Source organism: Mus caroli, unplaced genomic scaffold (assembly GCF_978045245.1).
Source record: "Mus caroli unplaced genomic scaffold, Mus_caroli_1 scaffold_5, whole genome shotgun sequence".
NCBI lineage: Eukaryota > Metazoa > Chordata > Mammalia > Rodentia > Muridae > Mus > Mus caroli.
The window spans coordinates 91,668,465-91,740,553 of NW_028227260.1; the positions used below are offsets into that span (position 1 = coordinate 91,668,465).

General features: G+C 42.3%; 2 protein-coding genes and 2 pseudogenes across 2 annotated transcripts; 2 read left to right on the forward strand and 2 right to left on the reverse strand.

The window, feature by feature from the left end:
* Nucleotides 1-12,614: 12,614 nt before the first annotated feature.
* On the forward strand, nucleotides 12,615-48,549 carry Prkx (protein kinase cAMP-dependent X-linked catalytic subunit). The gene is made up of 9 exons (XM_021152939.3): nucleotides 12,615-13,187; nucleotides 22,472-22,640; nucleotides 26,612-26,875; nucleotides 37,387-37,506; nucleotides 39,243-39,338; nucleotides 45,159-45,216; nucleotides 45,909-45,986; nucleotides 46,305-46,453; nucleotides 46,666-48,549. The coding sequence occupies exons 1-8, from the start codon at nucleotides 12,998-13,000 to the stop codon at nucleotides 46,428-46,430; spliced, it is 1,101 nt and encodes a 366-aa protein (XP_021008598.1). The 5' UTR covers nucleotides 12,615-12,997; the 3' UTR covers nucleotides 46,431-46,453; nucleotides 46,666-48,549.
* LOC110286539 (N-alpha-acetyltransferase 11-like) lies at nucleotides 32,618-33,299 on the reverse strand. The gene has a single exon (XM_021152940.2). It carries the CDS (start codon nucleotides 33,278-33,280, stop codon nucleotides 32,618-32,620), a length of 663 nt encoding a protein of 220 aa, XP_021008599.1. The 5' UTR covers nucleotides 33,281-33,299.
* On the reverse strand, nucleotides 33,389-33,734 carry LOC110286538 (thioredoxin-like protein 4A pseudogene; annotated as a pseudogene).
* Nucleotides 48,550-52,301: 3,752 nt separating the features above from the next.
* Nucleotides 52,302-53,245, forward strand: LOC110287267 (ATP synthase F(1) complex subunit gamma, mitochondrial pseudogene; annotated as a pseudogene).
* Nucleotides 53,246-72,089: the final 18,844 nt, after the last annotated feature.

The window sequence follows — 72,089 nt, forward strand, 5'->3', positions numbered from 1 at the left end:
CTAAAGTTTCTTTAATAAATTTGGCTGCCCATGTATTTGGAGCATAGATATTCAGAATTGAGAGTTCGTCTTGGTAGATTTTACCTTTGACGAGTATGAAGTGTCCCTCCTTGTCTTTTTTGATCACTTTGGGTTGGAAGTCAATTTTATTTGATATAAGAATGGCTACTCCAGCTTTTTTCTTCGGGCCATTTGCTTGGAAAATTATTTTCCAGGCTTTCACTCTGAAGTAGTGTCTGTCCTTTTCCCTGAGGTGGGATTCCTGTAAGCAACAAAATGTTGGGTCCTGTTTGTGTAGCCAGTCTATTAGTCTATGTCTTTTTATTGGGAAATTGGTCCATTGATGTTAAGAGAAATTAAAGAAAAGTAATTGTTGCTTCTTGTTATTTTTGTTGTTAAAGTTGGGATTCTGTTCTTGCGGCTGTCTTCTTTTTAGGTTTGTTGAGGATTACTTTCTTGCTTTCTCTAGGGTGTAGTTTCCGTCCTTGTGTTGGTGTTTTCCCTTTATTATCCTTTGAAGGGCTGGATTCCTGGAAAGATACTGTGTGAATTAGGTTTTGTCGTGGAATACTTTGGTTTCTCTATCTATGGTAATTGAGAGTTTTGCTGGGTATAGTAGCCTGGGCTGGCATTTGTGTTCTCCTAGGGTCTGCATAGTATCTGTTCAGGATCTTCTGGCTTTCATAGTCTCTGGTGAGGATTCTGGTGTAATTCTAATAGGCCTGACTTTATATGTTACTTGACCTTTTTCCCTTACTGCTTTTAATATTCTATCTTTATTTAGTGCATTTGTTGTTCTGGTTATTAGGTGTCAGGAGGAATTTCTTTTCTGGTCCAGTCTATTTGGAGTTCTGTAGGCTTCTTGTATGCTCATGGGCATCTCTTTCTTTAGGTTTGCGAAGTTTTCTTCTATAATTCTATTGAAAATATTTGCTGACCCTTTAAGTTGAAAATCTTCTTTCTCATCTACTCCTATTATCCGTAGGTTTGGTGTTCTCATTGTGTCCTGGATTTCCTGGATGTTTTGAGTCAGGATCTTTTTGCATTTTGCATTTTCTTTGATTGTTGTGCCCATGATCTCTATGGAATCTTCTGCACCTGACATTCTCTCTTCCATCTCTTGTATTCTGTTGCTGATGCTCGCATCTATGCTTCCAGATTTTTTTCCTAGGGTTTCTATCTCCAGCACTGACTCACTTTGGGTTTTCTTTATTGTTTCTACTTCCCTTTTTAGGTCTTGTATGGTTTTGTTCAATTCCATCACCTGTTTGGTTGTGTTTTCCTGTTTTTCTTTAAGGACTTCTACCTCTTTAGCAGTGTTTCCCTGTATTTCTTTAAGTGAGTTATTAAAGTCCTTCTTGATGTCCTCTACCAGCATCATGAGATATGATTTTAAATCTTAGTCTTGCTTTTCGGGTGTGTTGGGGTATCCAGGACTGGCTGAGGTGGGAGTGCTAGGTTCTGATGATGGTGACTGGTTTTGGTTTCTGTTAGTAAGATTCTTATGTTTGCCTTTCATCATCTGGTAATCTTTGGAGTTAGTTGTTATAGTTGTCTCTGATTGGAGCTTGTTCCTCCCATGATTCTGTTAGCCTCTATCAGCAGACCTTGAAGACTATCTCTCTCGTGAGTTTCAGTGGTCAGAGCACTCTCTGCAGGCAAGCTTTCCTCTTGCAGGGAAGGTGCACAGATATCTGGCGTTCGGACTTGCCTCCTGGCTGAAGATAAAGGCCCGGAACAGGGCCTGTCCCACATGCTGAGTCGCTTCTGCCTGCCCCTGAAGCTGTGTAGCTTCTGTAGTCCGCACTCGTACCTGTGCAGAGTAGTCTCTGAGGGATCCAGGACCCAAGATGGCTCCCCCAGGTCCTCCAGCAGAGCCCTTCTGGGCAGACACCTCTCCTCTGGCAGGGAAGGTTCCCGGATGTCTGGAGCCGAAATGGGGTCTGTCTCAGAATCTGTGTCACTTCTGCCTGTCCCAGAAGCTTCTGTAGTCTGCCCACTCACCTGTGCAGACTAGTCTCTGAGGGATCCGGGACCCAAGATGGCTCCCCCAGGTGCTCCAGCGGAGTATAGGTGCATCTTTAACAAGAATTTCATACACACACTTGTGAAAAGGGTTACACACACACACACACTCATACAAACACACACCTGTGATAGGAATTTCACACAAATACACCTGTGACATGGATTTCACCCACACACACATACACACCACTGATAATACATAGCAACAGACCAAAGTAAACTTCTCTCTCTCTCTCTCTCTCTCTCTCTCTCTCTCTCTCTCACTCTCTCTCTCTCACACACACACACACACACACACAGCTGTGACAAAAATTTCCACACACATATACATACCCCTGTGAAAAGAATTTCACACACAAACCTGTGAAAATAATTACACACATACACACACCTTTGACAAGAATTTCACACACAACTATGACAGGAATTTCATACACATATGACAATAATTTCTCTCTCTCTCTCTCTCTCTCTCTCTCACACACACACACACACACACACACACACACACTTGTGACAAGAATACCACACATAAAACTCTGGTAGGAATTTCACATACACACATACCCACAGACATCTATTAAATGAATTTTAAACACACATGTGACAAGAATTTCACACACATACACACAACCACCTGATACAGGAGTTTCACACATATAACTGTGACATGAATTTTATATACACACGTATCTGTGAAATGAATTTTACCCAGGTACATGTGACAGGAATTTCACACACACACACACCTGATATAGAAGTTTCACACATATACATGTGACATGAATTTCACATACATGCATATCTGTGTAATTAATTTTGCACACACACATGTGACAAGAATTTCACACATACACATGCCTATGACAAAAGTTTCACACACAACACTGCAATAGAAAATTTAACACCCATACAAAACAGTGATATGGATTATACACACACACACATATACACATGTAACAGAAATTTCACACACAAACAGCAACAGGAATTTCACACACACACACACACACACACACACACACACACCTGTAACAATAATTTCAAACAAGATATGACAGGGATTTCATACACACACACACACACACACACATCTGTGAAATGAATGTTACACACATGCCTGTTACCAGAAATTCACATGCACACACATACACACACACACATACCTGTGAATGGAATTTCACACACATGCACAAACACCTGTTTCAGGAGTTTCACACACACACCTGTGAAACAAATTTCACACACACACACACTGTGATAGGGTTGTTAATAGGTAGCTAGCTAGATGGATAGTTGGATGATGGGTGGGTGGGTGTCTGTACTGATGGAAAGACACCCAGAGGTGATGCATTGACATCCAGAGGTGGACTTATGGATGGAAGGATGAAGGCATGAATACTGAACAAATGGAAGCATTGGTGAATGGATGGGTGTATGAATGGATTTGTGGTGCATGTACAGGTAGAAGGTCTGATGAGTATATATGAGTGGGTGGCTGGATGGCTGAATGAGTGAGTGGATGGATGGGTGTTTGGGAGGATTGTTAAAGTTCCTTTTGTTCTGATATAATTATTGTCTTAAAGGCTTATTGCCTCCACTGCTAACCTAAGCCTAGTCTTGGAAGCTTCTAGCCTCCATACAATCTTATCTAGGCCTAGAATCTTTTCAGCATTTGAGACTTGCTGCTGAATATGCTCACTCTTTCTAGTTATTTCTGAACTCCTGCTAGCTGGTCAATTCAGCAGTTCTGGCTCAGAACTCTTTTCCATGCTAACTGATTCAATCTTGTTTCTCTTGGCTTCTCTTGAATTTCTCTACTTGGCCTCATAATAACTTTGGCAATATGTTCTATACAGAAGTATATGGCTCCTTCTCATTCTCTGACTCATTCTGTCTTCTCCTGTGTCTTGCTTGGTCTCTCTCTCTGCAATCTGCCTCTGTACAACTGTCCCAGTAAAACTGCCTCCTTCCTCCCCCTCCTCTCTCTGCACTGCTCTCTTAAGTAGCTTCCCTTTCCTCTCTCTTCTCATAGGATGCGTTACTTCCTCCTACAAACTAACTTTACCTTCATTGTTCGGGATTAAGGGTGTATACCAAGGGGATGTCTATATTCCAGCAAGGAGGATTAAAGGTTTGTGCTAAGGGTGAGCCACACCACAACTAGAAACAGGTTTTTCCAGTAAATAAATCAATCTTGGTTTTCACAGTGTGATCAAATATCCTACAACAGTGAATGGATAGTAAGATGGGTGGATGGATTGGTGGATTGTGAGTAGATAGATGAATAGGTGAATGGGTGGATGGATGGATAGGTGGTTGGATAGGTAGGTGGGTGGATGAACAGGTCATGTATTGTGGATGTGTGGATATATGAGAGGGTGGATAGATAGATGGATGGGTGGGTGGGTAGGTGGGTGGATGGATGGATAGGTGGATATATGTATGGGTAAATGAATGGGTGGGTGGATGGATGGAAAGATGGATATATGTATGGGTGGATGAATGGGTGGGTGGATGAATGGATAGGTGGATATATTGGTGGATGTGTGGATTAGTGGATGTATGGGTAGATGGGTATGTGGACACATGGATAAATGGATGGATGGATGGATGGATGGATGGATGGATGGATGGATGGATGTGTAGATGGATGTATAAATGGGTGGATAGGTGGATGGATTGATGGATGTGTGGATGTGTCAGTAAATGGATGGATAAATGTATAGGATGATGAATGAAGGGTAAATGGACGTGTAGGTGGGTGGATGAGTAGATGTGAATGTGTGTGTGTGTGTGTGTGTGTGTGTGTGTGTGTGTGTGTGTGTGTTTGTGTAGGTGTTTGGATGGATGGTGGGTGGGTGGTTTAGTGGATTGGTTAATTGTGAATATGTGAGTGAATTGATGATTAGATGGGAATATGGATGTTTGAATAAATGGATGGATGGGTTTATGGATGAATGGATGGATAAGTATATGTATGGATGTATATATGTGTGGGTGGGTGGATGGATGGATGGATGGATAGGTGGATGAGTTGGTAGATATGTGGATGTGTGAGTGGATGGATGAATAAATGGATAGTGAATGGATGGATAAGTAGATAGATTGATGGATGGATGGGCGGGTGGGTGGATAGATGAATAGGTGTACTGATGGAGAATACATTCATCAATGTTGCTTTGTAACAACCCAATTGTAAGCTTCTATTCAACAATGTACTGCTTTCTTTGTTTCCAAGGTCATGCCTTATCTGTGATGTTCAAAATGAATTCATAGTCAGATCTTAACTTCCCATGGCCGACTGTGAGCACCAAGTATCTTAAATCACTGACACCACATTCCTTGCACCTTGACCCTGAAATATTCTGGTATGGATGTGACATCAGCTCAGCTGCAATCAGGACTATATGAGAGGGAACTGAAAATGTTCATTTGTAGAGCAGAGAGACAATCTCTACACAGCCCACATGAAGAAGAAAGTGGAGAAAGGGGAGGCAGAAAGGAAAAGGGAAGAGGGATGGACTGAATGGAGGGAGGGGAAAAGATCAGTAGGGAGACTACCTCCAGAGGTGGTTCAACTACAGAAGCACAGCACAGAAGTCTCAGCTTCAAAAATAGAATTGTTTGCAAACTCGTTCCTCTTTCTCATTTCTCCAAAAGGAGGGAGGGGCTGGAATCACACCCATGGTTTAATGCTAACCAGGAACAATTGAGTAGATGCTCCTGAAAGTGAAGGACCTGATACAACTTCTGAGAAACTACAAAGTCACAATCAAGTACCCTAAGCTTGGCCTGGATCACAGGGTGCTTCTAGAAGTGTGACTCTTCTAAAAGATTCTACTTCATACAAGGCCGTGACTTTTCAAATTCACCTTTAACTTGAAGGGCTGGTTTTATGTATTTATCACTGTCAGTTCTTTATCCATTTACTTAATTTTTTTGTTGTGTTTGTTTCTGGTTTTTCAAGACAGGGTTTCTATTTGTGTAGCCCTGCCTATCTTGGAACACACTCTGTAGACCAGGCTGGCCTCCCACTGAAAGATCAGCCTCCCAAGTGCTTGTCTTACAGGATTAAAGGCATGCACCACCACTGCCTGGTTATTTAAATATTTTTAAGATTTTTAAAAAAATGTATATAGTTTTTCCCACAATCACTGTGGGAGGTGCATGGGGTTCAGATTTTGGATAACACAATACAAAATCTACCACAGGAGGATACTCCCTTTGAGGAGGCAGATGTTTTCTAAAAGAAAAATATTTATTTCTGTCACCCACTGTCCAGTCAGACTCATTTAAAGAGGAATCAATTGACAAGAAAACTAACTGTGCAGGGGTCTGACCAGGAGCTACTCCAGAAGAGGGTCACTTGGATGGTTCTGTGAAAGGCTGAGTCAACAACAGGAAGTTGATCTGTGTGGTTTGAGATAGCATCTGTCCTAGCCTCATAGCAGTGACAAACATTTCCTCAAAAAAGATAAATACTGTGAGAATGAGTTAGGTTGAGTGGGAAAGCTAATACCAAAATTCACCTATTATGATTTATTCTGTAAGAGTAAACATTTTTTTTTGTTTCTCATTTGTTTATTTATTTGTTTGTACACTGCTTGGAATGGAAGTTAAGTCCACATACATGTTGGGTGCGTTATTTCCCATGTTTGTCTGTATTTCCTGTATTTGTTTTTAAATTAAAAATTTCAGTAATTATTGTTAGTGAGTGTGTGTGTGTGTGTGTGTTTACATGTGCCAGGACAACTTTGTGCAATTAGCTATCCCCTTCCGTCTTTATATGGATTCTAGGAAAAGAATCCAATCTTTTTTTTTAATATTTTTTTAATTTATTTTTTATTAGGTATTTTCCTCGTTTACATTTTCAATGCTATCCCAAAAGTCCCCCATACCCATCCCCCCAATCCCCTACCCACCCACTCCCCCTTTTTGGCCCTGGGCATATAAAGTTTGCAAGTCCAATGGGCCTCTCTTTGCAGTGATGGCCGACTAGGCCATCTTTTGATACATATGCAGCTAGAGACACAGCTCCGGGGTTCTGGTTAGTTCATATTGTTGTTCCACCTATAGGGTTGCAGTTCCCTTTAGCTCCTTGGGTAATTTCTCTAGCTCAAATAAGGAAAAAAAAAAGTTGTGGAGAACAAAAAACAACCCAGCAATAACCAACCATATTTCCTGGTTTTAACATTCACAATTTTGGGGCTAGGTGGCTTAGGAGGTAAGAGTGTTTGTGACCAAGTCTGGGGATCAGAGTTCAATTCTGTTGTCCCATCCAGAAGCTGATTTTGATTTTTACTTTTATGTATTGTTATGGCATGACTGTCAGAGGACAGCTTCATTGCCATCAGCTCTGTCTGTCCAGCTTTCCATGGCTTCTGAAAATTGAATTCATGTTTCCAGGCTTGAGTATAGTCTTAGGATATCTAATATTGAAACTTCTTCTTTTTTTTTTTTCACTAAAAAAGTGAATTTAGCTTGTGACTTTGTCCTCGCACTTTCGAGTGTGTTGAGATTGTGTGTGTGTGTGTGTGTGTGTGTGTGTGTGAACCTTTTCTTGCTGTATCAAGAATCTAAATAATTTTGGCATTTTCTGCTACCCACTGTAAGGATCACAAGGTGAGGAATTTCTCCTCTTCCAAACCAAGCACACATTTCTGCAATTTTATCAAAACTGTTTACCGTTATTGGACTGAAGTTCAGCCAACTTCACCTCCTATTCCCCTCATCTGAGCAGAAGCAATGTGCATTTTTCCTTATTATGTTTGTTTGTTTGTTTATATTTTGGATTTTTGAGACAGGGTTTCTCTGTGTAGCACTGGCTATTCTCAAACTTGTAGACCAGGCTAGCCTCGAACTCACAGAGATCTACATGTCTCTGTCTCCTGGGTGTTATTTTGTTTAGATTCTGCGATATTATTGTAAACACTTCCCAGGTAGGGAACTCAAACTTAAAAATTCATTTACAATTTCCTCATAATACACACCTATACCCTCAGTAGAATTTCATGTAGTGTTCTTTAGGGATTTGGGTGTTTTGCTTTGTTTTATTTTTCTGTCTTGAGACAAGGTCTTACCATGCAGCCTTGGCTGACCTAGAATTTACAGAAATCCCTCTGTCTCAGTTTCCTAAGCGCTGGCCTCACAGGCATGCAATATGCACCTTTTAGCAAATTTTTAAGTGAGGGTCTGTAAAATTTCCCAAGTTTACTTAGTTTATAGTCCTTGACCCTGGCCTGCAGCCACCAAGTAGTCCACCTGAAAGAAAAGAAAAGAAAATCTGCAGCTATTTTTCACGAGAAACCAAGGTGGTATCTGCAGAGATGGAGACTGAGTCATGAAAAGGAGATAGAGTTGCCACAGAGAAGGTTGCTGCCCAAGGGAAACTTACTCTGCTGAGCTCCATGCTGTGACCCTGAAAACTAGAGCTTCACAGAGGATCTGAGACTAGGGGATATGTATGAGTGTCTTCAAGGATTGTCCCAGGTGAATTCATATCATAGTAAAGCAGGGATAATCCATGGACCTAAAAGGAAACAACAGGTGCCCATCCAGTCATGAAATAGTTAATATGCAGACTTGTAAAAGCAGGAAGTTTCTAGACACGAAACAAATGAGTGAATGAATGAATGAATGAATATAATAAAAGTATTTATGGGGCTAGAGAGACAGCTTGGCAATTTCAAGTATGACCTGCCTTTGCAGACAACCCAAATTCAGTTCCTAGCACCCACAAGGAGGCTTATAAATTCCACAACTTCAGCATCCAGATCTCCATGGTCAATGACTTCTGACTTTTAGAAAATAGATCCAACTTCCAGTGACATAAACTCTGAAGCTTTAACCTTCCTGGCTGTTTTGGTTTCCACTGGCACCTGTGACTGAAGCCCTACTACAACACAACCCCCACCATACACACACACACACACACACACACACACACACACACACACACACACACGTAACTTGATCCCTCACTGAAAGCAAGTTCTTACTTTTACCAGAGCACTTGAGCTCCACCCACCTCCTCTTCAATCACTTAACTGACCACAAAAAACCCCAAATGCTTTGTTGACAAGATGCATCTATGGACACTACAACAAACCCACAAACCCTTCTTAAACATAGTTTTTAAGTCTACAGAAGATTCATATCTCACCTTTCAGAGGCTATTTGGAGCTAGGCTATACTCACTAGGTAGTGCTTACAGCTCAGTGGCAAAAATGCTTATAGCTACTAGGATAAGGTGTTCAATAGTGGAAAGGGTGCTTGAAGATTAGTAAGTAGTGTGCTTGTAGTTCAGTGTCTTAGTTAGGGTTTCTATTGCTGCAGTAAAACACCAAGAAGCAAGTTGTGGAGGAAAGGGCTTATTCTTCTTACACTTTCATGTTGCTGCTCATCACCAAAAGAAGTCAGCACTGGAACACACAGGGCAGGAGCCTAGAGGCAGGAACTGATGCAGAGGCCAAAGAAAGGTGCTGTGCACTGGATTGCTTTCCCTGGTTTGCTTAGTATGCTTTCTTATAGAACCCAAGGATACCTGGGCCCTCCCCCTCTTGATCACTAATTGAGAAAATGCCTTACAGCTGGATCTCATGGAGGCATTTCCTCAACTGAAGCTCCTTTCTCTGTGATAGCTCCAGCTTGTGTCAAGTTGACACACAAAACCAGCTAGTATGCTCAGTTTGTAGGGTGCATACCTAGCATGCAGGGGGGTCATCAGTTCAGTTCTCTTAGCTTTGTGAGTCCAAGGACTGAACTCAGGCCATTAGGCATGATGCAAGTGCCTTTACAGACCCAGCCGTCAGACCCGATGTTTTTAATGTTTTCAGATAGCACTCAGGTGGGTGTACTAGCACACATCTGGAATCTTAAGAATCTTCAGCCTCTCTTAAGAAGCTGAGGCTGAAGAATTCCTGCATTTGACAAAAGCCTCACTGATTGTGTTTCGATTTCTTGCCTGTTGCTGTGACAAACTCCCTGACCAACAGCAAAGAACACGACTTTTATTTGAAAACAAGAACCCTCTGAAGCTCACTTGCAATGTCACTGCCAAATATAGGAACTGAACAAAGGGCAGAAAGCAGCAGCATTTTCCCGAAAATCACTGATAGGGAAGAGAAACCCAGCCACCCATGAGGAGAAAAGGGGCCACCCATGAGTCACTCAGGAGCTGGAAGGGACTTAAAGAATCCTCCCTGGGGCCTGACAAGGAAGCCTCATACATTGTGTGCTACCTAAGAGTGCCTGCACCATCTTGCAGCACACCCGCTCTGTGCCATTTTGGATCCCACCCTTAGATTCAACCCAACCTGCACCATCTTAGATCTGATCCACCCTGGGTCATCTTGGATGTCATTCACTCTGGGCCATCCTGGGTCTAATACTCTACCAAACAAGCTCCCATTGCTCTACCGTCTGAGCTAGAAGAACTCTACTCAATGAGTCACAAGTACTCAACAATAAGCACTCTACCTACTGAGCCCCATCCCTAGCCCCATATCCAACCTTCGACTGACCATGTTTCCTTTCATTTATTTTTCTGTATTTCTACCTGGTAGGAGCAGATTCCTTGTCACCATGAATCCTTTGTGCTGTGTCTGAGGCAGTTCACTTCAGTTATCAGTGACAGTTGGTTTTTAACAAACCAGCTCTGCCTGTCAGAGTTTGAGGTGCCAATAAATAATGCACGGGGTCACGACCTTTTTTCAGGCCAAAGCACATGCTGCTTTCAGGTGCATGTGCAAGTGCTGTGACCTCCCAGCTCCACCAGTGTTCACCCTCTGAGGCCCTGAAGCCATGTGATCAGCAATCATCAAGCAGATGATGTCAGCAGAGCACCCAATTCAAGAGGCCTGAGTCCACAAGATTGTGGGGACTAAGTGATGTCTATGTGGGAACAAAACAAGACTGCAGAGAGCAAAGCATGAAAAAAGAGACCCACTATGTGACAAGGGGGAGGAGAAATCACAATCACAGTGGAGCAGCCCTAGATACTGAGTCTGCAGCACTCCCTGGGTGCTCAGCCTGACATCACCCTTCACCCTGGGTTTCTGGAGGATGATACCTGTCAGGGCAATGGCAGACCCTAGGGTGAGTGGTAATGTGCACACACAGAAGGAGGTGGGCAGATGAGCACACTGGAACAATTCTGGCCATCCTCCTGCCTTAGGTAGATGTATATATGCTTCATGTGGGTTTAGAGATTCGAACTCAGATCCTAATTGCTAGAGCACCCATTCTCATAGAGTATCTGTCTTATCAGAAGGTCAATGTTTGCAGAGTTGAATAAATGCTTTTTGTTGTGAGATATTTACCAAAGACTGCATGGACATGGGTTTGAGGCAATAGAAATTCTTTATTAGCCAGACAGAGACTACATTTGGGTACTTGGGTTCCAAGTGTACCCTAAGCCTTTCTCAGGGTGAGCTTTTAAAACAGAAACTATGTTCTAGGTTGACATGTTTTAACAAGAACAATTAGCCAGAAGTGGAACTACAGAAGCCAAAATGCAAGCTTAGTAGATTTAGAAACTTTCCCAGAACTAAGGGCTTTGATGGACTAGGTCTTTTAGTTTTGGTAGGTGGTGCTGTCTTCATTTTGAGTGTTACAACCTGAATGGTACTTCCATCATTGAGTCAGCTGTATAAAGTCTGGGGGTCTACTAAGGTCTGGGATCAGGCTACAATTTTGTCATAGTGTAACCAAACTCAAAATAATAGCAGGCTCTGTGCATTCTGACTAGTGGAGTATCAGGTCCTAGCATGTGTTTATTGAATGAGAAAATGTTCTCAATGTGAAACAATAAAAAAATAATAAATAAAGAAGCCAGCAGACTTTCTTGTTGCCAAGGTCAGTGCACTTGCCACCTACGGGCATCATCAGGGCACCTGGTTCCGAATGGATGGTCCCCACTTCATTCCTGACTTGGGGCCCTATTGGCCCGTGTCTCCTAGGACCCAGTGCCTCAAAAGCTAGGAGCGGTGCAGTGCAGTGCGCATGCTCTGAGCAGCCTGGAGACCGCATTCTTTGCATTCCAGGCTCAGGGAACCACCGCCCTCACCTTGCAGGTGGTGGCTGCGGTCTGTAAAGCACCCAGTTCTCAGCACTCCCTGCGAGCCCAGGCCTGTTTGAAGCCGCATAACAAGTCCCTGGAAACCCTGTCTACTCAGGAGCCCTTGGGTTCAGGATCAGCAGGTGCTGCAGGGCCACTGAGAGCCCGGGCTTTCGGGAGGGCGGCACTCGGGGACTACAGAACACCAGGAGTTCAATAAACCGTACCCCACCCGGACTCCTTCTGGTGCCTTTACCCACTGCTCAGGCTCTGCTGGTAAATATCCAGGCAGCAGCCGGAAGTTCCTGCACCTCTTCCTTCCCGCTTCCTGCCAAGGGGGAGGAACCAGGCATGCGGGGGTGTGTGTGTGTGTGTGTGTGTGTGTGAGTGAGAGAGAGAGAGAGAGAGAGAGAGAAGCTGGACCCGTGGTGTGTGTGCGTGTGTGTGTGTGTCAAGCTGGACCCCGTGGCCCCAGTGCAGCCCCCTCCATTACTTTTACTTTGGTGCAGGTACATCACATGGGCGTGGACCCGGCGGGTGAGTAACAATAGGCAGGGTGGGGCCAACGTCTGGGCTCCTCCCCGTCGGTTACGCAACAAGGCGGAGCGAGGTGAAGGCTCCTCCCCTCGCGTCATCCAGACACCCCTCTCCCCCGCCGTCACAAGCCGGTCGCCGCCCAGCCGGCTTCCGCCGGGAATGAAGAGGGTTGCGGTTGGCTCCGGTCCCGCGGACCCCACGCACGTCCGTGGAGCCCTCGGGCGACTTCCATGAGCCCCTCCCACCGCTCTGAGCCCCGCTGAGTGTGCTTCCATTGTCCTCTCGGCCGCGGGCTCCGGAACACGCGTGCGAGCCCACTGCTGATGCCCAGGCTGCCGTTGCGCCGCTGTCACACCGTGCGTCCCCCGCCCCATGGAGCCGCCCGCTGGTGCCGCGGCGACCGAAAAAGATACTGCGGCCAGAGACCATGACCCCGTGAAGACCAAGGTCTCAGCGCCCGCTGCGGCGCCCGCTGCGGCGCCCGCCGCGGACCCCAAAACCAGGACATCGTCACAGAAGGCGGGGCACTCGTTACAAGATTGGGACACCATAGCCACCGTGGGTGAGTGAGAACTGAGTGAGAACTTGTGTATGGGGACGCGGCTTGGGAGCGACCCTCGGATTTCTGTCTCCCACACTCTCATTACTGGGCCTCCGGAAACGGGGCAGCCCCACGTCACAGAGCTTTCAGGAGGGTGACTTCACCTTAGGGACTTGGTGGCTCCCTACTGGGGTGCTAGCCACCCTTGGGACACCACGCCCGGCCTCCCTGGCGCTTGCGCACCCGCTCATGCCCAAGATTTCTCGGGATCGCATCCAGCCTCCGCACTGTAGACCCCAGGCGGGACTCGAGGGGACGCGTGACCCCCAAGGGACCCTTCGGGGACGTTTTCCCAGCATCTATTGTGCGCCCGGGTCTCGTTTTTTCTTTAGTGGCTCCAAACTTGGTACTTCGTGACCCCGAAAGTTGCTAGGGAAGCCGGTAGATCCCCAAACGTGCCGGAGTACTGGGGAGGGGGGCTAGGATCTTGCGAATCAAGGGCGCCAGCTTCCCAAGTCTGAAGCCCAGGACTCCCGGGCTTCTCAGCAACCTTGGTCGCTAGGACAGTTGTACCTGGTGTGTTGATGATTAGGAAAGTGTTCCGGGAGGATGGAGGAAGGACAGAGGGAGGGATTGGCGTCCTCCGATCAGCTGTGAGCAGAGATTCTAGAGACTTCTGTGTTCACCCTGGTGTGGAAGTCAAGTCAGGGTTCAGGGCCAGGCTGAGGGACAATAAACACTTTCTCAGCTGAGCAGGTGAGATGTTTTAAAAAATAAAGCCTGTGGTTAAAAAGGTCTTGCGAGTTTGATCCTGGTTCCCTCTTGGAGGCTGGCTGACACTCGCCGCATCTTGGCTTTTGATTGACTTTTGAGGGAAACTGAGCTTCTTGAATGAATGTCGTTTATTTATGTATCATGTTGTATTCTAGGCTGGCCTTTCCATCACTGTGTAGCCAGGATGACCTTAAACTACACATTCTCCGCCTCCCCCTCTTTCTGAGTGCTGGGAACCGAGCCTCACTCCACCACAGATGGGGTGCTGGGAATGGGGACTGCCCTCTATATGCTTGAGACATTGACCTGAAAGTCACTGCATAGCCCAAGCTGACTGTAGATGCCAACAATCCTCCTGTCTTAGCTTCCCCAGTGCTGAGACTTCAGGGACTCATTCACAGGCACTTGGCACCTCAACTGGTTCTCCACCCTTTTCTTTCTGTCTGTCTTTCTCGCCCTCTCCCCCCACGCCCCATCTCGGCACCTTAGCTGGTTCTTTTCTCCTTCCTTCCTTCTTCTTCGTCCTTTTTTGTGTGTGTTTGTTTGTTTTTGAAAACAAGGACCCTCTCCATAGCTCTGGGTCTCTAACTCCTAGAGATGTTCCTGCCTCTGCCTCCCAAAATGTTAGGATTAAATATCTGTGCCACCACACCTGGCTCTTTTGTTAATTTTTAAATTTACTTATTTACTGTGTGAACGAGGGGAGGGGGCAGCACAAGTGTGGGGTCAAGGTTCAACTTTTAGAAGTCTGTTGTTTTGCCAAGTAAGTCCATGGTATCAAACTGAAGTTCTTAGACTTGGCAACAAGCCCGTTGGTCTGCTGAGCCCTCTTACTGCCCCACTGTGTCCCTAGAATAGACCTCATGAGACATCTTGGGAGCTTCCTTGTCCTGAAATCCTCCAACTTCTTCACCTTTTCCTTACCATGACCCTGTTCCCTCCGAATCTTTTAGAAGGACCTGAGAACACACATCAGCCTCCCCTCTCCCCCATTCATCCTTTCATATATATACACACATAACTGAGCTACAAGCGCTCTCTTCACTGAGCCCTCACATACATTTAGATGGTGTCTATGACAAACGGAGTTTTGGGGGTGTTTGAGACAGGGCCTCCATGTGTAGCTCTGGCTGTCCAGGTACTTGCTGTGTAGACCAGGCTGGTCTTGAACTGCAGGTGCCTAACAAGTACATACCACCCAAATTAACATGGAACACCTGTGTACTCTCTTTCTCTCTCTCTCTCTCTCTCTCTCTCTCTCTCTCTCTCTCTCTCTCTCTCTCTCTCTCTCTCTCTCTCCAAATTAACATGGAACACCTGTGTACTCTCTTTCTCTCTCTCTCTCTCTCTCTCTCTCTCTCTCTCTCTCTCTCTCTCTCTCTCTAACACACACACACACACACACACACACACACATACTCACACACAAAGACAACTCCTGCATTCCTAGTCCCCAGCACACACTGCGTTCTCCAGGAAATGTGTTGATGCTTTTGTCTCTGACCTAAAGCTCATTTCTCCATTCATTAGGAGACTCAAGTAGAAAACATTCCAGGCTGGGGATGTGACTCAGTGGGTACAGTATTTATAGCTTAGTTGGGATGGTGCTTACAACTTGATTGGAAGACTGCTTGTGATTACAGTACATGTGACTCGGTAGACAGAGTATTTATAGCTCACTGGGTAGAGTGCTTGTAGCTCAGTACAATGCTTGCATTCAGTGGGTAGAATTAAGTGGGTAGAGTGCTTGTAGCTCAGTGGACAGAGTGCTTGTAACTCAGTGAATCTCAGATCTAAATTTGCTGAACAGGCCCCCTCTGTCCAGCAAGTCTAATGTAGTCTTGTTTCCCTGTACTCAGCTTTGATCTCTTGTGTCCTGTGCCTCAGTTTACTGTTCAGTGCTTCCATGGCCTGCTGCCTTATGGAAAGCCAGTACTAAATCTTCAGTCTTACAAGGGCAGAAGATCTCCAGTCTGTCTGGATGGGAACATTCTCTTTAGATGAAGGGTCACATGAGCAGCTGTCAGATGCTCTGACAGATCATTACAGGCTAGTGTCTTTTACACTAGAGAGGAATTACTGAGGGTCCTGTGGGGGGTGGGGGAGTTGGCATCTGAGATACATTGATGCCATCTGGTAGTGCATAGTGACATTAATACAAATTTAGAACTATCTAGGAGACACTTAAAGTCCAGATCATTGAGGAAGAAGAATCCTATGCATGGGTGGGGACCCAGAGTGCTTAAAAGGGAAAAGAAATCAATTACCCATTAATATCGCCAAGTCACCAGCGTTCATCCCTATTGATGTAAGGAGAGCAACTATGTCATGCTTTTGCCTCCATGAAGTCATCTCCCCTGGAAGGCCCACTCTCACCACCATACAACCCTAGTCATTAGTAATGGTGTAGGCTGTGGGAGTTGCATTAACATTCATGAATATGCAGATATACACTTTGTATATACCCACCCACGTTGAACAAGGCCAGCCTCTGCCTCTTTCTAGACCAGTCCTATTGTGCAGAGGAGAGATTGTATTCACCCATAGTACACTTGGTTGTGCTCTTGCAAAGTCCCTAAAGGTGGAATTCTGTGCACAATGCCTCCCACCATGTCATCACTTCCCTGAGTGTTACCTTCTAATTCATTGTGGTTTATGAGATGGGGCTTCACTGTCATTCAAACCAGGCATCCACTCCAGCAGAAACTAAAGGATCATGGGTTGGAGGGATATGACCACAGGATGTCTGGAACACCCAGGAGCAGGACATGGTTGGGAGGGTCTTCTTTGAGGCCTGCAGGAGATGGGGAGTAGAGGGCTGATGGACCTGTACCTCATATTTCCACCCTTGGACAAAGGATAACAGGTGAGCCTACCCACTCTGTGCCACCTTGGATGTCTCCTGTTCTATGTCATCCTGACTGAACCTATCTGGGCCATCTTGAACCCCACCCACCCTGAGCCATCTTAAATTCCACCTAACCTGTGCCATTTTGCCTTGAAGCTATGTATGCCATCTTGAATAGCACGAAACCTTTGCCATTTGAATGCCACCCACCCTGGACCTTCTTAACCATCTAGAAACCCATCAAAGCAGCTACCTTGAATTGTTCACTGCCTTGATATATTCTTTCAGGTTTCTTTTCTTGACTGTTTTCTCCTGATGGTATAAAGAACCTGTCTTGTCCTCCTTCTCAACCCCTAAACCTTGTCTGTGTGTCTGTCCATTTCCTGCTCAGCCCTTAGCATCCTCATCCTGAATCACCAAGAGTGATAACCCCCCTCTCTCCCTCCCCCTCTCTCTCCCTCCCTCCCTCCCCCCTGCCCCTTCCCCCTCTCCCTCTCCCTCCCCCTCTCCCTCTCCCTCTCTCTCTGAGAGGCACTTGTCCTGAGCCACTGGTGGTCCTAGAGTGAGTTTCAGGATGATTTTCCTACAGGGACATCACCCAAAAGGAGAGCAGGAAGTCACAGCATCAGTCACGCAGGCCAAAGCTTCTTGAATCGATCTCATTTAGAGCCTGGGTGCTCTAGTCTTAGTCTAACCACACACTAAGGACAGCACCTTCATTCTCTTGAGGACTTATGCATCCTTAGGCGTTCTCTGTATTGACATTTTCATTTCATTTTATTTTTGAAGTGCTGGGCGTTGAATATAGAGCCTCGCTCACATTAAGAAAATCTCCTACTCTCTCTTAAGTCTCCTCTGTTCTCCCTTTTTCTTTCCAGAGTCTCCCAGAGTAGCTCAAGCTTTCCTGGAACTCACTGTGTATTCCAGGCTGCCCTCAAACCACAGTTAATCCTTCTGCCTTACTTTAGAAGTGCTAGGATTAAAGCCTACCCTACTAGGCTGAATTTATGCAAAGCTTGGGATTGTGTCCTGGGCTTCATGCATACTACACTTAAATATCCTACTTTTAGTTTTATTTCCTATCTGAAATAACCACCATGCCATCACACTTCCTTTATTTTAAAAAGATTTCTCCCTGAGGCTGAGGGTGGAACTCAGTGATACAGAGCTTGTAATTCTGTTGATAGGGTGCTTGTGGCTTAGTAGATTGGCTCTTCCTGTGGGAGGCCATCCAAGCTAATGACACACTGCTGTACCTGATACTTGGCTCCTTCAGGAATTATCTGGGTTGTGTTTCCAGTCCACTCTTCTGTTTATATTTTCCTTTCCGAGGCTAGGGTTAGAATGTGAGGGGAATAGTAATAATAATAACAGTAATAACCCACTTATTATTATTATATCTATTATTTGGGGGGTTGGACTGGAATCCAGTGCCTCATGCATGCTAGGTAACCAGCCATTGAGCTGCTACACACAGAGCCCAAGAGCAAACTTATTAGTAGTAGTATCATCACTATTTTTATGTTTTTTACATTTATTTTATTGCATGTAATTAGTAAATATTCCATTTAATACAATTATGTTGTCAAAATAAAGCAAGAAATAGTGCTATGACTCAGTGTTGACATATACCACAAATGATAACATAAAACTCCAGTATAAGAGAAACACAAAAATAGAAAAAATATATATATCCAGTGTTCTAATTTTATGTACAGTTTTAAGTGGGAGTAAATTTTAAACATTTCTATTTTTTTCCAATTTGTTATTGGATTGTTACCGCTCTTATGGTGGCTGTGTGAGGTGCTGGGAATGCAACCAAGGAACTCATTTATGCCAGTCCTGAGTTCCAGCGCTGAGTTGCATCCCTAGCCCATCCTTCCTGCCTCTATATCAGATGCTATATTGACCTTGGACAAAAATCACAATTTCCCAATATGATGGGGAAAAGGAAAGGACCTGCATCTATCTTCACAGCCTGCTGCAATTGTTCCTGCTTGTACATGTTGGATTTTGAAACCCAGTTCTGGGTATCTGGGCCACTTCCATGTAACATCTTCCTCAGCTACCCCAGGAGCCTTGTTACCCACATAAAAGTTTACATTTCCTCCTCACCATGTCAGACACAGAAAATTACGTCTGAAAGGTTACAGGTGTCCATGTATGGAACACTTGACTGCCATTTGTAGAGCATGTGTGTAGATTAGATCTTCCTCTGAGGTAGTCATTTGGGGTTTTTGTTGTTCTTGTTGTTGTTGTTTGTTTGTCTTATTGGCAAAGCCATTCATCCTTGTGGAAGGCAACCTTGGAATCTATAAGGGCTGTAAAGTAATTTGCAATGAATTTAGGTGGTGTTGTTTGTTACCTTGATGACCTGTGACCTCTGAGTCACCTTATAGGTCAAGGGACTCTGCTGTAGTGACTGGTGTAAATGGCTGGGGCATAAGCATCAAAGATGGAGTGATTTTGTATCACATAGGGATGCTGGGACATTGACTCGGATAGGCATATACAACATACATTTGAGTGAATGTAGGTTGTGTTGATGGCTTACAACCAAGGGATTGTGGGTGGTGGAGGAGGAGGGACAAGCAACTTAGGTTTGGGTCCAATGACAACACAAGTCTTTTTTACAGACTTTGAATATTGGTGTGGAATGTGTATTAGCTAGCTTCCCATTGCGGTGACAAGATCTCTGACATTATAAAATTATAAAGAAGAATGATTTGTGGTGGCTTGTATTGTCAGAGGCATCCATCCATGGCTCTGTTGGTTTGGACCTGTGGAGATTTAGAGCATCATGGGAGCTTGTGGTAGAGCAGAGCTGCTTACCACGTAGTGGCCAGTACACATAGAAAAGAGAAGATGAGTCCCAGTGTCTCCTTCAATGGCATGCCCCCAATGAGCTAAGTTTCTCCCACTAGGCAGTAAATAGCACCTTACCCTGAGACTTTCTGGTACTTTTGCTTGACTTTGTTCTGACAGCTTCTGGCAGTTGGCACTCTACTGTACTGTTCTTTTCCACAGTGTTAGGTTTCTCTCTCAGCCTGTGCTCTGCTCTGTGTAATCAACACCACCAGCTGTTTCTGCACCCACAAGTCTCAGGCACAAGTGTGAAGGAAACAAGTCTGTAGCCATCTGATGCAGAAGTCATCCTGTGGACTGCGCATCGCAGTACAGCTGTCACAGTCTCTCTTCACCTACCTTACTTTGAACACAAAGGTGACATGTGATCCACCCAATCAGAAGCACGGGCAAGGGTTCCAGTGTCAAGACCCTTGCTTTTCTCATTTTGCTGTGACAAAATTCCTGATAATAGGAATTTAAGGGGAGAGGGGATTATTCTGGCTCAGATTGCTGCTGGTCCATCATGGAGGCAGGAGCAAAGAGAAGGAATGCTGGGGCTCAGCTTACTTTCTGTATCCAGGACCCCAGCAAAAGGATGGTGATGTCCATATTCCGGGTAGGATTTCCTACATCAGTGAACTAGACGTTCGGGTGGTAGCTTGGAGCAAACTGAGGTTATTTTAAGCATTTTCAGCTTGATTATCCCGTTCCTCATTGAAATGTCTATAAATATTCTCACCCACACTTTCTATCCATCTGATCCACTGTAGGCTAGTCCTGGCTTCCACTCAGGCTATGACTCTGTATGCCTCCTCCATTCCTGTGTAATCTGTGGCAGGTGTCTCCTGATAGACATCACCTTTTCTTTAAAGAACAAAACAAAACAAAACAAACCCCAAAAATCCCTAAGCACCCAAGACCTATTTTATATCCCAATTAATTCATTGTAAGCTTAGATAGCAGACGTAAAAAAAGAATGGTTTTTGAGGCTGGGCGTGACAGAGGATGCCTGTTGTCCCTTTTAAATAACTTTAGTACTAAACATGTTTTTTGTTGTTATTGGGCTGTTCGGCCTGCTGTCTAGCTGTAGGTGTGTCCTTCTTGATCCTGCATCTGGATCTAGCTTGCTGTGGGGAGCATTCTGTATTTTTTTCCCTTTTTTATTGGATATTTTCTTTATGTATGTTTCAGATGTTATCCCCTTTCCTGGTCCCCCCTCCTGCAAAACCCCCTGTCCCATCCCTCCTTTCCCTGCTTCTGTGAGGGTGTTCCTCCACCCAAACACCCACCTCACTGCCTTCACACTCCCTACACTGGGGCATCGAGCCTTCACAGGACCAAGGACCTCTCCTCCCATTGATACCTGACAAGGCCATCCTCTGCTACATATGCAACTAGAGCCATGAGTCCCTCCATGTGTACTCTTTGGTTGGTAGTTTAGTCCCTGGGAGCTCAGGAGGCGGGGGCTTCTGGTTGGTTGATATTGTTGTTCTTCCTGTGGGGTTGCAAACCCCTTTAGCTCCTTCAGTCCTTTCTCTAACTCCTCCATTAGAGACCTTTTGCTCAGTCTAATGGTTGGCTTTGAGCATCTGCCTCTATATTTGTCAGGTTCTGGCAGGGCTTCTCAGGAGACAGCTATATCAAGCTCTTTTCAGCAAGCAGTTCTTGTCATCCTCAATAGTGTCTGGGTTTGGTGACTGTATGTGGGATGAATCCCCAGGTGGGGCAGTCTCTGGATGGCCTTTCTTCAATCTCTGCTCCACACTTTGTCTCCATATTTGTTCCGTGAGTATTTTGTTCCCCCTTCTAAGAAGGACCGAAGCATCCACACTTTGGTCTTCCTTCTTCTTGAGCTTCATGTGGTCTGTGAACTGTAACTTGGGTATCCCGAGCTTTTGGGCTAATATTCACTTATCAGTGAGTGCATATTTTTTAATGGTGAGAAAAGAATGAAATTGTATGAGGTTTGCATTTTTTAATGTACTTTTCTACATCATAAGACAGAAAGCAACTGTGTTTAAAGGCTGGAATGGGGAGAGAGGTGGGGGATGGATGAAGGAATGGGGGAATGGATGTTGGTGCGTGAGGGTGGATGAGTTAGTATATAGATTGAAATGGAAGAGAAAGAGTAAGAGGAAAAGAGGACAAGATGGATATGGAGCTGGAAGAGAAAAGGAACACAGGGGGCATAGGGAGAGATACAGATGGAGGAAGATGAAGAATAATTAGGAGGGAAATAGGGAAGAGATGATGAAAGGGCAGAGGATGCCGAAAGTTCAGTGGAGGAAGAAAAGGAGGAGGAGCAGAGAGATTCAGAAAGAGAAGAAGCAGGAAGTCTTGGAAGAAGAGGAAGGGAGAAGGTAGGAGACAATAGAGACAGATAGAAGAGGAAGAGGAAGACTCAGCAGGCAGAGAGAGCAAGTATTCAAAGTTCCCCACCAGGAGTCACCAAGTCCAGCATTTCAGCTCTTCCCATGGCTGTGTTTCAATCTCCAATGCACATAGCAGGCAATTATTTGTTTTAGGTTTTAGTCATTATTATTACTGTGCATATTTGTGGTTGTAGGCAATAGCATGCTTGTGGACAGACATCACAGGAAACTTTGTTGAGTGACTGTCCTTCCATTCCCCAAAGCGAGCTCTTTACCCTCAGAGCCATCTCCCTGGCCTCCCTTGATTGACAGTTGTGTGTGAAAAAAATATCTATACAGAACTCAAGTGCTCATCTAAGTTTCTTTTCCTGTATTTATCTTTAAGGCCCCAGATTGGCATGATGTCCATTCCTCAGGTATGTTTCCTTTTCCTGATCCTTGACTGAATGCATTGTCTTCCTAAGGCACTGGGACCTTTGGCCGTGTAAACCTGGTGAAGGAAAAGACAGGCAGGCAGTACTGTGCCTTGAAGATTATGAGTATCCCAGATGTCATCCGCCTGAAACAGGAACAGCATGTGCAGAATGAGAAAGCAGTCCTGAAGGAAATAAACCATCCCTTCCTCATTAAACTGTGAGTTCCTGGCTCCTTCCTTTCCACCTCCTCACCTCCCTAAGGTTATTCTCTCAAGAGTGCAATGTAGGGGTGCTGCCAGGGCTGTAGCTCAGTGGATAGAGTGCTTTTAGCTCAGTGGATAGAGTGTTTGCAGCTCAGTTGGTAGAGTGCTTGCAACTCAGCTAATACAGTGCTTGTAGCTTAGAGGGAAGAGTACTTATATATAGCTCACCTTATGGAATGCTTGCAGTTCAATTGTTAGAGAGCTTATAGCTCAGTGGGTAAAGTGCTTGCAGCTCAGCTAATACGGTGTGTGATTAGCTTAGTGGGAAGAGTGCTTGCAGAGCAGTGGTTAGAGAGTATGTAGCTCAGTAGATAGAGTGCTTGTAGCTCAGTGGTGTGAGGTGGGAGATACTATCCAGGTTTTGTCTTGATTTATTATTGTGTGTGACCATGCACATGAGCACAGTACCACACAAAGGCCACAGGAGAGCACTACATTTCCTTGGAACTTTAGTTACAGGTGGTTGTGCACTGCTCAACTGGGTGCTTGGAATCCAATTTACATCTTTAAGAGCAGCAAGTGTTCTTAAATTCTGGTCCATACCTCAACCCTCAACTTAAGAGTTTTTATAACAACTACTTTTTGTGTGACCTGACCAGGAGCCATGATTCTAACAGTCTCTTCAATGTTTATACCCAAACATTGCTTATGTTATGTAAAAGTCCAAGACCTGGGTCTTTTATTACGGCTTCTAGTCAAGGTGACAGAGTAAACTAATTATTCATTTGATATTCATATAAAACAACTGGTGATTTTTTTTACAATATTAAATCCCTCTTTGAATTTGAGAAATATAGATGTATATAAAAATACTTATATACATATATAGTATGTGAAGGCCCATATGGGCATATGCATGTGGAGATCTGAGAATCTGCTGTCATTCCTTAATTTAAAGTGTTTGAGACAAGGCTTCCTGTTGGCCCAGGACACAGAAAGCCGAGGGAGTTTCAGGGAGGGTAAATTATTCAGCATGTTGTTATTGAAACACCACTGCACAATTGTCATACTATTCTAGAGTATTCTATGCTGTCAGAACATTACATAAGTGCACTATAGTCAAAATTCATTAGAATAGTGTTGAAACTAGAGCATCAGGCTGTAGCGAAGGATCAGGTTAAGAGTACTTGCTCCTTTTGCAGAGCACCTGGGTTTGGTTCCCAGCACTCACAGTGCACAGTCATCTGTAATTCTAATTTTGGGACACATACACACAAATAACTATGTAAATAAGATACTAATAAATATGTATTTTTAATATTTGAAACACAGGGAACATAAATTCTACAGAGACTTCAAAATTAGCCAAAGTATGTTCCTCTCAGCCACAGCACCAACTGAGGCTCATCGCTCTGTGAGTGTGTCCCAGTCTCCTCTCCTTATGAGGACCCAGTCCTGTTAGGTCATGTCTACCCCAAAGACCTCATTCTACCCCAGTTTCCCCATTTAAAGACCCATCTCGCCGGGCGTGGTGGCGCACGCCTTTAATCAGAGGCAGAGGCAGGCGGATTTCTGAGTTCGAGGCCAGCCTGGTCTACAAAGTGAGTTCCAGGACAGCCAGGGCTATACAGAGAAACCCTGTCTCGAAAAAACCAAAAAAAAAAAAAAAAAAAAAAAAAAAAAAAAAAAAAAAAAAAAAAAAAAAAGACCAATCTCCACACAGCTATGTCCCAAGGTCCTAGGTATGCAGACATTTAATACAGGAATTCTGGCAGAAAGAATCCTGAGTGCTTAGCTAAGTCAGACTGGACAATTCTATCCACCACTGTGTAATTACACATGCCTTAAAGGAATCTTTTCTTTTTTTTGCTTTCTTTATCTTGCATTGACAGGATTCAGCAGGTGGGTTAAAAACTATGTCAAAGTGACTTAGTGCTATAGAGATTTGCACTTGGCCTGCATGCTGTACTCACAGCATGGCAGAGCACACTGTGTATCTGTCCAGCTATAGGAACACAACTTAGCAGGTCTTTGAACTTCAAAGGATGATATGCATGCTACTTAAGGCCTTTAAAGCCTTATACTCTGTCCTTTAACTGTGAACACTTGTGAGGTCATCCATCCAACTTGTGCATGTTGCCTATGAACATGGAGTAGTCTGTCTTGAGGAAACATGGGATGCCCAGCATAGTGGGAAAGGCTTCAAACGGCTGATGAAAATCTCAGCTTACTTTGCTGCAAAAATCTGAACTTACTTACAAATGGTTTTAACAAGAGTCAATATTAGGCTCAGCCTACTGTGCATGGCACTATTCCCAGGACAGGGAAAAATGTGTGATAAGCTTCAACTATCAATTGGCACAACCCAAAATCCCCTGGGAATGGTTTCACTGAGGGATTTCCCACATCAGTCCAGCTTGTGAACATGTCTATGAGTGTTCTAATTGATGATTGACATAGAACTCCATCCACCATGGACAAGATGAGGGTGTACTGTCAATTTGACACAGAAAGTTTGTGCTCTACAAGTTTGTGCTCTACATGCAGACCATGACCCTTCACCTGTGCTTTCCTTCCTTTATGTCAGAGGTATTTGCACATAGAGGTATAACAAGAAATGAAGTCTGGAGTGAGCTGCACTGTGCACTCTTGAAAGGTCCAGTGTCTTTGGGTGCCCTACTGTGGGTGCTGAGAGAAGAAGCCTCTCATCCGGGGCTTATAGTCAGAGTGCTCTGTAGACATTTGCTTCGTACCCCTGGAGAGCAATGATGTTTCTGGATGAAAACCTTGTGGTAGTTGGGTGGGAATTACTTGCATGATATATGATAGATAAATAGATAGATGATAGATAGATAGATAGATAGTATATGTAGATGATAGTAGATAGATGTAGGTAGATAATATAGATGATAGATCATGAATGGAAGGACAATAGATGGTAGAAAGGTGATGGATGGTTGGATAGATAGGTTAAATAGCTAGATAATAGATGACTGACTGATAGATAATGATAACATACATGCATACATACATAGTATTGACGGTATTATTGAAGGTCCCACCTAGGGCACCACCTCTTAGCATATACTTTCCTTGTAAATTCCACCCTCAAGTTGTCATCACAGTTTTAGCATCCTCTGATATTCTACTATCAACCTGCATCTACAGTCCATCTAAGCACAACCTTATGGTCTGAGTTAACTGACATCAGATATCTTATCAAACATCTTGATTACTTGCTGGTGAGCTTTGATTCTGTTGTGATAAAACAATGACTAAGAGGGACTGAGGGTAGGAAAGGGTTAACTTGGCTACTTGGCTTTCACTTTGCTGTCACAGGCCATCTGAGAGGAAAGTTAGAGCAGGAACCAGAAGCATAAAGCTTTCATCCAACCCAAGAACCCAATCCATGATGGGTGGGGCTTCCTATGTCAATTATCAAACAGGACACTCCCCACAGACACCCACAGGCCAATCTAATGTGAGAAGTGACTCACTGAGACCCTACCTAGGTGACTTCAGGCTGTGTTAGAGCTGACAGCACATCTTACCCCTGCTAGGGACTGGCATCACCCTCCATGGAGATGATCGTCATACTTCAATCAACTAATCAGCTGAATAAAGACACCCCCATAGACATGCCCACAGGCTAGGATGATATGGGAAATTCTTCACTGAGTACCTTCCCAAGTGACTCTGGGTCATAAAGGTGACAGTTAAAGCTAACCAGGACACATTCACACGTTTGCATCTGTTTATGTGTTTATCTTGATATCTGTATTTATATTTTGATATTTGCATATATGTACCTGTTAGTGTCTGTGTATACCAGTATATTAATGGGAACATCTACCTCTGTATATCTGGAGTCTGTACACACATCTTGTCATCAGTGTCTGTCAATCACCAACATCCATCCATCCATGAGTATCCACTTCTGAGCACCCAACTTATTAACCATCGTGCACTCTGTTGTGTCTCGCAGGCTTTGGACAGGCCATGACAACCGCTTCCTGTACATGTTGATGGAGTTCGTGCCTGGTGGTGAGCTCTTCACCTACCTGCGTAATCGTGGCCGATTCTCCTCAGTTGCTTCAGTCTTCTACGCCACCGAGATTGTGTGTGCCATAGAATATCTGCACTCAAAGGAAATCGTATACAGGGACCTGAAGCCTGAAAACATCCTTCTAGACAGGGAAGGACATATTAAACTGACAGACTTCGGCTTCGCCAAGAAACTGGTGGATAGGTGAGTGGGAACAGTCATGGGCTCATCAGAGGTTAATTAAAAAACAAAGGTTTGATTTAAATGGGTGGACAGAAAGGGGCAGAAGATGTATGGTGGGCTCTGGTGTGATGCACTTCTCCCTCCATCTATTTAGATGGGTCTCCCATTTTTTCCCCATTGGTATAGTAATAAAACCATCTTTTAAAAGCAGATTAAGGAAGAACAGGGATAAAGGTGCCAACAGGAGCATGTGTAGAGGACAGCTGTTTATATTGTAGCCACATATAGGAAGAGCAAGCAGGAAGTAGAACAGGGTTATTGTCTTAGTTAGGGTTTTACTGCTGTGAACAGACACCATGACCAAGGCAAGTCTTATAAGGACAACATTTAATTGGGTCTGGCTTACAGGTTCAGAGGTTCAGTCCATTATCATCAGGGCAGGAGCATGGCAGCATACAAGCAGGCATGGTGCAGGAGGAACTGAAAAGTTCTACATGTTTGGCTGAAGGCTGCTAGAAGACTGGCTTTAGGACATCTAGGACGAGGGTCTCAAAGCCCAATACCATAGTGGCACACCTACTCCAGTAGTGCCCCTCCCTGGGCCAAGCATATACAAACGATCACATTCCACTCCCTGGCCCCCATAGGCTTGTTCAAACATGAGTCTATGGGGGCCATGCCTAAACATAGCATATTAAAAAAATACATCTAGTCCAACTTCCAAAGTCCCCACAGTCTATAGCACTCTCAATAATGTTAAAAGTCCAAAGTTCAAAGTCTCATCTGAGATTCATCCAATCACTTAACTGTAATCCCCAAATCAAGGCAGGAAACCAGCTGGGCAAACTCAAACTCTGCATCCCCATACCTGATGTCAAAGGAGTATTCAGATCTCCAGCTCCTTTTTCATCATTGTTGACTGCAACAAATTTCTTTTCCTGGGCTGGTTCCACTCCCTTTTAGCAACTTTCCTCAACATGTATCCCATGACCCTGGCATCTTTAACATCTTGGGGTTTCCAAGTCAACTTCAGCTTCACAGCTTCTTGTTCCAATGTCTGGGATCTACACATGATCTTCTGGGCTCCTCCAAAGGACTTGCATTGCCACCGGTCCTTTGTTCCTGCAACAGGACACCCAAGTCGGGTTCACACAACGGCTTCTTGTGGCTTTTTCCTTTACTGCTCTCTTCCCCAGCAGCTTCTTCTTAGGGCAAGGGCTAAACTAAAACTCCTATTACAACAGCTTCTCTTACTCCTACTTCTACTCACAGCAAGGGCTAACCTATATTCACACTGACTCACCTCCTTCTAACTCCACCCCACCTCATCCAATCAGAATTCACACACGCTCCAGGCACGAGCTCAGGTCATTCACAGATAGGCTGACAGGTCCCGATCACAAGGGATAGTCTAGCCTGGCAGGCAGCCCACGCATGCAGCCTCACTGAACATGCTCAGGCAAGGCAGTAAACAACTTGGCCCATGCAGCCACATCCGCTTCCTGCATCACATCACTTCTTCAACTCTGCCCTCTATAGCACTCTAGTCTCTGGTTGACTCCACTACACTGCTGCTGCCATTCTTGGTACTGGCATCTTAAATATGCTGGCATTTTCCACAGCAACTAGGCTTCACCAATAGCCTCTCATAGGCTCTCTTCATGGTGCCAGGCCTCAACTTTGCATGGCCCCTTCAGTCCCGGGCCATCAGCTACAACTAAGACTGCACCTTCACCAATGGCTCCCCATGGCCTCTCACAGTGCTAAGCCTCAACTGCTCTCCATGGCCCCTTCATACCTTCAAAACCAGTACCACTTGGGTGATTCTTATGCATTATCAAGTCCAGCTGCAACATGACATACAACCTCAGCTACCTCTGGAACACAGCTTCTTTGTGCTCTCAGAAAATACTTCTCAGAAGATTTCACTTCAGTGATGCTGGTCTTAATCACTGCTAATTTCTTAGCTCCAGCTAACCAGCAACAATTGTTCCTGTAGTCCCTTTTATTCTTGACTCTAAAGCTAGAGCCACATGGTTGAAACTGCCAAATTCTGCAGCTTGCTAGGGCTGGAACATTCTGCCCAACTTATTCTATTAGCAGCTTTCTATTTTCCAACTCCCTCAAGGCTTGGCTGTCCTCGAACTTGCACTGTAGATTGACCTTGAACTCAGAGATCTGCATGGCTCTGTCTCCTGAATGCTAGGATTAAAGGCATGTACTACCATTGCGGTACTTAAAGCTTTTCTTCACCTAGAACTTGCTCTGTACCAGGCTGGCCTTGAATTTAGAACTGCTTGACTTTTTCTCCTGGGATTAAAAGTATGTACCAGCATGCCTGGGCCTAAGCTTTTCATAGCCACTGTTTCTCAAGATCCAGATCAAAAGCCTGGGTCTTCTAGCCTCAAGATCTGGATCACAAGTGTACCCTTCATTTCTAGATTGTAGTTTATTCCAGATTAAAAATCCACACTATTCCTTGTTCAACTGCAAACACAAACAGTAGGTTTAGGTAGGTGGGATCTTGGAGTGAGATTACCACTCCCTTAATGTCTTTATCTCCTTGAACACAGGATTCAGCTCCATTTCACTTCCTGGAGTCCCTTTATAACTTGGACCATACATTTTATATTTTTCCTTTCTAAGCTTGTTTCTCTTCTTCAAAACACCCTTCCTGAGACTTAATCAGAGAACAAAGTTTCTGTTGGGCTTTTTGAGACTTCCTTTGTCAATTCAATTAATATAAATCTCTCTATGTTAGCCTCAGGTAGATGCTTCAGGCAAGGGCAAAAAGCAGCCCCATTCTTCACCAAAATATCACAAGTCTCTCAGCCACATATTAAAATTGTTCTCCTCTGAAATCTCTATAACCAGGCTTCCACAGTTCAAATCACTCACAGCAACAACATCTTCCATATTCCTTCCAGGATGGCCCATTGAGCCCCACTTAAAGCATTCCAGTGCTTTCCAAATACAAAGTCCCCAAATCCACATTCTTCCAAACGAAGGCATGGTCAGACCTATCACAGTAATAGGCCAGTCCCTGATACCAACTTCTGTCTTATTACTGCTATAAACAGGCCAAGGCAACTCTTATAAAGACAACATTTAATTGGGGCTGGCTTACACATTCAGAGGTTCAGTACATTATCAAGGTGGAAGCATGACAGCATCTAGGCAGGCATGGTGCAGGCAGAGCTGAAAGTTCTACATCTTCATCTGAAGGCTGCTAGAAGACTGGCTTTCGGACATCCAGGATGAGGATCTCAAAGCCTATGCCCACAGTGACACACCTACTCAAACAAGGGCACAAATACTCCAGCATTTCCACTCCCTGAGCCAAGCATATACAGACCATCACATTTAAAAAAAAAAAAAAAAAAAAAAAAAAAAACTTGAGCCCCACTGCTACTGACATACTTTCTCCTGTGAGGCTCCACTTTACCTAAAGCTTATCCAGAACCTTCCCAAACAGAGCTGCCTGCTGGACCAAGTGTTAAAATACCTGAGCCTGTGGGGGACAGTCCACACCTAGTGCACAGCTATGGGAGTGGAGAGGCCCCTCCAGATTGTGAGCAGAAGAGAAAATTGTTCTGTCATCAAGATGGTTGAATTTGTTCCAGAAAATTCCAATATTGTGTGTGTGAATGTTTTCATAATTGCATATAGATAGATAGAGAGAGATAGATTACTTGTACCGTCATATAATTTATATACATTTCTATATAACTATATTATATATATTTGTATATTTTACACACAGTAATATGCTCAGGGATACTATAGCTGGATCACATGGCAGTTCAATTTTTTTTAGTGTTGTATTTTTTCCCATAAGATACATTTATTTTATGTCTCTGTGGTGTGCCTATATGCATGTCATACCCACAGAGGCCATAAGAGGGCATCAGATACCCTAGACCTGGAGTTACAGGTGAATGTGTGCAGTCATATGGGTACTAGGTGTTGAACCCAGGTTCTCTGCAACGGCAGCCAGCCATCTTAAAGCTAACATGCCTCTCCAGCCTCTATCTTAGAGTTTTCTATTTATAGAACTCAGTCCTTAGGGTCCTTTGCCCAGGGCTCCTTCCCCTATTCATAGCTATGGGAGTTCTTTGCTGATAATGAGAAGATGGTGTCATGTTCCTGTTAACCCATAGCCAGGGTAGGGGAGAGAAGACTCAATATTGAGGGAATCAGATACTTTCCAGCCTCAAAGGGTGTCCATGCTGTGGACAGATTCTCTATGGTCCCAGTATTGCTGTGGTGTGCTAAGTACCCTTAACCAGCCAGCCAGCCACTGGTGCATTTTGTTTTAAAAAAAAAAGGGGGGGGGGGATGAAAGGTATAGAAACAAGCCAGAACTAGAAAGTTCCACAGCCTGAGGCATGCAGGCCTCCAGCCTGGGGCAGATACAAAAAGACTCAGCTTTCAGTGGGATAAGCAGAGCTGCCTCTGGTACAGTTACCTGTGACCTCATCAGCTCATTAGCTCTATCTGCCCTGATCTTGTTCTAACTGAGACAGGCTACAAGGATCAAAATCTGAGTTATTGAGCCCAGAGGCAAATGGAATGTTGGGAGCCTGTGATGGACTGACTTCTAGTTGATTTCCATTATGGAGAGAGAGAGGAGGCAGAGGGTGTATGTGCAGCCCAGGCTGTCCTAGCACTCACTAGGGAGCCAAGGATGACCTTGAACTGATCCCTCCTATCTGGACCTCTGACGTGCTAGTATGACAAGTAAGCATCTCCACATCTTGTTTATGCTGGGGGTGGGATCTGGGCTCAGTGCCTGCAAGGCAAGCACTCTGCCCATTGAGCTACAAGCACTCTGTTCCTGGACCTACCCTATAGTTCTATCCCTTCCGAGTTGGATCAGTTCTTTACAGGTTCTGGACCCGAATCCCCTTCTATCTGTTCCCTGTGCTGTACTGCTCAGAAGCTCTTGAGTTTTGAGCCCTCATCTCTGTTAGTTCCTTCCTGAGCCCTAGAGTCCTTATTAGAAAGTCTTCCTGATATGTCCGTCTGTGGGTCTCAGGGTTGGAGCAAAATGGATGGAACTGAGCAATGGATAAATTCAAGGAAACATGCAGGCTTGAAGATGTCTTAATAGAATCAGTTATTTCTTCTTTCTCTTCCAATTCATATCTTTGCCCCTTTTCTTTTTTTTTTTTTTTCTTTTTATGTTTTTATTTTTTCAGGTTAGAGAATGCAATTTAATTTCTGCGTGTTCTTTCCTTAGAGCTACAAATTCTGCTTGCATATTAGTCTAATACCTATCACCTTCTCCCACAGGAAAGGGACCACTCTTCTTCAAAAAGAGGGAGGGCGGGGCAGGGCAGTTTCCACAGAAAGCAAGGGCGGGTACTTGATGATTCTACTCCAAGAAGAAAAAAAAAAAAACCCAGATAAATAATGCAAAGGCCAGAAGCTGGGGATCTTGAGTTGTCCGCACTTCCTGTTTGGCATTCCAAGCGGAAACCTGCAGGATACACAGTTAGAACAGTACTGAGCAGAATCTGACAGCAGCGTGGAGAAGCCAAGAAAGGGGCTGCACAGCAGTCCTCAGGCGGGCTTCCTTGACTCCCGCACAGCAGGTTCTGTGTCTAGGTGTGCCTCCATGATCACACAGGTTATGCAGAAGGTTGCTGCTAAAGCTTTGAAAGGAGAGCCTTTCAGGTCCCATTCAGGGACCACAGAGCAAGGTTCCCGAGAACAATGTGGCTAAAATACAAGGACCTGCAGTGCTCAGGCAGGCAGGCTCTAGGAGGTGGACCCCAAGGTCTGCATGATGTCTTGGACATCAGTGCTGTCTTTGCTGTCACTACCACTGTCACCTCCAGCCAGGTTCTCCTGCTGACTGGCCTCTTCAGGACCAGGAAGTGTGCTACCCTGATTCTCCTTGGAGCCCAGAACCACATATCTGCCTTTCTTCAGCACCAGCTGCCGTCTCAGCTCATCGGCCATCTGCGAGAGATCTCGCTTCATAGCATACGCGTCTTCCCCATCTGCATAGTACTTGGGCTCCACCTCGCTAACCTGGAAGTTCAGGGTGTTGGAATACAGGTGCAGAGCCGCCCGGTTGCTCTTCCTGACATGCAGGGATACATACTTAGCGCTGAAGTTCTCAATCATGGCCCTGGAAGCCTGGTCCATGAGCTTCTGGGCCAGGCCGAGGCGCCGGTGGGAGCGTTTCACAGCCAGCGAGGTGATATGTCCGTGAGGGACATCATCAGGATCCTCCTCCATCTTGGCCAGGACATAGCCCACAATCTTCCCATCCTCGTCCTCAGCAATGTAGGAGAGCTGGGGCCAAGTGAGGCCATGATAGAAGTAGTACTTCATCTGGTAGTTCTCGGGCAGGCACAGCAGGTTGCAGTGCAGCGTGTTCATCAGGTCATCTGGCCGAGCCCGGCAGATGTTCATATTGGCGGCAGACAGGCCTGTCAGACTCCACACAATCAGAGAGGATGCCTCAGAGCACAAGTGACACCAGCACCATTTGCGTGCCATCACACATGTGTGGTGGTCAGGGAATAAACAAGGGAACTGGTTCTTTCCTTGACTCTGATGTGGATTCTGTGGCAATGCCTCCATCTGCTGAGCTGTCTCACCAGCCACAATGATTCTTTCAGAACACACCATCACATTTCATCCTTTAAAACAGCTGGGATATCCAAACAGGACTCATACAAGATGAGGAAGATCTCCCACTATCTTCCATTTCTTTTCGGCGATGCTGTACAGAACCTCATCCATCTTCATGCAAGTGGGGTCCCAGTCGTGTCCGAAACGAATGACGACCACGCGGTCCTCCTCCGAAAGGATGGCCTGGTCTACCTGCCAGCCATTGTGCAGATGCGGAAGCATGTACGACATCTTGAGCATGCCTACGCGGCCAGACGCCGCGAGCTACCCCGGCAGCCCCTGCCCCACGGGGCCACACCAGACGACCTCTAACCTCGTGTTGCCCCTTTTCTTTTTAATTGCCCAATCTTGCCATACAGCCCAGGCACCCCCAGATGTCATTATCCCTTTGCCTGAGTCTTCTGCATAGTTGGATTGCCAGTGGGAGCCCCAGACTGAGCACAGAATTTTCCTTTTTAAAACATTGCTTTATTATTTTATGTGTGTGACTCTTGTCTGCATGTCTAATATGTCTGTATGTCTGTGTAACACATGCATTCCTGGTGCCCCCCAGAGGTCACAAAAGGCCATCAGGTCCTCCTGAAACTGGAGTCAGAGGTGGTTTTATCACCACTATGTGGATGCTTAGAATCAAACTCAGGTTCCCATAAGAACAAGTGCTCTTATTCACTGAGCCATCTCTTGATCCCACTTTAAAAAATAATTACATTTATTTATTTTGAATGGGGGAGAGTACAGTTCAGAGGTCAACTTTCAGAAGTCAGTGTTCTGTTACCATGAGGGTCCCAGGGATTAAACTTGGGTTGTCAAGCTTGACAGAATTGTTTGACCTGCTGAGAATCTCTGCTTCAAGCATGCTAGGCCTCTCTCAACTTTACCATGGTCCTAGCTTCAGGATATTTTGATCATATGTAAACATCTCTCCTCATTTGTGCCTCATGACCCTGTGGTATGCCTCTCTGGATCTTCCTAGCCTACATACTTTACACACACAGCATCATTACAATATTTTTTATTTTTTGTTCCAGCTTATGTAATAGCATTGTCTATCTATGAGGTACCACTGTCAGACTTACTGTCATTTTCATGGCTGAATGATAATTCCTTTTTATAGTTGGACCACATGGTGTTTATTAGCCTTATATAACTTAATTTACTTTTTATTTGAATCTTTCTTTTGAAGAAAGAAACAATCACTTTTTTCCTATTTTATCTTTAAAAGAAACAAATCAACTTTTCATTTTGTATACTCTGCAGCTTGCAGATGTCAGCAGCTGCTTGCCACACCAATTGGCTCTTTTAAATATAAATTAAAGCAGGACAAGGTAGCACTTGCCTTTGATCCCAGATAGCATTCAGTGGGCAGAAGAAGGTGGATCTCTGTAAGTTTGAGGCTAGCCTGGTCTACAAGACAGCCAAGGCTACACAGAGAAACCCTGTCTCAAAAAAAAAAAAAAATAGAGCTTTTTTTGTTCTTTCAAATGGGTTCTTTCTTTAAAATTATTCTTTTCTCCTGTGAGGACACAGTAGAAATCTGAAGCTATAGTTTTGTGGTAGAGCAGTTTACCGAGGATAGAGCTTCATGGTAAACCAGTTAGGTAACGTATAAGGCCCAGGGTTCCATCCCCAGGACTGTAGGATCTGGTGGTGGAAGAGTAGGATGTAGTCTCCATCCCAGCAGGGAGAGATGGGGAGAATTTTTTTAAAAAGAAACAAAAATCCTAGATTTGTCCAAACATCCTACTGTCCTTCATCTTTCTTGCCTCTGGGTGGCACCAAAAGCTAAACTCAACCTCCAACCCCTGCCAACTGTCCTAATTTCTTTTGACAAAAATGTTTCTTGATGAGGGATTGGAGAGAGAAATTCTCAACATTCTGGAAATTTTTCTCTCCAGAAAGGAGCTTGTTGCCACACAAGCAGGAAGACAGTGGGCTTATAGGGAAGTGCTGGCACAGCAGAGTTGATGAGGAAAGGGGTCATTTTATTTTTTATTTCTTTGATTTTTGACACAAGCCCCTGATCCCTCTTGGGAGGCAGAAGCAGGTGGATCTCTGTGAGTTTGAGGCCAGTTTGAGATCTATAGAGCAAGTTGCAGGACAGCATAACTACATAGAGAGACCTTGTCTCAAAATATACAAAAACTCTGAAGTCCTGATCCTCATGCCTCTACCTCCATGCTATGTTGGAAACTGAACCCAGAGTCTACTGAACACCAGCCATGCTGGTACCAACCATGCTGTACCAACTGAGTTACACCCCTAGCCCCTATCACTAATGTTAAAAATTATTAATACTGCATATTGATTTACCCACCCATGATGGTTTGTATATTCTTGGACCAGGGAGTGGCACCTTTTGGAGGCATGACATTGTTGGAATTGGTGTGACCTGGTTGGAGTAGGTGTGTCACTGTGGGTGTGAGCATAAGATCCTCACCCTAGGAAAGAGAGGCCCATTAGTCTTGCAAACTTTATATGCCTCAGTACAGGGGAACGCCAGGGCCAAGAAGTGGGAGTGGGTGAGTAGGGGAGTGGGGGGTGGACTATGGGGGACTTTTGGGATAGCATTGGAAATGTAAATGAAGAAAATACCTAATAAAAATAAATAAATTAATTAATTAAATAAATAAAAGCAAAAAAAAAATCCTCACCCTAGTTGCCTGGAAGTCAGTCTTCCACTAGCAGCCTTTGAATGAAGCCATAGAACTCTCAGCTCCTCCTGCACCATGCCTGCCTGGATGCTGCCATGTTCCCACCTTGATGTAATGGACTGAACCTCTGAATCTGTAAGCCACACCCAATTAACTGTTGTTTTTTATAAGATTTGCCTTGGTCATGGTGTCTGTTCACAGCAGTAAAGCCCTAACTAATACACCACCTCTCACCTTCTCCTTCCCTAGTATTTTTTCTACTATGTTCAGTTTTGTTTACTTTTTAAGTGTTTTTATTTTAAGTTGTGTGTCTCTGTGTGTATGTGTATGCCAGTGCAGTACTAGCTGAGGACAAGAAATGATCATGGGATCATCTATTAACTAAATTAAATTGAAGCTAGTGCTTGTAAGTAAAGAACATTCAGCAAGGAACTTGCCATTACAGGGTCAGTTTATATGATAAATATAGATGGAGCAACTAGGGGTGATGGTCTATGCATATAATCAAAGGAGTGGGCAAGTTTGAGGCCAGCCAGGCCTAAAAACAAGGAAAAGAGTATAGAATCAGGAGTGTTATTGTATATATGCTGAGTGTTTGGACACATGGTACAAGTATAGGAGTCATAGCATGAACAAAAGCATTTTGTACTTTGTTCTTTCCTACCTCTCACCCGCCCCAGACAGGATTTTTCTGGGTACCCCTGGCTGTCCTGGAACTCACTCTGTAGACCAGGCTGGCCTCAAACTCAGAGATCCACCTGTCTCTGCCTCCTGAGTGCTGGGATTAAAGGCATGTATCACCACCACTCAGCTTCTTCTACCTCTTCTGTAGATCTATCTTAGACTTGTACAATAATCTACCAGCTAAGCCATGATCATGTACCTAGGCCCATAGGCCAATCTGATGTGGGAAGTCCTCCACTGAGACCCTTCCCAGGAAATTCTGGATTATGTCCGCTGACAAGCTCACAGCACAGCTTCGTGTGCCTGGGGAATGGGTCTACCCATGGTGACTATGACTTGTGCCTCTTTCAAATCATGGAATCTTATACACATCATTGATGCTTAGAAAGTTTTAGATTTGGGAACATTTTGTTTTAGTTAGAAGTGTTGAACCTATAAGGCCATATGTTAATTTTTTTGCACAGTGGCCACATTTGTAGTGTGGTCTTTATCGCTGTATCTTTTAGCACCTTCCAAGTTTCATGGGTTCATGCTTTTGTCACCCCACAGGACATGGACTCTCTGTGGGACACCGGAATATCTCGCCCCAGAAGTCATTCAAAGCAAAGGTCATGGAAGGGCTGTGGACTGGTGGGCACTGGGCATTCTTATATTCGAGATGCTGTCTGGGTGAGTGACCCTTCTGACAGACATGGCTGCATACACAGCGTCTCCTTCACACCCTATGAAGAACCTTAGCATCCCCTTTTTCCTAAGTCTGCAGATACATGGCATATGGATGCACTCACATAATGTACTGTCAAGATTGAAGGGTGATTGGGTGTTTAGTTTACTTAAACAAGACTTTAAAATTTCATAGACATCCATAGTTCCTTATGTATAACATCCATCTTCTTTATGTGATGGACATCCCAGGCTAATCAGTACCCAAGGTGAACAAATGACACTAATCAGAAACAGCTTTGTAAGTAGTGATGGAAGAGCAGATGAGGAAGGCAAGTTCAGTTGTTTTATTCACCCTAATTTCCCTCTCTTGGCAATGCACAAGATACAGGAGTGATGGGCTCTGTCTCTGTCTCCCAGTTGATGGGAAGATTGGTTGTTCCTAATCGTCACTAGTAGCTGTGGAGGCAATTATACACCTGATAAAAATTGTGTAAACATTGAAAGTAAGTTGCTCAAGATCTAGGTGTAGCCGAGGGAATTATAGGCCAACACCATGGGAGAGTTATTCCTCTGGGGAGGTGACAGTTTTCCCAGCCCCAGGGGCTTTTCTCTGGTACTGAGATAAAGGAAGATTTATCCTTTGGTAGATCAACCCAGGTAGAAAAAAAAGCTTGAAGGAGGATTTTACTAAAATAGTGTGAGATCTGTCAAGAGAAAGAAAGCATCTCCTTACCCACCCACCAGTCATCTATCTACCCACTCATCTATCCACAGGTCTATTCACCTGCCTAAGACATTAATCCACCCACCCATCCATACATCTATCCACTCTTTCAGCTCCTGGAGGTGCCAGGTGTGCTTGGCTTTTGTAACCCCATCACCCCCATCTCTGCAGGGCTTCTGTGAGTCTGCATCTCTTTTTTTATCTGTCATGAGGTCACTGTCATTGCATTTAAGGTCATCTGCAGCCAGGGTGTGCTCATGTCAAGATCTGTCACTCATTCTCTAGGCAGAGACCCTATATGCAAATGATGTCACAGTCATGTGTTCTGAAAAATGTGCACATATTGTGTGTGTTTGTAATCCATGAAGCTTATTTTCTTAAAAATTTACAAATATAAAACTACATTTATTTCTATACACATAATTTATAATATAGAACATAATTTATAATATGTAGATATAGATATATATAATCTATGGAGTCTAGTATATACCTGATACAATTGTATAATCATACACACACACACACATATACATATATATATATATATATATATATATATATATATATATACATACATACACACAAGAGAATGATTTAGAATCAACAAAAAATGATTTTTTCACATTGAAGTGATTGTGAAGAGCCTGAGGTCCCAGTGTCTTTGAAGAGCGCATCTCCAGCAATCTAACTTCTTCCCACTAAACCTAGCTTCTTGAAGGTTTATAATGATCACTTCTACCCCCTGCTGGGAAGGAAGCTATCAACTGAAGCTCTTTGGGAGCCATCAGGACCCTCCATGCTGTCCCTCTCCTCCTGTGGCTATACTATATCTCCTGAGATCATCTGTTTCCCATCTGTCTTCAGATGGCCATGTTACCAGGTATCAAGCAGTGGATCCATTTGACAGAAAAAAATCTTTTGCATCCATTAAGAAAAAATAATAGTTGACACAAAATAGATATAATTCTGTATTTAACTCTCTACTAAATATCCATGCTTCTCTCTGTGACAGGTTTCCCCCATTTTTCGATGACAACCCGTTTGGGATTTACCAGAAAATCCTTGCATGCAAAATAGATTTCCCCAGACAATTGGATTTCACCTCTAAGTAAGTGCAGTCCCGGCCCGGTTTCCTGCCCTGCCCCCATGTCTACTTTCAAAATTGTGTGAAATCACACTGCAAGCACACACTCCTGGCAAACTGGATCAGTGCAGTTCTGTCAGTCATTTGTTTCCACCAGAAAAGAAAAACGTTTCAGTTATTCTCATTTTACTGAAATTTAATATTCAAGAGACCTGCTACATATCTCATTTCTTTTGAGATGGGCAGTGTTGAAATTAATGCAGATTTGGGACAAGTTGTGTACGCGATCAGTTTGTCCATCCATCCATCCTTCCCTCTATCCAACTATCTGGTTTTTTTTTTCATTTATTAGTTATTAACTAATTTATTTAAACAGGGTCTCAATTTATAGCCCTAGCTAGCCTGGCTAGCCTTGAACTCATAGATATCAGACCCCTGAGTGCTGAGATAAAAGATATGCACCACCATCCACAGCTTCTTTATTAACTTTTTAACTTGTTTAAATTTTTAACTTTTCTTTGAACTGTTAAGAAGGGCTTAGTGGAAAAGTTAGTTTATTAGAAGTACGACCTTGAAGGAGACAATGGACCCTAGGCTCTTCTTCATGATCATTTCCATGTGTAAATGTAGTATTTTTTTAATTAATTTTTTGAGATAGTTCCACACATATGGTGTGTTTTAATGGCATTGGTTTATTTACTGAGCTAGGAGAATCTTCGTGAATGAATCTCTGTGGCACCACAAAAGTTAACTTTAATTCATTTTTTCTTTTTACTGAAATTGTACATATCATAAAGAATTCCTTTTTATTATTCATTTTACTTGTTTACATTTCAAATGTTATCCCCCTTCCTGGTCTCCCCTCCATGAATCTTTCACCCCTCCCCCTCCCCTTTGCCTCTAAGAAAGTGCTCCCCCTACCCACTCCTGCCTCACCCCTCTAGCAGCCGCCTTCTCTGGGTCATCAAGCCTCCACAGAACCAAGGGCTGCCCCTCCCACTGATGCCAGATGAGGCAATCCTCTGCTACATATGTAGTGGGAACCATGGACCAACCCATGTATACTCTCTGGTTGGTAGTTTAGTCCCTGGGAGCTCTGGGTGGTCCAGTTAGTTGACGTTGATCTTCCTGTGGGGTTGCAATCCCCTTCACCTTTTTCAGCCCTTCCCCTAACTCTTCCATTGGGGACCCCGGGTTCAATCCAATGGCTGGCTATGAGTATCTCCATCTCTTGTAGTCAGGCTCTGGCAGTACCTCTCAGAGGATGGCCATACCAGGCTCCTGTCTGCAAGCACATCTTGGCATCAGCAATAGTGTCAGGGTTTGGTGTCTGCAGATGAAATGGATCACATGGTAGGACAGTCTCTGGATGGCCTTTCCTTCAACCTCTGCTCCATTTTTTGTTGCTGTATTTCCTTTAGACAGGGAGAATTTTGGGTAAAAATTTTTAGATGGGTGGATAGCCCCATCCCTCCAAAGGAGGCCATGCCTATCTACTGGAGGTAGTCTCTTCAGGTTCTGTTTCCCTGCTGTTGTGTATTTCAGCTAATGCCATGCCCATTGGGTCCTGGGAGCCTCTTGCATCCCTGGTGTCTTGGACTTTTGAGTGGTTCCCCAAGTTCCCCACCTACCATTGCTATTTATGTCTATTCATTCTCCTGGCCCTATGGAGTTCTCTCCTGTCTCTTCTCATACCTGGTCCTGTTCTTTTCTTTTTCCTCCCCTTCCTCTCTCCCACCCAGGTCTTTCCTTCCCTTTGCCTCCTGTGATTATTTTGTTCCCCCTTCTATGTGGGAGTGAAGCATCCACACGTTGGCCTTCCTTCCTGTTAAGGTTTTTTGGTCTATTTATTTATATTGGGGGTATTCTGAGCTTTTGGGCTAATATCCACTTAGCAGTGAGTACATACCATGTATATCCTTTTGGGTCTGGGTTACCTCACTCAGGAGTTTATTTGCCTACAAAGCTCATGAAGATATCACTCTGTAGAGCTCAGTAGTATTCCATTGTGTAAATGTACCACATTTTCTGTATCTATTCTTCAGTTGAGAGACATCTAGGTTATTTACAGCTTCTGGCTATTATAAATAAGGCTGCTATGAACATAGTGGAGCATGTATCCTTGTTATATGTTGGAGCATCTTTTGAGTATATGCCCAAGAGTGGTATAGCTGGGTCTTTAGGTAGATCTATTTCCAATTTTCTGAGGAACCACAGATTGATTTCCAAAGTGGTTGTACCAGCTTGCAATCCCACCAACAATGGAAGAGCGTTCCTCTTTCTCCACATCCTTGCTAGCATCTGCTATCACCTGAATTTTTGATCTTAGCCATTCTGACTGGTGTGAGGTGGAATCTCAGGGTTGTTTTGATTTGCATTTCTATGATGACTAAGGATGTTGAACATTTCTTTAGGTGCTTCTCAGCCATTCGGTATTCCTCAGTTGAAGATTCTCTCTTTATCTCTGTACCCCATTTTTTAAATTGGGTTATTTGGTTCTCTGGAGTCTAACTTCTTGAGTTCTTTTTATATATTGGATATTAGCCCTCTTTTGGATGTAGGGTTGGTAAAAATCTTTTCCAAATCGCTAGGTTGCTGTTTTATTCTGTTGTCCTTTGCCTTACAGAAGTTTTTCAGTTTCATGAGATTCCATTTTGTTAATTGTTGATCTTAGAGCCTGAGCCAGTGGTATTCTGTTCAGGAAAAATTTCTCTGTGTCAATGTATTCAAAGCTCTTTCCCACTTTCTCTTGTATTAGATTGAACATATCTGGTTTTATATGCAAGTCCTTGATCCATTTGGACTCAAACTTTGCACAAGGAGATAAAAATGGATCGTTTTGCATTCTTCTACATTCTTCTACAGACCACCAGTTGAACCAGCACCATTTGTTGAAAATGCTGGTTTTTTCACTGGGTGGTTTTAGCTCCTTTGTCAAAGATCAAGTAACCATAGGTATGTGGGTTCATTTTTGGGTCTTCAATTTTATTCCATTGATCTTCCTGCCTGACTCTGTACCAATACCATGCAGTTTTTATCACTATTGCTCTGTAGCACAGCTTGAGATCAGGGATGATGAGTCCCCTAGAAGTTCTTTTATTGTTGAGAATTGTTTTCGCTATCCTGAATTTTTGGTTACTCCAGAGGAAGTTGAGAATTGATTGCTCTTTCTATCTCTGTGAAGAATTGAGTTGGAATTTTTATGGGGATTGCATTGAATCCATAGATTGCTTTTGGTAAGATGACCATTTTTACTATATTAATTCTATCCATCCATGAGCATGGGAGATCTTTCCATCTCCTGACGTCTTCTTCGATTTCTTTCTTCAGAGACTTGAAGTTCTTGTCTTATAGGTCTTTTACTTGCTTGGTTAGTCAACATATTTTATATTATTTGTGACTATTGTGAAGGGTGTTTTCTTAATTTCTTTCTTAGCCCATTTACCCTTAGTGTAGAGGAAGGCCACTGATTTGTTTGACTTAATTTTATATCCAGCTACTTTACTGAAGTAGTTTATCAAGTGTATGAGTTCTCTGCTAGAATTTTTGGGGTTGCTTATGTATACTATCATATTGCCTGCAAATAGTGATATTTTGACTTCTTCCTTTCCAATTTGTATCGCTTTGACCTAATTTTGTTGTTTAATTGCTAGCTAGAACTTCAAGTACTATATTGCATAAATAGAGAGAGAGTGAGCAGCCTTGGCTTGACCCTGATTTTATTGAGATTGCTTCAAGTTTCTCTCCGTTTAGTTTTATGTTGGCTACTGGTTTGCTGTATATTGCTTTTAATGTGTTTAGGTATGTACCTTGAATTCCTGATCTTTCCAAGACTTTTAACATGAAGGGGAGTTGTATTTTATTGGAGGCTTTTTTCAGCATTTAATGAGATGATCATGTGGTTATTTTTTCATTTGAGTTTGTTTATATAGTGGATTATGTTAATGGATTTGCATATATTGAACATCCCTGCATCCCTGGGATGAAGCCTGCTTGATTGTGGTGAATGATGATTTTGATGTGTTCTTTGCAAGAATTTTATTGAGTATTTTTGTAATGATATTCATAAGCAAAATTGGTCTGAAGTTCTCTTTCTTTGTTGGGTCTTTGTGTTTCATAAGTATCAGTGTAACTGTAGCTTCATAGAACGAATTGGGTAGAGTACCTTCTGTTTCTATTTTGTGGAATCATTTGAGAAATATTGGTATTTGGTCTTCTTTGAAGGTCTGATAGAATTCTGCACTAAAACTATCTGGCCCAGGGCGGTTTTTTTTTTTTGGGGGGGGGGACTTTTAACGACTGCTTCTATTTCCTTAGGGGTTTGGGGACTGTTTAGACAGTTTATCTGGTCCTGATTTAACTTTTGTTCCTAGATCTGTCTAGAAAATCATTCATTTCATCTGGATTTTCCAGTAGGCTTTTGTAATAGGAACTGAAGATTTTCTGAATTTTTTCAGTTTCTGTTGTTATGTCTCCCTTTTCATTTCTGATGTAAGATGTTTAGAGGTCAACACACTGCTTCACAAACAATTACTCAGTATTCATGTTGACCATGCATTTCATGAAGATTATGGCAAAAATAGTGAAAAAGAAAAAAACACAGAACATATTTATATATTTAAAAAACATATAAATACCTTCAACTTTCTTTGATTTGAATGTGGTCAGATTTGAGCATTTTCTAACCAGAATGAGCCTTGGTTTCCAATTGTTTCTTTAGTTAGTTAGGCAGGAGGATCCCACATAGCCCAGAACTTCTGATCCCTTTTCCTCAAAGCAGGGTGACAAACAGACTTGTGCCCCCAGTGATGCAACAAATGAGATCCAGGGCTAGGTGAAGACTGTACTCACTGAGTATAAGAACTCAGCAAGCACTCTGCTCACTGAGCTAAGAACATTCTTTTCACTGAGCTACAGTCCCTGCTGGATATTATCATAGGCTCTATGGATTGCAGGATGTTTGGGTATATGAGTGCTCAGACATGTGTGTGTGTGCACACACACATACACACACACAGCCATAACCCATGGCATTCTGTCTCTACCCTGCTTTAACTTCTCTAAGTCTTTGATTTAATCCACCTTACCATCCTTTGCATTCTCTTGTCTTTTGTCCACAATAGAGACACAGGCGAATAACAGATATTTGGGAACTCATTCCACAGGTGTGTGCAGCCTGCAAACTCAGTTTCCCTGTACAGAACTGTGTAAATGAACACAGGTGTGGTCTTTAAAACAGCCTCCTCAGTTAGTTACACAGGAAGGAACAATACTGGAATGGATAAATGCTAAAGGGTTGCAGGCGAAACACACTGGCTTATAGCTCAGTGGGTGGAGTGCACATAACTCAGTGGAGAGAGTGCTTGAGGCAGAGTGGGCTGAGTACTTGTAGTTCAGTGGGTAGAGTGCCTGTGGCTCAGTATCTAGAATACATATAGCTTAGTGGGCAGAGTGCTTGTAACTCAGTGGGGAGAACGTTTATACCTCAGTTGGTAGAGAGTTTGTAACTCACTGTGTAGAGTGTTTATAGCTCACATGGCATAGTACTTAGTTCAGTGGGTAGAGTGCTGGTGGCCAAGTTGGCACTAACATGCCATTTCTTACCATGTAAATGGAATGCCAGTCTGCATCCATGGCATATAGGAAATAGAGGCTGGAAGTCAGGGGTTTAAGGTCATTGTTAGGGGTTGGAGCCCAAGGGTGCAAGCTGCCTACCTGCTCGCTCCCACAAATCCTGGTCTTTTTCCCACAATAGAGATACCATGTGGTGGTGTGGGTGGGATGAGCACCTCAGTTGATTCTGGCATTTTCTGGATCCAAGTGGAGTCTTCTCTGCTAACACAGGGACCTCATCAAGAAGCTGCTGGTGGTGGACAGGACCCGGCGCCTGGGCAACATGAAGGTGAGTCATGCTAGAGCATTCCAGTTTGCACACTGATGGTGATGTCATCCAGTAAGAGGATCCCAGACCATGCTCAATGGTAAATTAGTTTTTGGCTTGTTTGTTGCTGGTTTGTTTTTATTAATTCTGTGTATGTACTACTCAGGTTTATTACCTGCCACAGTGGGCTCAGATCCCCTGCAGCTGCAGTTACAGGAGACTGTCTACTTTTATATAGGTGCTGTGAACCTAACCTGGGTCCTCTGAAAGAGCAGCTATCTCTCTGGCCCCTACTTGCTGTTTTCCTGTAGCCCAGGCTACAATCAAAATCACTATGTTGTAGCTAAGGATAACCTTGAACTTGTGACCCACTCAACCTCCCACCTCCCAGGACTGGGATGACATACATATGCCTCCACTCATGGTTGACTTATTCTTTATTTTTGAGTATTTATTTATTTATAAGACAGGGTCTCAGTATATACTTCTGAGTGTCCTGGAAATCTCTTTTGTAGACTAGGCTGGCATCAAAGTTATAGCCAACCACCTGCTTCCTTCTCCAGAGTGCTAGAATTAAAGGCATGTGCCACCAAACCTGACCACTTAATTTATTTTTAAATTGCTTTATTGGAGATTTTAGACATAATACACATGCACACACACACACATTTTTTTCAAATGCTTTTTACTGAGTGTTTATGTTTCCTCTCAAGAATGGGGCAGAAGACATCAAGCGGCACCGGTGGTTCCGAGGTGTGGAATGGGAATCTGTGCCACAAAGAAAACTGAAGGTGGGAGTATTATACACCCTTGAATTAAATGAACAGCTTCATATATGGTCCTAACCACCCAGTGAGCTCCCACTACTGTGTCTCAGTCTTCCAAATTAATTTACTAGAGGTTTATTGTCATTTATTTTGCCCTTGATGTATGTGTATTGTTTCTGTGTTCATGCGCGCCATGTGACTTCAGTACTGGAGTACCTTCAGCCTCTCGTAAAATTTGTATTCCAAGTGACAGGCACTACATGTCCCCACTGGGCTACCCAGTGTCACCTCATTCACTTATTTTATTTCTTTGTTGCTTTGTTTATTTTGCATGACTCTCAGCCACCCATTGTGCCTAAATTATCGGGTGATGGTGACATCTCCAACTTTGAGACTTATCCAGAGAGTGAATTGGACAAGACACCTTCCGTATCTGACAAAGACCTGGAAACATTCAAAAATTTCTGAGGATGAGAACTCATATCTGCAAGGTAAAACTTTTTTTTCTGAATTTCTAAGTAGGGTGTCATGTAGCCAAAGATAGCTTTTAATTTACCATGTAGTTGAGAAAAAAATACATTCAGTGCAACTGAGAATGATGAATTAACCAGTCTGCAGGGTTTCTTACTATGTATGATTGTCAGGTAACTCAGTAGTAAATGTTGCTAATCTCTGAACCCTCCCGCTTCTTTTTCTTTGCCAGAAGTATGTGAAGACATCGATACCACACCATATCACACCACACCACAACATACCACACCAATGACAAGAATCTTTTTATTGTTGTACGTTTCCATTTCCTACTATGAAACTAGAAGGTTTGGTGTGTGTATCCCAGTTCCTGCAAGATCAATACAATCATCACCCTTGGAACCCAGCCTCATTTCAACAACTGGAAACCTGCCCAGTGAGAATTTGCAAAACCTGTTAAATTTTCGGTTTTGTCCTTCTTCATGAGTCTTGTGTTTGTGCTGTGAATTTTGTTTCTTTGTTTGTTTGTTTGTCTTTCTACTGAACTTTTTAAGTTTGAATTTGACCCATTTGGTTATGGCTGTCAGTGTATATATGCACAGAAATTGTGCAAACTGGAAATTTTGGCACTTTGTGCTTGTAACATGTTCATTTTTCAAAGCTTTCTGAAAAATCTGTCGCCCTACAGGCAAAAAAAAAAAAAAAGGGTGAGATATATGCTTTTTAAAAATGCCTCTCTATGCATTTTGCAATCATTTGTGTACATTGTTTATTTAGTTACTGTTTGTTTATTTAGTTCCTTTCTGGTAACTTTAAACTTGGAAGTCAGGAAGCCACATGCCCTGCAGACCCTTATTCAGATATAGCACAAATGTGTGGCTTTCCTCCAATCTTCCAGTGTAGATGTTTTCAGTAAAATATCCCTTCCTAAAGTTAAGCCAGAACTCTGCATACAGCACGGCACTGGGTGCAAAGATTGCCTTTGTATGATAATACAAATGTACCCACATTCCCACAAGGGAACTTTAAGGATCCACCCCTTAAGCCCCTCCCTCCTCTGTTGTAAATGGCATTTTCTTCTCACCATCTCAACTTTGTTCTCCCAGCCATGTCCGTCCATGAAAACTCAGGTTCCAGGCCGGGAACTTCTATGAAAGTTTGTACAGCGCTGTATTTTTGGTGAGCTTTCTCAGTGCTTTCCAATATGCAAACTAACTGGGTTATGTACCTCAAACAAACACACACATACAGGAGATAGAATGCAGGATTATAATCAAGTCCTGTCAGTAGATATTTGCTATTAAGTAGGAAATAACATGAAATTAGTATAGGAAACATTGCCTTAATTCTAAACACACATGGGGAGATCACACATGCGCACATGCACCCTCTGTGTGCTCCTAAAGCACCTTGCAATCTGACTCCAATCCTAAAAATCAAATTAAAAACCCTTAATCAGGCTGTAAATTACACTATGCGATGTCACTACAGTGACATCAGACATCATTTTAGGAATCATAATTTTTTATTTTAATATTTTTAATTCTGTGTGCACATGTGACTGCAGTACACACAGCCAACAAGTGCACCAGAGACCCTACAGCTGGACTTATAGGCAGTTCTGTGCCACCCTGCGGATTCTGGGAACCAACCCAACCTCGATCCTCTGCAGTCCATGTAGTTAACATGAAAGAAGGGGTGGTAAGGCAGCCATGAAAAAGGGCGAGGGAAATATGTCCTGTTCTTAACTCTGAGTCCAGGGAGAATTGTGCACCCAACACCTTCTCATGAAACAATGGAATAGTTAATAAATTTCAAATTTCTCTGGTGCTAGCTTGATTCGAACCAAATATAAAAGATAATCACTAGCCAATAATAATTTAAAAACAAATTTCTGGGCTGGAGAGATGGCTCAGCGGTTAAGAGCACTGACTGCTCTTCCGGAGGTCCTGACTTCAAATCCCAGCACCAACCTCGTGGCTCACAACCATCTGTAATGGGATCCAATGCCCTTTTCTGATGTGTCTGAAGACAGCTACAATGTACTTACATATAATAAATAAATATTAAAAAGCAAAAAAAAAAAAAGGAAATCCCCTCTTTAAAAAAAAACAAATCTCTATGCTCGTCAACTAAGACTGACTTTAATGTTTAGTACAGATAAAGTACTACGTGCTGTGGATTGGTGCTTGTCTCACTAAACTAGCTGTTACATGTTACACTGTAGAATGTGATTTGATGGCTAAATACTGTTCACAGGACCCTCTGGCTGTGCAAATATCCCAACAATGGACCAAAACATACCAATCACCACTGTGTTGCTAGGTGAACCCTAGTGAAAATTTAGCATTGTGTGGGTCTTGATGTTGAGGTGAAAATCACAGAAAAGGTCTCACTCCTGACTGTAGATTTGAAATATGTTGATTTCCTGGGATTTGTTTGTTTGTTTTTGTTATTGTTTTTGATGAAGCTCCGTAGGAAGCATTTGATGAACATTCAACACCTGTCATTCTTATTTGTCAGAACACTGTAAACCACCTGAAAATTATAATGCAAAGTCAAGGTTTATGTGTGAGTTGGTCTCCCCCATTAGGTTGTGTGTGTTCCCATCAGTTTAGGGGGAGGATCTGCTCCCCAACTGTTATATGTTACTATCAAATCTGCCTTTGAGTCTCACACCCTTGCATCTGGTCTCACAGTTATTTGGGAGAGGGAGGTTGCTCCAGTTGGTTATGTAGTAGACATCATGACATCATTATCTGTGTGACTTAGAGAAAGTGAGCAGGAGCCTCCCCAGTGCTCCTGGTCCTCACAGGTCAGACTAAAACCCCTTGTCACCTCCGTTCTTCTCAGAGTGTGGGGCTCATCACTTGACCTGCTATAACACAGGTCCCACGTGCACTGTGCAGGTGCACCTCCCTGCTGCCGAGCACCTGTCAGCTTGCCTGAAATGCAGAATGAAAAAGCCTGTTTCTTTTTCCTTTCTAATCCTGATGCATATTACAAAAAAAAAAAATCACTGTGATTTGTGTGTATATCTATCTATATCTCTCTATATATATTTGCCCCAGGAAAACTTTTTCTGCTGTCTAATTTATAAAATACTATTACTTGAGTCCAGGTTTGTTTAATAAAAGTTTGTATGTTTTAAGAAATCTGTTTCAGGTTGTTCCTTGACTTTTCCTGTAACACAGGGTAACACCATAAAACACAAGTCATTGACTATGGTTAATGACCTCAGTGATCCAGTCACCAAGAGTAGTTGGTGCCCTTTCTCAGAGGCAGAACTAGTGAAGCTGAAATGAAGTTGGGTTAATCAAGGAAATTGGTATGCACCCCTGTAACAGGTTGATGATTGTTTTGAGGAATATTAGCGCCCAGGATATTGGAAGTATTACAAACTTCAGACTTCATTAACCCGGGGGGGTTGGGGGTGGGGTGGTGCATAACCTAAGTCACAAGAGTGTGCCAGGTGGGATTTCTTTTCCGGTCCTCATACGTTTCTGTGCATCTCTTTATTTTTGTTTTACTTTTTTTCTAATGAATAATATCTTTATTTACATTACAAATGTTATCCTCTTTCCCAGTTCCCCTCCCCAGAAACCCCCTATCCCATCCCTCTACCCCCTGCTTCTATGAGGGTGTTCCCTCACCCACCCACCAACTCCTACCTCCCTGCCCTCGATTCCCCTACACTGGGGTATCAAGCCTTCACAGGACCAAGGGCCTCTACTCCCACTGATACCTAACAAGACCATCCTCTACTACATATGCGGCTTGGTTGGTGGTTTAGTCTCTGGGAGCTTTGGGGGATCTGGTTGGTTGATATTGTGTTCTTCCTATGGAGTTACAAACCCCTTCAGCTCCTTCAGTCCTTTCTCTAACTCCTCCATTGGGGACCCTGTGCTCAGTCCAATGGTTGGCTGTGAGCATCACCTCTGTATTTATCAGGCTCTGGCAGGGCCTCTCAGGAGATAGCTATATAAGGCTCCTGTCAGCATGCACTTCTTGGAATCCACAATAGTTTCTGCATTTGGTGACTGTATATGGGATGGATCCCCAGGTGGGGCAGTCTCTGGATGACCTTTCCTTCAGTCTCTGCTCCATACTTTGTCTCCATATTTGCTCCTGTGAGTACTTTGTTACTTCATCTAAGAAGGACCAAAGCACCCACACTTTGGTCTTCCTTCTTGAGCATCATGTGGTCTGTGAACTATATCTTGGGTATTCTGAGCTTTTGGGCTAATATCCACTTATCAGTGAGTACATACCATGGGTGTTCTTTTGTATCTTGGTTACCTCACTCAGGATATTTTCTAGTTCCATCCAGTTGCCTAAGAATTTCATGAAGTCATTGTTTTTAATAGCTGAGTAGTACTCCATTGTGTAAATGTACCACATTTTCTGTATCTATTCCTCTGTTGAAGGACATCTGGGTTCTTTCCAACTTCTGGCTATTATAAATAAGGCTGTTATGAACATAGTGGAGCATGTGTCCTTGTTATGTGTTGGAGAATCTTTGGGGTATGTGCTCAGGAATGGTTCTCTTAGTTTTAATCAATTGGTTTCTGCCCTGACTTTGATCATTTCCTGCTATCTGCTCCTCCTGTGTGTTTGCTTCTTTTTTCTAAAGTTGTCAGATGTACTTTTAATATGTTAGTATGAGAACTCTCCAATTTGTTTATGGAGGCATTTGGTGCTATAAACTTTCCTCTTAACCCTGTTTTTAGAGTGTCCCATAAGTTTGGGTATGTTGTGCCCTCATTTTCATTGAATTCTAGAAAGTTATTCATTCCTTTCTTTTCTCTGACCCCAGTGATCATTGTTGTTGTTCAGTTTCGATGAGTATGTGGACTTTCTGTTGTTTCTATTGTTGTTGTTGTTGAAGTTCAGATTTAATCCATGGTGATCTGATAGGATGGGATTATTTCAATCTTGTATCTGTTGAGACTTGTTTTGTCACAGACTATGTGGTCAGTTTCGGAGAAGGTTCAATGAGGTACTGAGAAGGTATATTCTTTTGTATTTGGGTGATAGATATATGTTAAGTCCATTTGAATCATAACCTCTGTTGCTTTTGTTATTTCTCTGTTTAGTTTCTGTCTCAATGACCTGTCAATTGGTAAGAGTGGGATGGTGAAGTCACCCACTATTAATGTGTGGGATTCATATGTGATTAATCTTTAGTAATGTATCTTTTACGAATGTGGGTGCCTTTGCATTTGAGGCATAGTTGTTCAGAACTGAGATGCCTTCTTGGTGGATTATTCCTTTAGTGAGTATGAAGTATTCTTCCTGGTCACTTCTGATTGCTTTTGGTTGAAAGTCTGTTTTATTAGATATTAAAATGGCTAGTCCTGCTTGTTTCTTAGGTGCATTTGCTTGAAAAACCTTTTTTCAGCCTTTATTCTGAGAAAATATCTATCTTTTTGCTGAGATATGTTTCTTGTGTACGGCAGAATGATGGATTCTATTTACACACCCATTCAGCTAGCCTGTGTCTTTTTACTGGGGAATTGAATCTATTGATGTTAAGAGATAATTAATGATCAATGATTGTTATAACTTTCTGTTATTTTGATGGTGGTAGTGGTAGTAGTGTGTGTGTGTGTGTGTGTATGTATGTGTTTCTCTTCTATTTTAATGGTGTGAATCTATTTATTTATTTATTTATTCATTGTATTTTCTTGAGTGTAGTTAGCCTCATTGGGTTTGACTTTTCCTTCTAGTATCCTCTGAAGGGTTGGGTTAGTGGAAAGGTAGTTTGAATTTGGCTTTGTCATGGAATATCTTAGTTTCTTCATCTATGTTGATTGAAAGTTTTGCTGGGGCAGTGAGCCCCATCTGCAGGACCTTCAAGGTTCCACCATGTTCTCAAAGGTGAGTATTGTCAGGCTGTCAGCCTGTGCCGTGCAGCCGCAATGGATCCAAGTTCAAAACATGGCAACTCTGAAAGATATTACCAGGAGACTCAAGTCCATCAAAAATATCCAGAAAATTACCAAGTCTATGAAGATGGTGGCAGCTACAAAGTATGCCCAGGCTGAGCAGGAGCTGAAGCCTGCTCAAACGTATGGAACAGGTTCCTTGGCTCTATATGAGAAGGCTGATATTAAGGGACCTGAGGACAAAAAGAAGCACCTCATTATTGGTGTGTCCTCAGATAGAGGGCTTTGTGGTGCTATTCATTCCTCGGTGGCTAAACAGATGAAGAATGAAGTGGCTGCCCTCACAGCAGCTGGGAAAGAAGTTATTATTGTTGGAGTTGGTGAAAAAATCAAGGGCATACTTTATAGGACTCATTCTGATCAGTTTTTGGTGTCATTCAAAGATGTGCGACAGAAGCCCCCTACTTTTGGAGATGCACCAGTCATTGCCTGTGAGTTTTTTAATTCTGGATATGAATTTGATGACAACTCTATCATTTTTAATCAATTCAAGCCTGTTATCTCCTACAAGACAGAAGAGAAGCCCATCTTCTCTCTCAATACCATTGCAACTGCTAAGACCATGAGCATTTATGATGACATTGATGCTGATGTGCTGCAGAATTACCAGGAATACAATCTGGCCAACCTCATCTATTACTCCCTGAAGGAGTCCACCACCAGTGAGCAGAGTGCCAGGATGACTGCCATGGACAACACCAGTAAGAATGCTTCTGATATGATTGACAAATTGACGTTGACTTTCAACCGCACCCGCCAGGCTGTCATCACAAAGGAGTTGGTTGAAATCATCATCATCATGCTGCTCTGAATTAATGAAAATCAAGTTGCATCCTCAGACAAGAGATAAAGAAGAGAAAAAAAAAGAGAGATAAAGAAGAAAAATGTGCAGGCTGATTTTAACTGATTGCTATCTTTGTCAGAAGAAACTTGGTCCACTGAGTTACAAAGATAGCAGGATGTGTGTTGAGAAATTGAGTGTAAATATAATATATCCATCTTTATATTTTACTTGGCCTTTTCCCCTTGCAGCTTTTAATATTCTTTCTTCTATATATTTAGTGTTTTGATTATTATGTGACAGGAGGACTTTCTTTTCTGGTCCAATCTGTTTGGTGTTCTGTAGGCTTCTTATACATTTATATCCACTCTTTCTTTAGGTTAGGGATAATTACTTCTATGATTTTGTTGAAGATGTTTCTGGACCATTGAGCTGGCAATCTTCTCCTTCTTCTATTTCTATTATTCTTAGGTTTGGCCTGTTCATAGTGTCCCAAGTTTCCTGGATGTTTCGTGTCATGAACTTTTTAGATTTTGCATATTCTTTGACAGAAATATTGATATCTACTACTACTACTGACTCATCTCTTGTATTCTGTTGGTGATGATTGTATCTCTAGTTATTGTTCTCTTTCCTAGGTTTTCCATCTCCAGAATTGCCTCAGTTTGTGTTTTCTTTATTGCTTCTATTTCTCTTTTCAGGTCTTGTACAGTTTTATTCATATCCTTCACCTTGGTCGGATTTTCCTGTGTCTCTTTATATTGATTTGCTTCCTCTTTCCTCTAACTATTTGAATGTACTTTTCTGTATTTGTTTGTTTGTTTTTTGAGACAGGGTTTCTCTGTGCAGTCCTGGCTGTCTTGGAACTCTGTAGACCAAGCTGGCCTCAAACTCAGAAATCTGCCTGCCACTACCTCCCAAGTGCTGGGATTAAAGGCGTGCACCACCACTACCCGGCTTCTGTATTTCTTTATGGGATTTATTCATGTCCTCTTTAAAGGCCTCTATCATCTTTATAAGACTGGATTTAAAATCCTCTTCTTGTGTTTCAGTTTCCTTAGGGTATGCAGGGTTTGTTGTGGCAGCATAGCTGAGCTCTGGTGATGCCATACTGCCCTGGGTCTTGTTGGTTGTTTTCTTAAGCTAGCTTTTAATCATCTGCTTTTCCCTGGTGTTGGCTGTATGATCCTGATGCCAGCAGGACTTCTCTGGAAGGTGGGGGAGCCATAGTCCAGACAATGGAGGTCAGGTTACACAATTCTGAGGGCTTTGCCTTAGGTGGACCCCACTGATAAGGGATTGGTGGAGCAATGTTCCAACCTGGAAGTTCTTGGGGTTTCCACAGGCCTCCACATAGAAACAGGATGCTCTTGAGAACCCTAAGGCTCTTCAGGACTGAAGAGCAAGCCCAGAGCTAGGCAGTAGAGTTCAGGGGACTGTGCACAACTCTGCCTGCTATATCCCAGGTGGACCCAACTGAGATGGGGTTGGTGGAGCAGGGTTCCAAGCTGGTTAGTTTTGGGGTCTGGAAATCTTCCACAGGAAAGCATGACAGTCTTGGGGTCCTGCAAGGTTCTGTCAGGACTGAAGAGCTAATTCAGAGTTAGACAATCAAGTTCCCTTTGATTTTTCATGTGACTTTTTTGTATAACATACATTTACATTTATTAATGAATATCTCTAAAGTCAGCAACCATTAAAAAGTGATTGCACTATGTGGGCAAGCAGAACTAGCAACTTTCGTTTTTTTAAAAAGCACAAATCTTAAAAATCTCATTTTATTCACATACATAATACAGCATACTAGTTATGTTAAATGCTACAAACCAATGTGAGTCTAATTGGATGGGAAAAAGCACACATTTAAGCTTTAAGAAACATTTTTCTCTATATATTAGCATTTTCTCAAATGCATATATGAGATAAATCAGGTAACTATAAAATATACAGGGAACAACCATCCATCTCGTATATATAGATGATATATATATATATATATATATATATATATATATATATATACATACATACATACATCTATAAAACCTTTCTAACACAGAACACAGGTGCTGGGCCCACATTGTTAGGAGAAGATACCTACTATTATGACTAGGCCAGAAGTTGGTATATAAAGAGTAAACAATGCCAAGCACCCACCACAGGAAACCATTGGTAACATGGAGTCTATAGCAAGGTCAGCAAATCACAAACATCCTAAGTAATTGTGCTCCAAGATATTTGATCACATTGTGAACCCCAAGATTGTGAACTGGAAAAAACTTTCTTATTGTTGTATGGCTAAGCCCTAGCACACACCTTTAACCCAAGAGCTTTCTATAAACAAGAGCTGCACACACCTTTAACCCAAGAGCTTTCTATAAACAAGAGCTAAATAAAGGCAACTGTAGGTCAAGAGGCAGAGCAAACAACCAATTGACAGAGAGTGAACATAGAAAGTAGAAAGGACAGACATAGAGTTGAAGGTTATTTAAGACAATATAAAGAAGAAAAAGGAACTTTTTCCTTCTGGGACACTGGTGGAATAGAAAGGTCAACTGGGTACTTTTTCTGCCTCTCTGAACTAGCAGACTTTCACCACAATGTCTGGCTCTTGAGTCTTCATTTGGCAAATAGAACATTTGGGATTCTGTTTTTAAAACAACATAACTGTTTCATTATTAGTTTTTAAATAATTTTTAAAAGTGTATGCCCCTCAGACCTGCTTGTTGGTATTACTGTAGCCAACACAATCCATGAGCCAATTCTGCTGCCCCAGAGTTTCAAATCACAGGGTTTGAATTTTTTTGTTGTTGTTGGAGTGAGGAAGAGATAGAGGTTGGAGAAGGTGGTTCTCTGTGTAAAACAGGTAGATAAATATAGAAACATCACCTAGTTACATACAGTAAGCTTTAGGTTCTTGTAGGGTGGGCCAATGGGCCCCTGGCAGGCTGGGTGGGATGCAGGAAACCTAGGCTGCTGCATGAGAATGAGGTTGGTTGGAACATGCCTGCTATCAGGTGCTGGCCCCACAAGTGGTTTCTTCACTTAGGGCAACAACCCCAGATGGGGATAGGAAAGGAAATAAATGGGACTTGAAAGTGTAGGAAACTCAGACTTCTCCAGACCTTGAGGGCAGGAATCAGGCCAGGAGGGGCCATAAGATAGAGGTTCATGCCCTCCTTGTCCCTGTCCTTATGGGATTCCTAGGAGACTCACCCAGGCAGGTGAGAGACAGGCCCTGGCTGGAGAGGAAATGCCTTGAAAATCAAACAGTCCTGGTAGTCTCATGTGACTTATAAACACTTTTATTAAAACAGCCCCTTGGTTTCTCTTTTCTTTTTAAGATTTATTTATTATTATATCTAAGTACACTGTTTTAGCTGTACTTCAGATGCACCAGAAGAGGGTGTCAGATCTCATCACGGATGGTTGTGAGCCACCATGTGGTTGCTGGGATTTGAACTCAAGACCTTTGGAAGAGCAGTCAGTGCTCTTAACCACTGAGCCATCTCTCATCACAGGTTTTTGTGTCTTAAATGCTGTCTTGTTACATAGCCAGAGTGGCCTGAAGCTCAGATTGGCATTAGACACACTGTAGTCTTCCTCCTACCAAGCCTTTGCAGCTGGAGTTAGGAATGGTTGTAAACTACTATGTGGGTACTGGGAGTCAAACCAGGGGCCTCTACTAGAGTAACCAGTGCTCTTTAAAAACGATTTATTTATTTGTTTTATATAAGTACACTGTAGCTGTCTTCAAACACACCAGAAAAGGGCATGGATCCCATTACAGATGGTTGTAAGCCATCATGTGGTTGCTGGGGATTGAACTTAGGACCTCTGGCAGAGCAGTCAGTGCTCTTAACCACTGAGTCATCTCTCCAGCACCTAAATGCTGAAATTCTAATTTGGAGCTTCCCTACAAAGGTAGAAACAAATGTTAATGTATGCCTTGTATGAATTATTATGACTCAGAATGAGGTAGTTGACTGTGTCTTGCAAGCCCGAGTCCCTACCTTTGATCTTCAGTGTCAAACAGAAACAAAAAAAATGTATTAAAGAGTCCTCAGATTTTCAGTAGCTCCCCTTTCTGCCTCTATACATGTGGCCATAGATTGGATTGGACAAATAGGCAGATGGAGACCCTGTGAGGGGTGAGATGAGCAAAATTATTCTGGAAGTAGTACAGGGGGTACACTAAGGCTGACTGGTCTTTGGGGTAAAATGGTTTGTTATACCACAAAAGACAGCAAGGCAAGAAGAGCTCTTGAGGGGAACTCTGGTCCATGTGGGAAAGTAGGAATCCCTCCTTGTATGCTTAGGAGGAGGGGTAAAAATCCATGCTACATACACCAAAGATTTGATGCTTGTAACTGACATGATTACAGTAGTTCCCACAGACCACCTTCACTGCAAGACAGAAGTTCTCAGCATAGGGTGTGATCTGCAGAAAGGACCCTTGGCAATGTCAAATGACAGTTTTGCTTCCACTTTGGAGAAGGCATTTTTCCCAACATGGAGAGGTAGCCATTGCTTCTCAGAATTCTAGAGTGCTTAGAATGGCCTTGCTACTTGCAGTATCCCCAAGGGTCCTTACTCTCAGCTCCAGAAACTCTCTGTATGACTATTATTAACAATAATATTAAATAACGTGTTACTATTATTTATTTGTCTAAATTTTTGTTGAATCTTTGTATAGTATATGCCATCTATTTACCTGTCAATATTTATCACATTTTTTCTCTTGAAAATATTTCTGTGCATCAATGTTTTCCTTGCAGGTATGTATACCTAGTGCCGATATAGACTGTAAGGATCCCATGGAATTGAAGTTGCAGATGGTTGTAAGAGGCCGTGTGGAGGCTGGAAATCAAGCCTTGGTCTCACAGAAGAGCAGCAAATGCATTTTAATAGGTGATCCATCAGTCCAGGACTCATTCTTCCCTTTTCTATTTGAGGGAGCATCTGTAAACCTAAACTGGCCTTGAAGTCACAATCCTCCTGTCTTAGCTTCCAGGGGACTGGGAGTGTAATTGAGTCTGCTCTAACTAAATTTAACAGGCTTTTATGGTGCTTAGTGCCAATAAATAAAATGATGGAGATGAGAAAATGTGAAGAGCCCAGAGCAGAAGATAGATGCCCAAGGCCGACCCAGATTTAAATATGTATTAGGCTCACGAGGCCAGGGTACATTTACCATGCTAGAGGCTCATCAGGGGCTATAGACACATGTTGTGTACTGGATCTGATCCTGGATTGGGTCCACAAGTGCTCTGGAATTTTTACATCTTCCAGTGGGATTAGCAGAGTCTATAAACCTAGGCTGGTGACTAGATCCAACTTTGGGTTAGGCCATCCTGGTCTACAGAATGAGTTCCAGGACAGCCAGAGCTACATAGTAATTCCCTGTCTCAAAGAAAAGAAAGAAAGAAAGAAAGAAAGAAAGAAAGAAAGAAAGAAAGAAAGAAAGAAAGAAAGAAAGAAAGAAAGAAAGAAAGAAAGAACAACATGAGTTAGGGAACTGTAGAGATGGCTCTCTAATGCAAACACTTACACTAGCTCTAAAGCTCTGACCATAGTCCCCTAAACCTTAACATGACAAAGTATACACTCATACACCTAGACCCAGACCTACCTTACATCTCAAAGATAATTTACATTCACAGATAGTGTAATTGAATGCTACAGGAAAAAATGGACAAAATATGAAACCTATCAGATTTTGGTATAAAAATCAATTTTAATGCTTTCACTAACCCTAAGACCATGACCATAATCCCCTAATGCTAATCCTAACCTTAACACAGCAGACCACAAAATACTCCTTACTTATGAAAAACAAAACTAACATAACTTTACCTTGCATCATAGACATAACTTATATTAAGAGACATGGTAACTTGATGTTAGGTCAAAAAAAAATGGGATAGAGTATGAAACCTATTGGATTTGGGTGTAAAACTTTCCCAAATATCAAGATTAGAAACTCAGGTTTTAAGAAGCATGATTGAATCTTGTTTGAGGCAATAAAAAATTTAAACCTGTAGGGTGATGGTGGCATATGCCTAGAATCCCATCACTCCGGAGGAAGAGGCAGATGGAACTCTATGAGTTCAAGGACAGCCTGGTCTATAGAATGAGTTCAAGGACAGTCAGAGCCACACAAAGAAAAACCTGTCTCAGGAAAATCAAAAACCAAAATACCAAAAAACCCACCACTGCCACTACCAACAATAAGTAAATAAGTAAATAAATAAATAAATCAAAAAATTTAAACCTGCAGTTACTAAACTAATAGATAACTCTATGATGCTTTATAGCTCTATTTCCTTGAGTCGGAATGGCTGGAGAAGTGCTCTGCTGATTCCAGATGGAATGAAAGCTATTAACCTAGAAATGATACACTGAGGCAAAGGAACCCAGGCAGGGTGGTAGACTGAAGAAAATTGCAGCCATAGAAGTCTCTACACAAAAGGTGAAGACTAAGGAGCAGCACTCAACATCTATAGGGTCTTGGGGGCCCCTTGAGTATTATACTTTGTTCCTACAAAATGTCTCTGCCTCGTAAACAATATGTTTGTCTGGAAGTCAGCTGCTTTCAGCCCCCTAGTGGTAAAACGATAATGGAACCTGGCATGTCCAGGTCTGTCTGACATGCAGAAGTCCAAGTAACAAGGTTTGGCTGTACACTTCTTAAAAATTCTCTGTCTCACTGTCTGTCTCTGTCTGTCTCCCTCTGTCTCTGTCTTTCTGTGTGTATTTATATACAATTGTGTGTGTGTGTGTGTGTGTGTGTGTGTGTGTGTTGAGTACCTATTTACTGACTCTTGGGCCTTAGTAAAATGTATTGCAATCTGCTCTAAAACTAGAAGAAGGCAAGTTTTTACAATCAGTAGATATTTGGTCTAAAGAGGCCTGGATTTTTAAAGCAAAATCTGATATCAAAATATCTGTGAGGGAGGCATGACACTAGCAAAGATATAGAAGAAGCCAGACATAATAATACCATTATGATCCAAGATAAATGCCACCAGATATAAGATTAACAAGGAACAAATACCTAGAACCAGAATCAAAGGGGAAAATGACACACAGGAATAAATACTACCTACCATTAAGCTACAGAAGATCACTTGTGTTTATTGCCACTACACCAGAAACTAGGACATCAAGGAACACAAGGACTAAAACACTGAATAGATTAATGCAATATTCAGGCATCCTGGCATGTTATTAAGAATACTATTAGCTAGATGGTTGTGGAACACACCTTTAATCCCATCACTCAGGAGGCAAAGGCAAGAGACTCTCTGAGTTTGAGATCACCCTGGTCTACAGAGTGAGTTCCAGGAGAGCCAGGGCTACATGGAGAAACTCTGTCTTGAAAAACAAACAACCAAATACTATTAAAGGTTGTGACAAAAGTTCTCACAGATACTTTTTAACTAGATACAACTCTATTGGTAAGGCTACACACTGTAAGATATATGTATTTAACTATACAATACAAATACACTTCGTAGGACCATTGATCAAATATAGAAGTAAATATACATGCACAATGGCAAACACCTTTGTAGGATTAGGCATTGTAGTGCACATACCCTACTTAGCAAGCCTCCATGAACAATCTTTGGTTCTGGTACACAGCCTTTGATTGTCCTAAGTTTATAATAGACTCTGACAAAGGCTCATACTTCACAGGCAAAATGACACAAGAAACGGCAAATAATTAGATATCTAATGGAATTTCTTTTTTTTTTTTACTTTTTTTTAATTAGGTATTTTCCTCATTTACATTTCCAATGCTATCCCGAAAGTCCCACCTACCCTTCCCCCCACTCCCCTACCCACCCACTCCCTCTTTTTGGCCCTGGCGTTCCCCTGTACTGGGGCATATAAAGTTGGCAAGTCCAATGGGCCTCTCTTTCCAGTGATAGCCAACTAGGCCATCTTTTGATACATATGCAGCTAGAGTCAAGAGCTCTATACACCATATAGCCCTAGAACATCAGGAAACATGAGAGATGCAATGCTTTGATCAAACAATAATTAATGTTGTCTGGTTAAATTTACCTACAATTGGCTTTTATTAATAAAGCAGCTTATACCCTGACCCAGCTGGGACTTAGCCTGTCTATAATGGTTTGTTCTTTTCCAACATCTGGACTTCAGCAACACCTCCAATAAAACCTGGAGATATTAAGCACTGACTATACTATTTGCTTCAGTGGCACATTGGTTGAAAGATGAAATGAAAGATAAAGGTGGCATTGCCACCTTCAAATTAATGTTCTCACAACTTAGTGGGACATAGTATTAGACTAATTGCACAGACCCTAATTGGTCTAAAGCAGCTCTCATCACTATTTGTGACTTTACTTCCTTAATTAAGTTTTATCAATTCCATTCACTTTATATGCAAATTGTTTTTGAGATTTGGCCTCCCAGACTTATTTCAGTTAGGAGAAGAACTACCAGATATACCATTATTTGAAAGCATAATAACCTTTCTAAAACTTATAAACAACCTCATATTGGGAGTAGATTTTGCTTTGGTCCTGGAAGACAAAGAATGAAACTAGATCTTAAGACATAATGGTAGATACACACCCCATCACTCTCTTCACACTTTATATTGCCTTAATTGTAGTCTTACTCTGTTTTGAACTGGCTCTATATCAAATACTATGAACACCTCTCTCCAAGCACCACGCACCTACTGGGATACAACACACTAACATTTAGAAAGAAGTGGATCAAACCTCTCTTTGTGTTGATGATAGGTAGAAGGCCCTCTTTGAAGCTACTACCACTACTGTCACTGTAGCCATCTGGACCTAGCTCACTATATTCATTCCCCCAGAACTCCCCAAAATTGTAGGATGGAAGGACTTAATGCAACCATCAGACTTGATAATAACAATAGCCGCCTATTGGAATGCTACAGAATTGGCACATAAACCTGTTGTCTTAGGATCTCCATTGCTGTGAAGAGACAACACAGCAACTTTTATAAAGGACAACATTTTTTTTAAAGATTTACTTATTTATTTATTTATTTATTATATGTAAGTACACTGTAGCTGTCTTCAGACACTCCAGAAGAGGGAGTCAGATCTCCTTAAGGATGGTTGTGAGCCACCATGTGGTTGCTGGGATTTGAACTCCAGACCTTCAGAAGAGCAGTCGGGTGCTCTTACCCACTGAGCCATCTCACCAGCCCAAAAGGACAACATTTAATTGGGGCTGGCTTACAGGTTCAGAGGTTCAGACTATTATCACTATTATCATGATGATGGAAAACATGACAACATCCAGGCAGAAATGATGCTGAAATGGTAACTGGGAGTTCTATATCTTGATCCACAGACAGCAGAAGACGAATGTGACACACTGGTCAGACTTGAGCTTTTTAGACTTCAAAGCTCACACCCAGTGGCCTACTTCCTCCAACAAGGCCACACCTACTCCAACATAGCCACACCTCCTTATTGTGCCACTCCCTATGACCAAACATTCAAACACATGAATCTATCACACCTGTTGAGATGCACATGATAATAAATGCAAACAGGCTATGCAGAATAGTAAGCATTTTAACTCACAACTTAAGAGCTTTACCAACCTAGACAAATGCAATAATCCTACTAAAGCCTCTAGCAATACTAATTGTTGAAAATAACTGGAGGATTACAGAAAGGCATAAAAAAGCAATTTATGCAGACCACTGGATATACTTAGAACAAACATAAAAAATCAATGTTGATCAACACATTTCATCTGCTGAGATGCCCTACCTACAAGATGAGTTTTTAATTATTCCAACCTGGTACTCTGATGGAACTCTTACAAGCAGCACAGCTATGGAAGTCAGCTTTATACTAATTCTGGTACCCATATGGGATGGAAAAGATAAGGACTATAAATATGTAGAAACTGAGGTATCCAACAATAAGGGTGACACAGCAACAATAACAACCAAACCATATTTTAATCCTCTCAAGCCATATTTTAATCCATCTAATGACAGTATATCCTTCATATTTAGAATACAAGAAGGAACAAATTTAAAAAGAAATGAGCAATGACAGTATATATTGTGTTTTAGGCTTCATTAATTTTCCATACTTTGGACATCTCTCTCTGACCACCCATGAGGTGAAGGAGTTCACAGAAGTCTCATCTTGGGACAGATGATCTCTAATACCTCTTAATCAGATACCCCATCATTATGGGATTCTAATACTTTTGGAATATATTGGGACATATACCAATTCCCACTTGTGCCTACTGAACCCAAATGTCTGCCCTACTCTTTAGAAAGATTACAACAAAAGGCTTTAAAACAGAACCAGGCACTTACTCTCCTAAATTCCTATCCCATGATTTCATATTATTGGAAACCAAGCTATTGGCATATGTAAATTTAATTCTATCACAGCCCCAAACTATAACTCTACATTGCCTAACTTTGAAATGATTTGTGTATGTTTAGAAGTAAAACAAAACCTTCCACTTTTACGGGGTCACAATTGGACAATATTTGGGGCAATCAACTTGTAGAAAACTGGTTAGCTTAGGCAGAAAATCCCAACTCTAAAAATCACTGTCCAACTCAGATGGAACATGTCTGGAGAAGTGTATCTCCTAGTGGTATGGGGTGGTACTGCAATGAGATGAGCACTCATACTAAGCTTTGGCTCAATGTAACAATCCTGGATGACAAACATAATTTGGCAATAGTCAAAACACTATCAAAAGCGTCTAGTTTGATACATCAGGCATCAAATATACACAGTGATCGAATATATACAGCTATCACCAACAGTTAATCAGGAACTCAAATCCATTTAGTTTGATGTTGGCTATTGGCTTACTGTATATTGCTTTGATTCTGTTTATGTATGTGCCCTGTATCCCTGATTTCTTTAATACCTTTAACACGAAGGGGTATTGGATTTTATCAAAGTCTTTTTCAGTGTCTAATGAGATAATCATGTGATTTTCTTTCAGTTTATTTATATGGTGAATTATATTGATGATATTAATATATTGAATCATCTCTGCATCCCTGGGATGAAGCCTACTTGATCATGTTGGATGATGGTTTTGATGTGTTCCCTGATTCAGGTTGCTAATATTTTATTGAGTATTTTTGCATCAATGTTCATAAAAGAAATTAGTCTGAGAATCTTTTGTTGAATCTTTGTGTGGTTTAGGGTGACTGTAGTCACACAAAATGAGTTTGGCAGTTTTCCTTCTATTTCTATTTTGTGGAATAGTTTGAGGAGTGTTGGTATTAGCTCTTCTTTGAAAGTCTGGTAGAATTCTGCACTAAAACCATCTGGCCCTGGGCTTTGGGTGGAGTATTGGGAGACTTTTAATGACTGCTCCCCTCTAGGGGTTATAGGGCTGTTTAAATAGTTTACCTGATCTTGATTTAACTTTGGTAAGTGGTATCTGTCTAGAAAATTGTCCATTTCACTGAAATTTCCCCGCTTTGTGGAGTATAGGCTTTTGAAGTAAGACATAAAAATTCTTTGAATTTCATCAGTGCCTGTTGTTATGTCTCCCTTTTCATTTCTGATTTTGTTTACTTGGATACTGTCTTTCTGTCTTTTGGTTAGTCTGGCTAAGGGTTTGTCCATCTTGTTGATTTTCTCAAAGAACCGGCTGCTGGTTTCATTGATTATTTGTACTGCTTTCTTTGTTTCTAAATGAATGATTTTAGCCCCAATTTTGATTATTTCCTGCCTTCTACTACTCTTAGGTGTACTTGCTTCTTTTTTCTATAGCTTTCAGGTGTACTTTTTTAAACTTAATTTTATTTTTTTACTTATTCACTTTACATCCCACTCACTGCCCCCTCCCAGTCACCCCCTCCCACAATCCTTCCTCATCCCCCTTCCCCTTCTCCTCTTAGCAGTTGGGAGCCTTCCTGCCTATCCCCCAATCCTGGTACTTCAAGTCTCTGTGAGGTTAGGTGTTTCTCCCACTGAGGCCAGTCAAGGGATCCCAGCTAGAAGAAGAACATATACCACATACAGGCAACAGCTCTTGGGATAGCCCCTGCTCCAGTTGTTTGGGACCCACACAAAGACCAAGCTGCACATCTGCTGCACATGTTGGGGAGGCCTAAGTCCAGCCTGTGTATGTTCTTTGGTTGGTGGTTCAGACTCTGAGAGCTCCAAGAGTCCAGGTTATTAGCTCTGTTGGTCTTTCTGTGGAGTTCCTATCCCTTTCTGGGCCACAATCCTTACTCCTATTCCTCCAAAAGAGTCCCCAAGCTCCATCCACTATTTGGTTCTGGGTGTTTGTATCTGTCTGAGTCAGCTGTTGGGTGGAGCCTCCCAGAGGACAACATGCACCTGTGTGCAAGCATAACAGAGTATCATTAATAGTGTTAGGGACTGGTGCTTGTCCATAGGATGGGTCTCAAGTTGGGCCAGTTATTGGATGGCCATTCCATCAATCTCTGCTCCATCCCCTGTCCCTGCATTTCTTGTGGACCGGACAGATTTTGGGTTGAAATTTTTGTGGGTGAGTTGGTGTCTCTGTCGCTCCACTGGATTCCTGCCTGGCTTCAGGAGGCAGGTTCCATATGCCCAACTTTGTGAGTCACAGCTGAGGTCACTCCCATTGATTCTTGGGTGCCTCCCTTATCCCAGGCCTCTGTCTTGTCCTGGAGATGCCCCCCCCATCTCCTCATCCTTGTCAGTTGCAAAGTTTTTTATGGTTTAAAATATTACTTTTACTAAAATTAAAGCATGCTATAGAATACCACCATAAGATATTTAGAATTGTGTGTGTTGTTTGCTTGCTTTGTCCTTCTCAATGTCTTTGGCTATGGCAGGTATCAAATGAGGAAATGAAAATGATTTGTATAAAAATATGCTTTTGATAAGTCTTTTTAGATGGAGGAGAGTGCTGGGTATTAAACCAGTGTCTCATGCAGTCTATTTCCTCTGCTTATGAGGAAAAAAAATCTTAAAAGCATCTTTCATCCCTTGTAAAGCTCCTAAAATTTAGATATATCATATACTTATCTGGGCAATGATTTCATCTGATTTGGAATTCTGTCAATAGCAAGTGATGGTTAATTCATGTCCCAAAATCAAAGAGGATCAGGAATATATATGTGGCTAGTAGGAGAGATCTTGCCCAGAGTGTGAGCCTAGAATATCACCACAAGCCTCACAGCAAAAGAGAAAATGGCTTCAAACTGAATCTTAAATGATTAAATACTTAACATCTGAAATGATTGAGAATTTGTGCCTAGGGGAAACATAGTTCTACATAAATTATAAAATTATTCATGGAACTTGTTAAAAAATTTTTCATGCTACATAAGACACAAGCCATGAAAACCATATAGCTTCACAGTTAAAATGATTTAAAACAATTTTAAAATACTTAAAAATTATAAAGGGAGAGATTGGTTAAGAGCACAAATTGCTCTTCCAGGGGATGCAGTTTCTAATTTCTGCTGCCAGATGGTGACTCACACCTGTTTGGCCACTTCAGTTGGAGGGGATCTGCTGCCCTCTTCTGGCCTTCTTGGGCACCAGACATGCCCATAGTACACATGGTACTAAACAACCATACACTTAATTTTTTTTTTAATAAATAAAAAGAAAACCTAGAGTCATAAATATGAAATAAAAATGATTGTAGGATGAATTTTTGGATATTTGATTCCGTCTCACTTTAAGGTACACTCCCAGAAATCATTTTACACCTTAAAAAAGGGAGCATATACTACTAGATAGTAAAAGCTATAAGAGTTTGGAAATAGATCTCACTGTTAAAGCGTTTGCTTAGCATGCATATGACTTTGGATTCAATTCTCAGCACTGAACTCTTTCTCTACAAGAAAGGAAAATACAAACTGCATTAAGATGAGACAGAAAAGTTCATTTCTATCAAATTCATTAATTATATTAGTCTTTTTTTTTTCAGTGCTAAGGATTGAACCCAAGGAAGAATTATTTCACTCAGATGAGTTTTCTTTAAACTTTGCTACTCAAGATTCAAATACTGGGCTGGAAATATGGTCTAGTGATAGAGTGTTTACCCAGCATGTTTGGTTCTTGAATTTGATCCTCAGAAGTGGCACTTTCCCCTTAAGTAACCCTCCCTTCAAGGAGAGGCCTTGGTCCTGTGAAGGTCCTCTGCCACAGTAAAGGGGAATGCCAGGTCCAGGAAGTGGGAGTGGGTGGATTGGGGAGCAGAGGGAGGAAGGAGCGGATAGGGGGTTTTTCAGAGGGGAAGCCAGGAAAGGGGATAACATTTGAAATGTAAATAAAGAAAATATCTAATAAAAAAAAGTAACCCTCCCTTCAAAAAACTCAGGAAGACAAAACCACTAATTTTCTTTCTGAAGAAAACAAATCTTCAAAACCTTAGACAAGTAGTGCACACCTACACTCTCTACCTGCTCAAAAGCAAGAACTTCACTAGAGCCTGGGAAGAGAGCCTGATCCTGCATGTACTTCCAAATTCTCTGCCACCCCTCCCAAGAAAATCATTAGTCCTGGGACCAGCACTAATAGGCTTTTGAGACTTTAGAACAGTTTATCAAACTTTGGAGACATGTTTCCACCGGCATTAAGACATGTTTTACTGCCGGGCAGTGGTGGCACATGCCTTTAATCCCAGCACTTGGGATGCAGAGGCAGGTGGATTTCTGAGTTTGAGGCCAGCCTGGTCTACAGAGTGAGTTCCAGCACAGCCAGGGCTATACAGAGAAACCCTATCTCGGGAAAAAAAAAAAAAAAAAAGATGTTTTACTGTGTGAACCCAGGTTCTTCCCACTATGGAATGCCTGGATTTAACTTGGCACACTGCGTAAGCAATGCATTTTGAGAAGCACGGGAATCAATGTGACAGACATTAGAGGCCAACTTGTCTAGCTGTGAAGACTAATTGGCATCACTCCTGGAGATACAGACAGAGGTTCCGCTCCTGTGTGAATGACAAGTGGTGGCAGTTGTGATATCCTCCAGGAAGCACGAAGTCCTGCTGAACACTGACAAGCTAGTAGCAAATGCTGTCTGTGCTTGCTCAGCTAGAACACTACCTTCAGCTTCTTTGCCAATCTTTGCCAATCAAAGATTAAAGAAATAGTATGGACTCAGGAGGCAGAGGCAGGTGAATCTCTGAGTTTGAGTCCAGTCTGGTCTACAGAGAATTTAAGGACAACACAGAGAAACCCTGTCTTGAGGAGTAAAAAAAGAAAGAAACCGAAAAATAATGTGTATTTGCCCTTTGCAAAAGCATCAGTGGAAAATGGAAAACTTTGATTTTAAAAGTTCTGAAGGTAGGTGTGGTAATCCTGTACCTCAGCAATTGTCTGAGAGAAGACAGTTATATCGTGAGGGTTATATGTTGAGGGACACCTAGAGCTAGGTAGCACCAGCCAGAACTACATAGTAAAACATTGTTTCAAAAAAAAGTTTCTAAACAATTTCTGAAGGATTTTCAAAGTTCTTACACACACACACACACACACACACACACACACACACACGCACACATTCTTCTTTCACTGTTGGACTCATTCTAGACTTGATGGGTTCTTACAATTTCCTCTGATATTAGAGAATTCTCTAAAAAACAAATTGAAAGTAAGACATGGTAACACCCCTGTGTTCATAGCACTCAGGGGGCTGAGACAACCGGAGTGTAAGTTAAAGCCCAACCTGGCCTTCTTAACCAGACCCTATCTTTAATGGGCTGGGAGTGGGTCTAAAATTTGAGGTTATTGAAAAATGTCTCAACACTAAAACTATTTGCATAGCATTTTGAGTTTGATACTTGCCCCAGAATTGGCAAAGGCATATAAATACAAGAAGGGTAAAAACCTTGACAAAACTTTCCCACTGAAAATGACTTGGGATGGGGGTTGCCAAAGATGTACAACATATTTATAGTTTTACTTCTCCAGTAAGGGAACAACTAATAAAGTAGCAGTTGTTACAAAAAGAACTAATTCTAGGTCTGGGAAGGTGGTTCAGTGATTAAGAGCCCTGATTGCTCTTCCTGAGGACCTAAGTTCAACTTCCAGCTCACAACCATCAGTAACTGGAGTTCCAGGGATCCAATACCTTCTGGCCTTTGTATGTACTGGGACATGGATGGTGCATAGACACACATGCAGACAAAAGAACACATACATGTAAAATTACAAAATTTTTAAATACAAATAATTCTGTTAGGTTTGCTGAATGTCCACATTTCTTCATAATCAACGTATAACTTATGCCCATTTATATGTCCCATGTATCTTTCTCTGCCTGTGCCCCATCTAAGCTATGATAGAACATGAGGAATGAGGGAAAAGGAAAGGGAGGAGAAATAGAAGGAAGAAATTTCCAACACTCTCTTCCTTTCTCTTCCCCACTTTCATTTTATTATTTTGTTTCCCTTTTTCATCTCCCTGTCCCTTTAAGGTAATGTCGCTTGTACCACAGGCAGGCCTCAAAGTTGATTTGTAGCCAAAGATGCCCTTGAATTTCGGATCTCCCTGCTTCCAATTTCCAGATGTTAAGATTATGGGCTTGTGACATCTCATCCCTAGAAAAGCATAAGCTTGTAGAAGTCAAGGGACACTTTTATTCACTGATGCCTCTCTAGAAACTTCCTGCCAGTTTGACACTTGCAAAATATTTTTTAGAAAGAAGAGGAAATTAGATAATCTATATACTAAATAACAAATACTTGATAGCTGAGTGGAACTTAAAATTTAAAAAAAAAAAAGCAGTGTTTGTGAACAGGTTTCAGAACCTCTCCATTTTTCTCAAAGGAAATGGTCCTGGCGGCTGTGTCTCACACATGGGTAATGAAATCTCCCTGCCTAAAGATGTACAATGTGAAAGTCTGTTTCCCCTTGTGATAGAGATTAACATTGTAAGCCCTGCAGCATCACATGGCTCAGGTAGTGTTGTGGTTAATATTGTGTATTGGCCAAAAGAAACTCCAACACATATATGCCATCGCTACATCTACTTTTTTTTTCTTAAACATAATAAAATTTAAAGAAAGAAAAACCTCACAATTGTTAGGATTTAGTGGCAGAGGTCCTTAATGGGTTGAGGCCGAGATGTACTGCAAAGAGATCACACCATGCAAACAGATCTCAGTAGAGAGGCCATCTCAGAGTGGGGACATAAAAGAGAGAGTTAGAGTCAGAGAGCCAGACTGAAAGAGCCAGACTGAGAGACTGGAAGACAAAGAGAATGAGAGAGAGAGAGAGAGAGAGAGAGAGAGAGAGAGAGAGAGAGAGAGAGAATGGGGGATGGGGTGGGGTGGTAAAGGTTTTGTAACTTGTGGAAACAGTGGAAAGAGTGGCATTTGGGGAAGGGAGGTGATGGTGAGCCTTCTGGCACTGAGTTCCTGAGGGCAGGCTTGACAAGTGCCTGATTTCTAACATTAATGGCCATTCATACTGAAAAAAAAACTATTTTATTACTACATTAATTGAAATTTGCAACTATATTTATAAATAATATTTATACATTTATGGAGTCATGTTAACTTTCAGCCCAAGAAGAGATAACATTAAAAATGAAATATATTTTATAAAGAAAATATTTTCTTAACCTCATAAAAGTATACACAGTAAACTTTGGTATCTGTAAATTTAAAGTAAATAATTTTAGCTTACAATTTCATTATGATGCTGATGGGGTATGTTCAGAAAGCTATTCATGGAAAGTTCCAATTCCTTACACATAGATTTTCCAACTACTTTCTTTTGTTTATTCAGAAAGGATGGGAAACTACGAGGGCTAACACCCTACCTCCTTGTTTAAGGGACTGACTCAATCTTCTACTGTAGATGCCCCATTGCTTTAGACTTACTATGTTCATTCAGCCCTCTATTTTAGGTTTGATTAGTTTGATTCTACACTTAACTTTCTCCTGACATAAAGCTCTCGGTAAGAAAGTATATTCATTAACATTGGCTTCAGAAAGAGATAGGTTTTAGGCTGTTCACTGGATATATGATCAGAATAAAAGAGATACAATACATACACATCAGAGAGAGCTGCTGTGTTGGTGCCAGAAATTGAATCCAGGTCCTCTGAAAGAACAGCCAGTGCTCTTAAGCACTGAGTACTGTCTTCAGCTCCAACAAGTAGGTTTAAATCTTATTTTGCAATGGGACCTGGTGGCTCATGCCTTTAATCCTAGGTGAATGACTGTGATCTTGAAGGCAGCTTGGTCTACATAATGAATTCCAGGACAGCCAGGGTTATGTAAAGAAACCATGTGTCAAAACAAAACAAAAAAAACCTTATTTTGGGAGGGAAAATTGGGGTTTCTGTCCTGACAAATCCCTAGCCTTTCTGTTGAATTCTTTATAAAAAATGTATTTGTGTAAAAGCTCTTTTGTTCCTTTTGCACCCAACTCTCCTGCATGAAAGGTCAACATGAAAATTTTAAAAATCACAACCAAGATCGAATGAAATTTAAATTATAATTACTAAATGAGCACATCCAAATTATTATGACAGAGAAAACAAAAGCCCTAGGCCTAGGGAGATGTGGAAAAATGAAGCAGGCATGAAATACTAAAACCATTCCTAACTGTCCTTATTCTGGAAGGGGAAAATCAACATTTCCCTGAAAGCTGCTGTAATCATGTGAAGTTCAAATGGTTTGATGAGCCTTCCTCCAATCAAACAGATATGACAGCAACTAAATTTCTCCAACTAAATTATTTACAACTGACTGAGACAGTCCCTCTGAAGCCAGGTACTCAGCTAAACTATTCAGAATGAAATGGGAACGGAGAAGAGGGTGGAAGGCTCTGTAATGACTGACCACACTGGAATAGTAGCCCACTACCTGACTTTGTGGATGTCCTGATATGATGGGAATGATAGACAAGCATGACAGTAAGGTTATAAGGTGGGAAGAAGT

Bases quoted from the DNA above. Each gene is read 5' to 3' on its own strand.
- Prkx (XM_021152939.3), top strand. From the start codon at position 12,998: ATGGAGCCGCCCGCTGGTGCCGCGGCGACCGAAAAAGATACTGCGGCC. The intron at 13,188-22,471 runs GTGAGTGAGAAC...TGTCTTCCTAAG, and splicing joins GGACACCATAGCCACCGTGG to GCACTGGGACCTTTGGCCGT. The intron at 39,339-45,158 runs GTAAGTGCAGTC...CTGCTAACACAG, and splicing joins CAATTGGATTTCACCTCTAA to GGACCTCATCAAGAAGCTGC.
- LOC110286539 (XM_021152940.2), bottom strand. From the start codon at position 33,280: ATGAACATCTGCCGGGCTCGGCCAGATGACCTGATGAACACGCTGCAC.